This window comes from Schistosoma haematobium, chromosome 1 (genome assembly GCF_000699445.3).
Source record: "Schistosoma haematobium chromosome 1, whole genome shotgun sequence".
Classification (NCBI taxonomy): domain Eukaryota; kingdom Metazoa; phylum Platyhelminthes; class Trematoda; order Strigeidida; family Schistosomatidae; genus Schistosoma; species Schistosoma haematobium.
In genome coordinates, this window is record NC_067196.1 from 51,812,145 (window position 1) to 51,884,233 (window position 72,089).

The following is a 72,089-nucleotide window of genomic DNA, read 5'->3' on the forward strand; positions in this document are numbered from 1 at the left end:
GTAATAATAGTTTCACTGCAAGCATCATAACTATATGGTTTTGTACATTATAGACCGCGTTACTTAGTGTTTGATAAAAAATATTAGGATGGACTGACGTCTATATTTTTGGCATTTTGTTCTACTTATTATCTCAGAGAAACCAAAACGGGAATAAGATATACAAAAAAGATTATTTGAGATCACTTCGTCTTCCACATAAATACCAATATGAATCAGTGAAAATTTTCCTAAATGGCCTATTAAATTGTTATCATCCAATGGATTTATAACATGAATTACACTTGTCTACCCTAATTACAATTAAAACAAGTTCACGCGCAAATAAGATAACTATTAACATCGTACGGTATAACAGTCACTCGACAAACAAATGTCCGAGCGACAATCACCAGAGTGGAACGAAGGTAATTAGAGGTTAGAATTAACGCAAAAAGAATGTAACTAAATTTCATAACTATTTATTGAAACAAACATTTAAAAAAATACTATTTTATGGATAAAATGTCGAATTCTGTTAATTAAAGAACTCCAGTTTATATCTGTACATAATTTAAAAACTAATATTGGCATCTATTCTGTTACAAATGAATGATAAAAATCAAATGTGGAATAATCTTAAAATGAAATCTGTTATCAATATTTACAAGAAAAAGAAACTAAAATCATCATCAATTCTAATCTAAATATGGTCTCCACATTACTGGATGTTTAGTATTTATTGTCTCAGATGCAACTTCAGTAGATGAAGAGATTAATCCTCTCGTACAACTCATAGAATCGTTCATCACTGCATTATCCAATTTAACATGTTGAACATTCGTACTATGTAGATCAACGGATTTATTCATTTCAACTAATCCCGATCGCCTTACAGGCACACTGAAAGCTGACAAATGATCATCACATGACAATGACGAAGGTGATACAGAAGACATATTTCTCATACAACTCATAAATACATTACACGATCTCTGATCTATGTTTGGTAATTTCACAGAACACAAGTCTGTAGACTGAACAGAATCCATACTCATATTTGTCCCACTAATACCAACTACATTTTTTGCATTCGGTGTGAATCCCACTGACTGAATCCCACTACTGAAAAAACCACTATCACAATCACTCAATAATGAATTGTATTTGTCATTATATTGTAACGGTGTCGACTGCCATTGCATCATCAGTCCATTAACTCGTGAATGCAGATTATTCACTGGAGTTGATGTGACAGAAGATGATGAAAATGATGCAGATGTTGATGAAGAGGAGGAGGAGGAGGAATAAGTGACATGGGAGGAGATTGGAGTTGAATTACAGGTATTATTGATAATAACATTGTTAAGATAAGGTGTGCTGCAATGTCCAATCGATGAAGTATTTCTAATTATCAATCTCGGTATTCTGTTCTCCTTATTGTCTTCATCAATTTTCTGGTCGAAATTATCACAAGTTGGCAATCGAGATGAGATTTTTGGTGTACTGAACATTTGGGTGGTAGTAGTAGCAGTAGTAGTAGTAGTAGTAGTAGTAGTAGTAGTAGTAGTAGTAGTAGTAGTAGTAGTAGTCATCGTCGAAGAAGAAATAGTGGTAGTAGAGTGTGAATGTTGTTGACTTTGATGATAGGAACTATGGTGATGTGGATGTCGAGTGAATTTTCTTAGTGAATTGCCTTTCCCATTCACATTCACAATATCTTTTATATCTTCATTCACATTTGATGTGGAATTATTTCTTGATGTAAATAATGACGGTGATGACGATGATGATGTTGTCGTTGTTGAGGTTATTGAGGAAGAGTTTGAGATCTCATTCAAATTGTAACGTAATTTTCTTAGACGTTCTTGGAATTCTATCAATGAAATAAGAAAAATTAACATTAGCATAGTTTACGTTGATTTCAAACAATAAAACACGAAGAGAGAACTACTGAATTATATAACAAAACTGTTTAAACGATAATATAATTGATTTTTATGATAAATCTACATTAAGTAAGTACTATTTTTCCTTCATTCATATTCCAGTTTTCTCAGTTTTACTATGATAAATAATTTATTTTGCACAGATGAAATAAAGAAGTCAGTAAGAACGTTGAACTTCGTACGTACGTACATTAGTTCGAGTTGCCATACCACATTAGCACAGAGATGCAGTTGTCGACTCAAATTCCGTAGTGGTAGAGGTAGTAAGAGTATAATCAGCAATCGGACAGATTAGCGTTTGAAGATGTTATTCAAGGAGTATAATACTGTGAAATAAATTGGAATGAGGAAATAAACAGTCGTACCACTGGACAATACTATTTATTCAAAATATTCTAGGTTATTTACATAGTGGATTCTTTAACATTTATCCAATCAATTGCTCATCATCAATTTCATTTCATTCAGTTGCTGAATGTAACAAATCCAATGAATAAATATCGACAGTACGGGTAGAGTATAATACTTACCAGGTTCATCTTTTGCAATGTTTGTAATTCCTTCAAAGACACTTTGACATAAATTCAAGATATCGGCTTTCTCAACTTTATGATATTTGTTTGGCTGCAAAACAAAATTAAGTAAAATGTAATGATAATCTTATTTGATAATGTTTTCATATTGATCATCTGTAATTTACTTATTTTAAAAATGTCGGTAGAAATGGGAGTGAAGGGCATATATTTGGCCACTATTTAAATCTAGTAAATTGAATGAACTTGAATCTCAGTATTTTTATTGGCAGTAAGATTTATACCAAGTACTAGTCACGTCAAACCTCAATGTGTTATCCACATGTAACCAGTAATCATCAATTTCATAATCAATTCTCCTAGACTGTTGATGATTATTTGTCAAAGTAACATAGTCAATGGTAGATGATACTAAAACTATTCTCATAATAATAAATTCCAATGGTTAATATACAATAATATTGTATTAGGTATTTAGTCTTAGTGTAACGAAGATGGAATTTACCCAATTAACATTGAACAAGTCGAATCGATTGAGTATCTATACCAATTACTTAATTATTAATATTGTTCTACATAATGGTGGGCGTGTTAAAAACTGAATGACAATTTGTAATTAATGAACAGATTAGTCGAAAATAGGTGTTAATTATGTCAGAATGAGGTGGTGTGTTAAAAAATTAATTGATCCATCATTCATGAAATTATATAGAATGAAAATTATTTATCCTAGTTGATATTCTATTCTGAATAAGAAAAGCCTAAATAGCTAAATAGCTGAGACAATTTATATCAATAAATATATTATTTTTATTTATAACAATCAACCCAATGCTCAATTTATTCGAAATTATCAAATCAAACCTTGGTAATGACACCTACAAATTTATATCAATGATCAAATTTGAGTTAAGATACAAATGGATATATAATGTGATCTAAAACTGTGTTCCATATTAAATTAGTAATACACAAATAACAGCGTGAATAAACCTACACAAAGTAATTTCTATAAACTCCAAACCCTAATACTGACAAATAATCCCACTTGAAAATTTCGAAATACAATCCATAACATTATTTGTACAACATCATTTGAGTTAAATCAGTAAGAGTTTATCATTAAGAAACTTACATCAATCCCAATAAGATTCATTGCTAAATTATGCAATGCATTCATTTTATCCGAGATACATGCACGTCGTCTACGTTCCATATTTTGTTTCTTCAACTGAATGCGAAATGAAAAGTATAAACAATTATATATTTTCACTATGATTGATAATTAATTATTCAATAAGTTCACTAGAATTTGTCAACAAAAGCTTCATTTCACTTCATAGGTATTAACGTACTCACATGAAACATGTAACCTATGCTCGTATAGAATACTAACAATCTACCGTGTGGAGAGTAGAAATATTCAGATCAAACACTATTCTATATGATACATTGTATGTTATGCCATAACAGCATTCAGAAAAACACAATCAGGAAACTGATAATTTTCACGAAATAACAACGAAAATCCTTATCTACAAATCATTTCATAACAGTACTACTATCTACTGATCAAAAACATAGTTACATAACTATCAATTCAATTATGAACTTCTGTGTAGCCTCATCGAATCCACTTCCACACACAGTCAAGCAACCACGTGATCTGTTATTACTCCCACCACCTATTTTATAATCACTAAGTTATGGACACATCAAATATATCAAGTCATTTTATAAGACACCAATACACAAAGGTATCATCACAGTGTATTAATTATGACAAACACACTCACCCGACGTGTTTGTTCTCTGATTTCAGGTGGAACATTTGATCGTCTTCCTCTTCGAGAACAGACGGTATTTTCACTGGATGGATAGGTTGAACTAGATCCGTTCAAGTGATTTGGTTGTATATGGTAGGTGCTGTGTATATTGTTAATCGGTGGTACACGTGCATAGTTTCCACAAGATTCAGTAAAGGGTATCATAGTGAATGGTACTTGTGTGGTCATCCGTAATCCTGGAATTTTTATACGTTTTTTATTTTGATTGATTTGCGCGTGTTGATGAATGAGCCAATGAGGTAGTAGCTTGTGTCCGATAAGATATTTTGAATCGTGTGTACATAGGAATGTCCAATGAGAAAATAGTTCGTGCGTAATGATTGTGTCATTTAGTGTTATGATTGGTCAATCGACTTAATGGAGGGATGTAAATCAAAATTAGGCACGTAAAAAATCGGGAATCGAGAAAATGATCTATTAGTGTATACTACTGCATGAGTATTTGTTAATCAGTGAGATTCTAATAGTAAATTTATAATTTACGTGGTACATAACACTAAGATAACACCCGACTTATATTGTATGCAACAGCAACTCTTAAATAATTTTTAGGATTTGTTAATCAGACTGATTTTATAATTTAAAGGTGATTAATTCCATAAAACCCATACAAAAATCATTTATTTATTAGCAAACATTTTCAGAACGTCGTATTAACATGATGTGTCTACTTCAATGGAGATTTAGATGGTGGTTGGAGGTAGTCAACAGGAAACCCTGGACCCGGGTTTCGTGCTACTTGGCACTCGTCAGCAAGGTGTACCTGTAATTCTTGAGGGAACTGGTGCTCCCTGGCGGATCCGATCTCATGTCACCCAGCTTCACAGTCAGAGACGTTACCACTGAGCTATCCGAGCCGTGACTAACCTCCTGTAGGACTGAGATGTAATCACAATTGATTGATCACTGGGTAGTGATCAATGTCATGCTTGTCTAGTCCTTATTGGTGCAGATCGAATGCTATCGATCATGTTGCAATGTGGCCACCAGTCTAGGTGACTCGACACATGATCGATAGCATTAGATTTGCACTAATAAGGACTAGACAAGCATGACATTGATCACTACCCAGTGATCAATCAATTGTGACTTCAATGGAGAATCTATTGGTTTCTGTATTCAGTATATTGCGTTATAATTAATGTTAATTAATGCTGTTTGCTTCAAATTTCAATTACCGGTTAGGCTGTTGAGTCCTACACTTATCTGAATGAAGTACAGAAAATGCTACTTGATAATTATAAAGTTATTGTCAACATTTCTAGAGATATTTAAAATCAGAAGGGTTTTTGTGGATTTTATCCAATGGTGTTAATGTCTAACTCCAACTAATCCTTGAAGTTGAGCAACACATCCATCATTGTCTTCAGTGACTTACTATCTCACAACAGCCCCGGTTGAACTCCACTAGTCACTGCTTCTCATTAGAACTCCAGGAAATACCTCTTGGAGACCGTCACTAGTGAGCGTACGTTGATTAATATCAGAAGGGTTTTTTTGGATATTGTAGTAATTTAATAGTTGAGATCATGATTCAACTGAAGTTAGACCACTATGGATAACCTGGAAACACTGGACGGTCGTTTCGTCCTACCGTGTATTAGTTGAAGTTAGACATTAACACCGTTGGATGCCGGTCGGCTCAGTTGTCTAGTGGTTAAGCGCTCGCGCGTGAGACTGATAGTTCGTGGGTTCGAATCTAACGAGGTTGGGTTGTGGATGCACAGTTCTGAGGAGTCTGACGGTAGTACGAAACGGCCGTCCATTGCTTCCAGGTTTTCTATGATTGTCTAGCTTCAACTGACTCATTATCTTAACTGTTAAATATATTTAAAAATTAAAATAGTTATTCTTTTAGTATTCCATATTCAATTATTAGTTAATATATGAATGATAAACATGGTAAGTAGGGTATTGTATGATTTTCAAGAAGTGGCGAACGGGTTGTTAACGTTAACCTAGTCAATAACCTGTATTCTTAAACATGTCTCTAATTTGAAAAGTTGTACAGATTCAGATATTTTTTCACCTTTTTCCTTTCTTTTTTGTTTTTGTGAAAGAAACCTGTTGAAATACCTCGTGCTGAGAATTCTATATTGTACCAAAATACAATATTGAGTAAAGCCATCAATAATAATGTTAATAGTAATAAAAATAATAATAATCGTGAACTCTTTGAAACTATAACGAATATAAAAATATCCTGTCAGATATTCTACTAGTCTCTCATCAATCCAAAACTTTTGTTCACCATTATTCTCAATAAAAGGATCTCTAATAATCTTTTCTTGTTATGACTGAAAAAAATTCCACTGATTTTGATATTCATTCAAAAATCCATATGAATCATGAATGTTCTTTGATAAACTAAGAAAAAACTAGAAAGAAAAACGATTGTGAAGCACACCTTAAATGTCTCCACATTTAGACAACTTTTAATGAGATTCAGTCACTAGTGAAATATCTACAAATGGATTCAATAATCAAATCTAATATAGGTCAATCTAAATGCTAATGTAAAACGCTTTTTTTTTCTTATTAATATCAGATAACCTGTATATTTTGTGAGGAAATTATTTAAATATCTAATATTATTCTATCTGAAGTTTGATTCTCAGTTTAATCATCATCATTTATAAAGTGTAAAAGAAGAACAACCCGATATGGATATCTATTTGCTAAATATTCATACAAAATTTAATGGTTAGATCGGTTAAAACTGGACAGAGATTAAAATCATTGAATGTTGAGTGTTTGAAATGAATGACATTTGAAAAGTGGTCAGTATTTATTTAACCTGACTTTTTTTGGGAAATCAAAACAAACATAAATTATACAGGTGCAAAAAATATTTTAGACATTCCTATTTTTTTGGTGCTTTTTATAGTCCTTAGAATACATTAATGGTAATGTTACTTACTAACCATGACAGTTATAACTACAAAGAATCAAAGTTGAGACATATAATTTCAGTCATCAGCTTTATTAAAGTAAATGATGTATGGATCTTAAAGATCATCAATATATGAATGATCTACCCATTCATTCATATTGATAAAGATGTGTATTTATATATACGAAAGTTAACACAAATATTGATCATTAAATAATCGGAAAAAAGCATTTCATGTTAAAATAATTGAAATGATAAGTCAGTTATGTAGTCTTAGCTTATACAATGAAAGTAAATATAGTTTGTGTACATTTATAAACATAGGTGTCTACTACTCTATAGATGTATTGGTTTGTTGAATATAATCTTTACAATTAGTATTAACTACAAAAACAAAACAAGTCGATATGTTTACTATCTATGTAAGATGACTTATTATTCAATGCTTCGAATAAGAGAACCTCTTTGTTTTTCTAAGTTAAAAAAGGGTCATAGAAAAAATGTACTGTATTTATTTCATTGTTTTTTTTTTCTCAATCAAGTGTGTCAAAATAGATGACAACTGTACATAGTTAGGATTAATATATCATCATTTAGACATTTGATTGTATTTGTGTAAATACATCAGAATGTCACCTCATTCAACTTTATTATTTTTGTGATTGAGCAACAAGTTGGACTGTGTTTTCTTTAAAGATAAACAACCAATGCAAGATTTATCAACAATAACATCTTCATAACTTTGTGAAAATGATGATTCGTTTAGTTATTCATAGACATTTAGTTCATTTAAAAGAAATAATAACTAAATTATAACATAAGTGAAGATTAGTTCAACCGTAATGAACAAATTGTAATCATAGGTAAATAAGAACTAATCTATTCATATACATAATAAAAATGTTTATTAAGGGTTTCAATCCTAATTGTTCACGTGAAAATCATTGAAACTAAACATTGTACTTAGCCAATTAACAAAATATACATCTGTTTCAATTTAAGTGTATTTTAAGGTGTAACTGAATAGATAACTTATTCTGTTAAGATATATTCTGTTAAATATAACAGGATATAATAAAAAAATCAATGAGATAAATAAAACGGTTTAGGGTTGTAGAGATTGTTGAATTTCATTTGAGACCATGAATTCATCAATGTTAGACCATCATTGAAAGTCTGGGAGCACTGGATAGCCGTTTCATCCTAGCATGAGACTCCTCAGCAGTGTGCATCTACGATCCTGATTGCGGGATCCGAACCCAGCAACACCGATCTCGTGCACGAACGCTTAACCTCTAGATCACTAAGCTGACTGGCATCCAATGATGTTAATTTCTAACTTCAACCAAACCACGAAATTGAACCACCGTCCACCATTGTCTTCAGTGAGTTACTATCTCATAACAGACCCAGTTGAAATCCACTGGTCTAGTCGTAATTGTTAAAAAAACCTTAAGCTTGAATTCACAACAGATTTTTTGATGTATACTTTATGTAACATACATTGACTAGTACGAACACAAGTCAATCGTCTCCTAGTGATTATTATCTTTAACTCGTGAATATTCAAATAAATTAGATTCTAATACACGATCCTTTCATTTAGTGATTAAACTGAAAATTTGTCAACAGAATTCGATCAATACTAAGAACTGGATGAATATTATGATAAATTATTACTTTATCGTAGACTAAATTAAATTGTTGATATATTAAACATGTAGATAACTACCATAGATGATCTGCATCGACTAACTGAGGACAAGCTAACTCTGAAGTCACGCCTCAAGGTTAATGCTCTTTCGTCGTATCCAGATAATATGGCTACCTCGATGACGGTACAATGCAAACGACGTTATTACAGAAATATATTAGTATTAATAGGTACAAGGAAGAGAGTATGACCACTGCTGCATGGGCCACTCCACGATGTGCAATCAACTGATGGGCGATGGTTTTCCTTGCTCTTGATGTGAACAGATGAACTGTTTGACATCCAGTGATCTAACTGCCGGATGATTTGTCTAGGGCTCTGTGATACTTCACTGACCCTACAAACAGTAATGATTTTAGAAACTGCTAGCTTTGTATCATCAAATTTGTTTATGTATGATTTGAAAATTCTGCCACATATTAACAAATTGAATATGAGTACTAGCTAATTACGTTACTATATACTTGAAAAATTGTATAAGATTAAACTTCACTTAACAGGTGAATTTGTGTAGACTGAATTTACTGATGGTTTTCTTGCTTGACTATAATAATCGACATATGGTTAAACAATATAAATCAAAATAAATTGACATGGTAACTAATTTCCTAGACCAAACTACAAGTATTCGGCTAACATTTGTAAATATTAAAATTTTGCGTGACATGAATCGTTGCGCAAATGTCGCATAATGATAATCATGCTTTAGATGAAATTATGGTAACCCTGTATTATGATATCTAGAAAAAATCATAATGTTCCTAATTTCATAATAGTTGTCATGTTAATTTTGGGAAATAAATGAAATTACATAATCACCATCATAAATGAGGGCTTAAAAACGGTAGGGTACAAAAAGATGAAATATTTAGCTAGGTATTCTTTTAAAACTAACTAGCAAGACACGAGCTAGCACGAGTATGAACATAACAACTCAATATTTATTCTGTACTGACATGTTAATTTCAAACTAATCGTAAATGAACTATTTATGTTAACGATGATATGAAAACATGTATTGGAAAAGAAGAGAACATGGAAGAATGATGATGTAATTCATTACTAGTTTGTTAATGTTGTCGACAATCAACAGATTAGAGTATGAATTTCATGAAAAATTATGACATACAAAATATCACCCACTGAGACATAAAACAAAAGAGTGGTTTGATGAAAAGATGTCTATAGGACAACTTATAATCTGAAAAGCTATGAAACACCAAATATCTAGGACTTTTATGCTACTTTATGCTGATTGAATATAATGTGAAAGAGTTCTAAAACCGGGTTCAACTAGCCAATATTATAGTTCCGAAATGCTTATTGCTGTTATATTTTGAAATAATTAAGGTGTGTTTCTCATATAGATTTATACTTATCAGACTATATACTTAGTTTTTACAAATCATACATCTACTGTATTACCACTCCATTTTTATAAAAAGACACCATTAGAAATTGTAAGAAATTTATTAGAAGTAAAATATTCATGTAGTCATTTCTATACTTCCTCGAACGTGGTCCTAGGTGGAAACTTTACAACGGTAACAAAACTAGGATGAATACAGCTGTTCGCATCCATGTAGTTTTGAATAGTTTTCCAGTTGATATCAATCCGTGGCAAAATCCTCAGTGTCAAATGTACTCCACAAAATATGAAATCGCTTTAAACGATACAAAGTTATTGATCTGACGTACTTCAATATCTTGCAATGCGTATGTACGTATAACTATTTATAAAAAGTCATTATCGACGGTAAAGCGAACATTCATCTTTTACGATTAATTTTGTACATCATAAAGCACACAAGGAATAGAGGATCGATAGTGTTATTTTTTCCTTATTTTCCTTATTATTTTTATAATTTTAAATTTATTATCTCGATTATTTTTCATCTTATTTTCTCGTCAATCTATTTTGTGCATAAGATTTCATACAAATCACATAAACCTTATGTATTTTTATTACAAGATAACAATCTTCATGGTATACATATATATATATTGAAATATCTTGCAGAACATGGTCGAAATCCATTACCTGGAAATAAGTGTCTTAATGAAGTAAAAAGGAAGAAATAAGACATTCAATGGATTATTTTCGCCTATAAATATTATGAAAACATTAGTTAACTGAAAAAAATCTAGTGAGACTCAATAGTACATGGTGGAATCACTTCAATTGTTGGGCTTGGTCCTTGTTTTTGTTTTCTTTTTCCTGGTTAAATAAACAAAATATATCAAAAGAAATAATCCTAGACAGCATAGACAAAATTATAAACTGTCTAATAATTGTTTGTTTCAATCTGCCTTTAGGCGATGGAGGAAACTTATTTAAATAATTCTACGGTTATCATTATGGGGTTTTGTGAAGACTGTAAAAGCTTCATAATTTAAATCACAAGCCAACCCTAGCTAGAATATCATTGAAAACTAGGAGCGACTGGACAGCTTTCTAGTCTCAATATGGAGCTAGTTAGCAGTGCACATCTGCGACTCTGCCAATCGGGATTGAGCCTAGAACTTAGGGGGTAAATAATCAAGTGTCTAATCTCTGGTTCATGAGCTCGATTCCTGACGGTGAGGTTGTATTTGACCACCATTGATGAGTTCCGTACTGGGATGAAATCCCCGTCCAATCCTTCTTGATGTTCAATGATAGTCTAGGTAAGATTCATAATTTAACTTATGAAAATATCACTTTCATCAATACAAAAGATTTGTGAATATTTTTCAGTTTGTAAATAGTTTATATCATTGATTTAAGTAGACAACCATAGACATCCAGAAACCACGAGATAATTGTTTTGTTTTATTGCTTAGAAATATAAACTGTTGAATATCAGCTTATTGCGCTGAAAGTAAAAAAAACTTTTATAAATCCTAAAAGTATTTGGTTCATTTTCAGTTGGGATTAGTTGGTGCTGGTTGATGAACAGTCTTACAGTGCTCCAGCTTTTCAGTGGTAATCGAGCTTAGATCAACTAGTGATTTCAACTGTGAAAATATTCCATTCCATTTTATTTCTCAATCATAATGATAAAATTGTGTGATAACATTGTGTAATCCTTTACTACTGAAGATAAAAGAACTTCAGTTAGGAAATTTACTCATATTGTTCGAACTGAAGTCATAAAAATATTTTTTACAAATCGTTATCTGACATCAATTTTTGTAAAGTATATTTAAATGTAGGTCACGTTAGTAGTTATTTTACATTTCTCAAGAAGTGAAGTAACAAAAGTAGATCACTTTTGTTTTCTTATGTTTTAACTGTTGTTATGATATCTATCGACAGAAGGTGATAACTACAAATAATATTGGGAATATGATTAACAAATCAGTATACAATTTAAATGTTATCAAAATAAATTGATTAAATAACAGTGTTAATGACATATGTTCACACATTCCAACAATTAATGAAGTAAACATTATCTTTCGATGTAACGTTTAACATGTACTACTAAACCTAGTACACTTCAAAGGTGTTAGTAAATGTAATGTAACTTAACACAAGTAATAAAATACTTGATAAATCAAGAACTTCACTCACACTGATAATCCTCGTTTCATGTAGGCAAGTATTATTAATGTTCAATAATAATAGTACTATTACTAGTCAATAATAACACTTATAAATTGTCTTTTCGATGTAATGAGATGTTTTAAATGTTTATTGTAGCTTCCGTTGTCTTTTTTTGTTTTAGGCTTGATCTATTTTACTGAATTGTTTTCAAATAGATCTTCGAATTTCAAAATGTATTTTTAGTTCATCCGTAATTGGTATTGTGATATGGTGATCACACATGATTCGATTAGTCTTAGACAAGCCATTTCTTTATTAGTTCAATGTACTGACATTTTCACAGTGAATACTTTTCACTTGCTTTATCTGCCGTGCCTTTATTATTAATGTTATTAGGTATAATCTGACTAATCATCAATACTCCATACTTAAGGTTGCTTCAATACTCATGTAGAACAAGAAGTTAGCTTATAACGTGAAAAACGGAACTTGATAGGATCACTGATCTATTAGACATATAAGTCTTGTTAGAAGATCATTTCTAAATGGTTGAAATGAAGTTGGTTTTTTTTTAAATATTTTATTCTACTGTATATTTTAGGCTTCTTTTAACCAATTTGTTATGTTTTAAACTTATTATTATTATTATTATTATTATTATTATTATTATTATTATTGGAAGCTTTATTCAACATCATATTTTTGGTACAACATAGAATTCTCAGCATAAAGTATTTCAACAAGTTTCCTTTTCTTATACCGTGATCTATTGTGACGATAAATTTTGAATGATGACTGGTTAGATGTTAGGTGTTCGGTAATCCACATTTGATTAATGTTCATTCGTTTCAATGCATATTGCCAGCCACCATGATGTCGCTGATTGTACCTTTTTGTATCACGTATAGCGAAAGGTTGTAAACTTTTCATAAACGCGCCTGAATAAATTGTGCGCACAGTAGACATAATGATGTGCTAAAACAAACAACAAAACAGATAACTTGATGAAATATCTAGATCAGAGGAACAGGTAGCCCAGATATTCTGTTGTGAACTCGTCTACTTAAAATATCGATTATATATCATCCATAAATATTAACGTATATTATTTGCACTAATGGCAATCGATACAGGATTAAGTCTAAATTCAATAATTTCATTATTAGTGTATTGATTTCAAATAATTGTGATGTTTAGCATTAATCTTCTAGATATCAAGAGTATATCCTGCCTATTTGCAATTGATATTATTATTATTATTATTGGTTGTGTAACCCTTTTTATTGAGTTACTAAACTGGTTTAAATAGGTGCTACCTTTTGAAACAGAAAACATAAATATGTGTGATAGTTCCTTTTTGTTGATAGATTGAACAATTTATTATCTATTTATTATTATCTATTATTATTATTTGACAATATTCTCATACGCAGTTTCTCTATAACTTTATTTTTAATAAAGTGGGGACAATTATCCACTTCAGAAAATAGATGAAAAGTTGCATTAGATCATGGATTGATCGAAGTTAGACATTAACACCGCTGGATGCCAGCCGGCTCAATGGTCTAGATGTTAAGTATTCGCGCGCGAGACCGACGGTTCTTGGTTCGAGTCCTGTGTGCAGGATCGTGGATGTGCATTGCTGAGGAGTCCCATACTAGGACGAAGTGCCCGTCCAGTGCTTCCAGGTTTTCAGTGATAGTCTAGCTTAGATCGACTCATGAATTCCACTATTTAAAGTACTATGGTGTATGCTACTTGTGTTGACAGACAGCATTACATCACTTAATTTGTTTAAAATACATGAAACTTTGAATAGATTTCTATATCTTATTTACCAGATTCGTCTAATTTATTTACTAGCTCTAATCACTTATTATATATTTCTAGTGATTATATGCGGGAAATGTTCAAATGTTTTTAAAAGATATTATTCTCGTTGGTAGATGTCACTTTAAATGGTAGAAACAACAAAATTATCATAAATATAATGATCTAAATCGAAAAAATATATATATATATATATATTCCATTTACCTGGTAAATCTACATTGTTGAATATGAAAGACATACATCTAGTACACTATATTGGTCGAATAATCTCAGTTGACTTGTATAACATCAAGTAAAGGTGGTGTCTGGAGTCAGTTGACAGGAAACCCTAGACCAAGGTTTTTGTGCTCGACAATATCATGTACCTATAATCTTGAGGGGATCGAAGCTCCCTGGAGAATCCGTCCTCGTGTCACCCAGCTTCACAATCAGAGACGTTACCACTAAGTTATCCGGGCAGCGACTGTCCTATTGTAGGACTGAGATATGTCTGAGATTGATCACTACCTAGTGAACAATCAATTAAAGATAACACACATTATATACATTGTTTGATTTAAATAGGGAATTTTAAACAGCCTATAAATTATGCATGCACTGTTCAATAATAAAGATATATAGAAATTATAGCTACATCTAAGTGATGATTGTATGGGTTTATGTAATATCTGATTAACTAGATCATTTGTAATTAATATACATTATTGTTCATAGTAAATTTCGTTTCAAAATGAGCGTATTATACTCATATGTTCTGCTCTAACAGTATACAATCATTTCCACAAATCTAATCATAACATTTTACATAATTAACATTTCATTATCAAAGGTTGAAATCATGAGCCAATTGAAGCTAGACCACCATGGAACATCCGCAAGCACTGGACGGCCGTTTCGTCCTATTATGGGACTCCTCAGCAGTGGGCATCCACGACCTCGCCCCCTGCGAGATTCGAACCCAGGGCCTACTGGTTTCGCGCGCAAGCACTTAACCACTAGACCACTGAGCCGACTGGCATTCAACGGTGTCAATGTCTAACTTCAAGTAATCCACGAAATTAAGCGACACATCCACCATTGTCTTCAATGAGTTACTACCTCACAACAGACCCGGTTGAACATCACTGGTCACTACTTCTCACTAGAACTCCAGGATATACACCTTGAAGCCAGTCACTAGTGGGCATATACTGATTAATATCAGATGGGTTTTGTGGATATTATAGTAATTTAAATGGTTAAGATCATGAGTGCACTGCTTAGGAGTCCCACAATAGGACGAAACGGCCGTCCAGTGCTTCCAAGTTTTCCATGGTGGTCTAGCTTCAACTGACTAATGATCTTAACCATTGAAATAACATTTTATTATCAATAAAAAGAGTGAATATCTTTCCACTTGATCATTAGTTTTCGATACATGTTACATAATCATCAAATATCTATAAAGTAATGAATTATATATTGATTTTATGTCAATGAAATTCAAATCAATTATCATCAAAAGATAATGAATATTCCGTGATGGATAAATATTATTTTTATGAAAGAGATATAATGAAAACATTGGTTTGATAGTAGTATTACGCGTTATCAAAAATTAATAGTAAGTAGAGAGAACTAGAAAACATTGGACAATAGTTATATTTTTCTTACTTAGGAAGTATCCACCAAACTGTGTTTAAAATTTCACACATGATAGAACTAAGGATAGTCATATCTTGTGTAAACAAGAGAAACATTTTTTTGGAGACTCAAATGAATACTATCAATTTATGTTATAATCGAATTTTCCTTTAATATTATTAATGATAAATAGCTATTTTATTATTGATTTAATTTATTTCATAAGTTACATCATCTAATCAAGACGATAATAAGTTCATCTCGACTAGTATCTGTGTAGACATGAGTTTTCTGGTTTACGTTTTTTTGGCGAGTTAGTTTTCTACGGGATGGAGTGGCTAACCCCATGCCCAACCCTCCTCTTTTATCCGGGCTTGGGACAGGCAGTAGCCCCCGGAGGGACTCCAGGCGGAGTTTCTGTGTAGACATAGTTATGAATTATTAAAGTGATTTCATAAATAATTTATCGTTTATTTTTGATTTGCTTTTTTTTCTAAATTTTACTATCTGAACTGATTTCACGGAAAAAGTCATTCAACAATTAAACACTTCTATATGTTATGCATTGAATTTTTATACTTACTTACGACCAGCATTCTCCAACCCACTCTGTCCTGGGCATTGAATTTTTCTAATAAAGATTTATCCAAGTTAAATAATCTTAACCACTTAAATAATTGAAAAGACTAGGATTATATTGGATGGAATACTTGAGTTTTGTTGTTTACGATGAATCTTATTACTGTCTAAATCACTTACCAACTTGTAATTGAATATATATATGATAATTCATGCATAAAAGCTTTCAGACAATGATATACTCTATAAGAATAGATACGGCTACTTGAGATAATCTATAATGAATTTATGATTGTTGAAATGATTAATATGATCATGGAATTTTAGGAAAACTCATAAATATCACCTAAATCAAAATGGTATAACGGAGATTAATTGAGTATATCACTGAAATTCCTCCAACCTTACTCTTTCGAATCATTGTTTTTTTTTAAAAAATACATTAACATACAGTGCTTTCATGAATAATAAGAATCGTCATAAATAAAATATTACTGATTTATTCAACCAAGCTATCGATAAAGATCACACCTGAAAGATTTCTACACTAAACTAAAATGTGTAATAAAGTATATGGATGTGTTCATGAATGATTATTTATTGATTGTTATAAGAGAGACTAATTATTTTACAGTGTATGTATGTTTTTTTTAATCGATCACTTTTTATTACAGTACTGGGGTGAATTTTTAATAGCAACTAATTATATCATTGTTGTAGTTGAAATTTCCAAATAGAGATGATGGAAAATATTTATAGATTAAGTTAAAACGTCTTATCCACCTTCAACGTCTTTTCCTAATTTACTCTTCAAACGACAGCTCATTAGTTCTCTCCCACAGTAGGCTGTTGGTATCAGACCAACGGATATTGAATGTCTTGCATAGATAATTGTTTATAAATACCTGTACCTTCTTGATGACGGTTGTGGTAATTCTCTAAATTTCAGATCCACACAGTAGAGCTGTCTTGACGTTCGTATTGAAGATTCCCATTTTGATATAGGTTGACAGTTGTTTAGAGTTGTATATGTACTTCAACTGTAGGAATCCTGTCCTTGCTTTGCCCATCCTTGCATTTACGTCTGCATTCGATCTTCCATGATGCTACCCAGACACGTGTCGCGAATTGGTCTGTACAAAACCGATCCTTACGGAATCAAGCCTGTTGATCTGGAAGTTGAACGTCTGCTGAGTCTTTAATTCGGTTTTCTTGAAGAAGTATAAAAATAGTGAAAATGGAAAGTTGTTTGACACTCCTAATGCTTTGATTATTAGCTTAACCAAAGTTGTTTGATGATACTTTATTCCGAATGATTAAATGACTCAATAATCAGTTGAAAATATTTCTATAAGTGGACAAATGACATAAATATATCTATTTAAATTCATTGGTTGCATCATAACCTAATAAGAAAGTGTAATACAAAGTGGTAATTTAATTCAATTTATTCATTAGAAATTCAAATACCACATGAACTTTCACACAACATCACAGACACATTTATCTTTTCAATCTACATGGAACCGCACATACACATTACAGTTAGTAAACAAATCACTTAAATTTGTTAGAATAAGATCCTAAATCATTTAACAATGGAATTCGTATAATGTTGTAAATACCAAACACCTACTGAAACATTGACAATTACCTACCTGCCATTTAGTGCAATGTACATTAGCATAATCAACTAACCAAACAATTACGTCATTATCAAGTGAGTGATCATTAAAATAAGTGTTCATTAATGTGTTCACATTATTAGAAGCATAATTTATTATTATTATTATTATTATTATTACTGACACGTGAATTTGCCTATCATGAATAATAATTACATACACTTGAAAATGTGTATTGGCTTCTTTTAATGGTGCAATCACTTAACTACATGTATGTTTGTATTAAATGGAAATTTTATTTCACAGTCATCAAAAAAATGCTGAAAATTTAATCAGTTTCATTGTAGTGGGATGAAACAACTGTCCATTATTTCTTGGTTTGCCATGGTGGTGTCAAGCTATGATCAGTTCATAAATTAAACTATGACAGAACATCATTTGTTTAGAATCTGTCAGTTGGTGTGGTTGGTTTATAATAATAATAATAATTATTATTATTATTATTATCATTAGTAGTAGTAGTAGTAGTAGTAGTAGTAGTAGTAGTAGTAGTAGTAGTAGTAGTAGTAGTAGTAGTAGTAGTAGTAGTAGTAGTAGTAGTAGTAGTAGTAGAGAGGAGAGAGAGAGAGAGAGAGAGGGGGGGGAGGGGAGGGGGGAGGGGGGAGGGAGGAGAGAGGGAGCAGGAGCAGCAGCAGAGCAGCAGCAGCAGCAGCAGCAGCAGCAGCAGCAGCAGCAGCAGCAGCAGCAGCAGCAGCAGCAGCAGCAGCAGCAGCAGCAGCAGCAGCAGCAGCAGCAGCAGCAGCAGCAGCAGCAGCAGCAGCAGCAGCAGCAGCAGCAGCAGCAGCAGCAGCAGCAGCAGCAGCAGCAGCAGCAGCAGCAGCAGCAGCAGCAGCAGCAGCAGCAGCAGCAGCAGCAGCAGCAGCAGCAGCAGCAGCAGCAGCAGCAGCAGCAGCAGCAGCAGCAGCAGCAGCAGCAGCAGCAGCAGCAGCAGCAGCAGCAGCAGCAGCAGCAGCAGCAGCAGCAGCAGCAGCAGCAGCAGCAGCAGCAGCAGCAGCAGCAGCAGCAGCAGCAGCAGCAGCAGCAGCAGCAGCAGCAGCAGCAGCAGAGCAGCAGCAGCAGGCAGCAGCAGCAGCAGCAGCAGCAGAGCAGCAGCAGCAGCAGCAGCAGCAGCAGCAGCAGCAGCAGCAGCAGCAGCAGCAGCAGCAGCAGCAGCAGCAGCAGCAGCAGCAGCAGCAGCAGCAGCAGCAGTAGTAGTAGTAGTAGTAGTAGTAGTAGTAGTAGTAGTAGTAGTAGTAGTAGTAGTAGTAGTAGTAGTAGTAGTAGTAGTAGATTTTAAAATACTAGATATTCCCAGCACCAGTTTTGCAATATCGCAACAAATTTTGTGTGCAAAATAATTTCAAATAGTTATTATTTCAAAACATAAATCTAAAATGTTTTCAACAGTTAATAGCTACCACTGAACTCTAATTATGGAAGTGTTCTTGTGTTCTGTCGGTGTAACTAATTTTCATTCATGATATATAAGGTTTACGAATTCTAATTTATTTTGATTGAGATCATGAATCGATCAATGTTAAACAAACATGGAGAACATGGAAGCACTGCACGACTGCTTCGTCCTAGTATGGAACTCCTCAACAGTGCACACCCATGATCTTGCATGCGGGACTCGAATCCAGAACCTTTAACCTCGCGCGCGAACGTTTAACCTATAGACAAGTAAGCCGACATACATGGGTGTTTATGTTTAACTTCAACCAATCCACGATATTGCGCGAGCATCCACCATTATCTTCAGTAAATAACTGCCTCACACCAGACATGGTTGAACTCCTCTGGTTACAGTTTCTCACCAGAACTCCAGGAAATCCATCTTCATGTTAGTCACTAGTGAGTACATTATTATTATCAGTATAAGGTTGTGGAGATTGTTCAGGTTTAAGTGAGATCATGAATAGATCAATGTTAGACCATCACTGTCGTTTTTCAAGGGCAGATAAATAAGAAAATATGTTAACAACTTTATTGTTTTGATTAGAGTTGTTTAGAATTTGGAAATGAGATCATTTGTAAACGTTTTATTTTAGCACGTGAGTACATACAGCTAACAATGATAATTATTCATTTTAAACAAACTGAAAACAAGACGGCTAATCACAACATTTGTATAAGAGGAAAGTATAAAGTCTGAAACTTGAAAATGTCACGCTACATATATATATTTTTCTTTTAAAATACTCTCATGTATTCTATCTTAATAATTATAATTTCCATGACCATGCTAACAACAACTTATTACTAATGTTCCACTATAAATGAAAGGTGAATTGATTTTGCTTTGTGTTTACTTTAAAGATTAGATTTAATAATTCCTAAGACATGGTATCTTTTACAAGTTTCACCTGAACATTACGTATACATAAGTCAATCAATTCATTTTTTTAAATAGATGCTTAAACGGTCTTTTACTCTGGTTTTTTTTCAATGGAAATAATTTCTTTAATTTCGAAATAAAAATGGCAAATTTAGTTTAAAAATTTCCTCAATATCCAAATTTTATTAACAGTTTACTTATATATAACTCTCGTCGGGATTTGTGAATGTCAATCTAAGGGTTAAGAAAGAATAAGTACACAGACATGTTTTAACTTCCTCATTGTGTTTTCTGGGGTGCATATGCTTTTTTTAAATGATTCATGGTTGCTCGATCACGAATATCCTGTGAATAAAGTATTTACAAATGGCTGTCTGCCAAAAATTATTTCAAGGTCACTTCAATATGTCTTCTTTGGCATTTAACACCCACGCAGTAAACGGATAATGAAAATATTCACTTTGATTACCACCGCTAGACTTCTTAAAAGTGCAAATAAGTACATCGGAAAAAATATACTATTCAGTATCCTTTTTTGTACAAACACATTATTCATGAGTCACTTCGTAATATTAATTTCTGAAGACTGTAGAACATTGATAATTACATTACAGTTACACGACTCAAGTGGGATAGATCAATTATGTTGGTTCATTGACGTTGATATGATGACAACAGAAAGTTTTTTTATGTATTAACATGAAGGATACTAGATATTAGTTTAATAACAGGATATATGAGCATCGGAGTTTTGACGAGATGTTATAGGTATCGATGATGTACACCCCTGTTATGGTGTTTCATTCTATCGAATGTCTCATATCACGTTAATTTGTAGGATTCCCGTGACTCGCCCCCAAATGCCCTGGTATGGCCGAGAGCGGTGGGGGTCCGCCCTCCCTCTCGAAATACTCTCACATGGCCACGAGTATACAGCCTCTACCAGGGAAGTCCTAGTCACTGCCTTCTCGTGGTGGGGGTGCTGTTTACAAAAATGAGAGGACAAAAAGCGAATGTCCGGCTCTTTAACCGGATTCCAAACCAATGGTGCACATGGGCTCCAGTATCCTGCAGGAACAAATGGCGTATGAACCAATCGTTGGCCACCGGCTACCATGGGACTGCATCTCCTTACGATGCTCCACTGGCTTGTGGGTTAGACCTTTAGGTCAAAGGCTCGGGGTGTGGCCCCCTAAGAAAACCACCTGCTTCGGTCTGTGCACCCGGGCAGTATCACAGCCCACACGCAAATGATGAACTCTATATCTATGGAAATTACTTTTCTCGCTTCGAATAACAATCAAATAATTCAAATTATTATTATCATTATTTTTATTATTATTGTTATTATTATTGTTCATTACGACATTATTTACCCTCTTTTATTCCTACTCCGTCTATACTTATTTTTTCGACTTATACAGCAGCTCGTCTTTGGTGGAAATTCGACTCTATCTAAACGTTCTCGAGTCACTGTCCGGTTGAAAATTGTATGTTACTACTGAATATGAGTACTGAAGCAGTTTTCCTGAAACTACGTGCACCATTCAAACTGGCTGCCTTCAACGTTCGCACACTTATGCAGGTTGGACAACAGATAGGGCTAGCTATGTCTTTAGAAAGTCTTAATATCGATGTTTGCTGTATATCTGAGACGCGTATTCAAGACTCTGGTGAAGTACTACAAATTCGCTCCCCATCGGTCACTTCGAAAAGCTTGTTTTACGTGCGCTTATCCGGGGACCCTGTGGCATCTTCGTCTGGTCATGCTGGCGTTGGTGTCACACTAAGCACTAGAGCTGAGGCAGCACTAATCGATTGGATTCCCATTAACAGTCGGTTATATGCTGTTAGATTAGAAAGTTCCATCAAAGTGAGAAGAAATCGACGATGTCTTTTCGTCATCTCCGCCCATGCCCCGACAGATTGCAGCCCGGATGCAATCAAGGATGAATCCTACCACCAGTTATCTGTTCTTCTCCAGAATGTGCGTCCGACAGATATTGTAGCACTAGCCGGAGACTTGAATGCTCAGGTCATGCGTCTAGGCACAGAAGAGAGTCGTCTAGGTGGCCGATGGGGACTCGTTGGTCGCAGGACAGATAACGGGGACCGTCTACTGCAACTGTGCACAGACTACAACCGGTTTCTGGCTAGCACGAACTTTCGGCACAGCCATCGCCGATGTGCCACCTGGCGTCCTCCGTCTGCATCCCAAGCCTGGACTCAGATTGATCACATCGCGATCAGCTACCACTGGCGTGGTTGTGTACAAGACTGCCGCTCCTTTTGGAGTACCTATTTGGACTCTGACCATGCTTTGGTCAGCGTCAATCTTACCTTACTTTTCAGTGGCCAACGAAGTGACCGCCACCAACGGATTGATATTAGCAAGCTGGTTGCAACTTCTGTTGCAAGTAAGTATCGAACCGAGCTAGCTTCTAATTGCACGACGCCATGAAAATGGCGGGTACGGTCAGTTGTGGGTTCGCGAAACGTCCCGCTTATAAGCACTGGGTTCCTTTAGGTTCCTTACAACTCATTGAAGCCCGTCGGTCTACTCCGGGTGACCGTGAGTTTGACCACAAACGAAGGATGTTACATAAGGAAATTGGGCAAAGATTGCGTAAGGACCGAGAAGCCTGGTGGTTGGAACGTGCTAATGAGTTGGAAGCAGCAGCTGCATCTGGTAATTACCGGAATCTCTTCCAACTCATCTGAGCCACTGGCAGCAAGAAGTCTGGTGTGAGCGAAACAATCTACGAGGATGACGGGATGCCAATCACTAACATCCATCGACGTCTTGGAAGATGGGCAGAATTTTTCGAAGGGCAGTTCATTTGGCCTGCTGCTCCGGCAACATCGGTCAGACTGTCCTGCCCTCCATGGCCGGTGACGACTGATCCACCAAACGAGGAGGAAGTCCGCAAGGAACTCCAACTCTTGAAGCGTTACAAATCACCTGGCCCAGATGACTTATCTCCGGCTCTTTTTAAAGATGGTGGTGACTTTCTGACTAAGGAACTGACGACGTTGTTTACAAATGCTTGGGAGCTAGAGAGTGTGCCAACGTCATGGAATGAGTCGATAGTTGTCCGTATCTTTAAAAAGGGTTCACGTCGTTCCTGTAACAACTATCGGGGGATAAGTCTACTTCCGATTGCGTCCAAGCTATTGGCTTCCATCATACTTCGTAGGTTGTTCAAAACCCGAGAAAGATTAACTCGCGAGGAGCAGGCTGGGTTTCGTTCTGGTCGAGGATGTATTGATCATATCTTCACCCTCCGCCAAATGTTAGAACATCGCCATACTTATCAAAGGCCAACAATCGTAGTGTTTCTTGACATCAGGGCTGCCTTCGATTCGTTGGACAGGACTGTTCTCTGGGATTGTCTATTGAAGAAGGGTGTGCCTGAGAAGTTTATTAACATCCTAAAAGCCCTATATAAAAACACCTCAGGCAGAGTGGATGGGTGTAAGTAATGGTGGTGTGGATCTGTTGCCCGGAGAAAGACTTCTCGACCTTGAGTATGCGGACGATATTGTCTTACTGTGCGATAATGCCCAAGGCATGTAATCCGCACTTAATCAGTTGGCAATCAGTGTCCGTAGGTATAGTATGTGCTTTGCACCTTTGAAGTGCAAAGTACTCCTACAAGACTGGCAGGATTCCAATCCTGTACTCACCCTGGATGGTGAGCAGATAGACGTAGTCGAGAAGTTCGTGTATCTGGGTAGCTGCATAAGTGCTGGTGGGGGTGTGAGTGATGAGATCAATGCACGTATAGTGAAAGCCAGAGCAGCTTATGCCAATCTGGGCCATCTTTGGCGCCTTCGTGATGTTAGTCTGGCTGTAAAAGGTCGGATCTACAACGCGTCGGTGAGAGCAGTTTTGCTCTATGCTTGTGAAACCTGGTCTCTCCGAGTTGAGGATGTTAGACGACTATCTGTGTTCGATCATCGTTGTCTCCGAAGGATTGCTGACATCCAGTGGCAACACCATGTTAGTAATGCAGAGGTTCGGCATCGTGTGTTCGGGCACAGAGATGATAATTCAATTGGTGTCACCATCTTGAAACACCGACTTCGGTGGCTTGGACATGTTCTACAAATGTCGTCCCAGAGAATTTCACGTCGTGCATTATTTGCCGACTCTGGGACTGGTTGGAGAAAGCGGAGAGGTGATCAGTGCATGACATGGTGTCGTGGCATGAAAGAAAGCTGCAAAGGACTGGCTTGTGTTGGTCCTTCACGAATCCCTGGCTGGGGTTCGAGAGATGGTACTACACAGTGGCATAGACGTTATCAGATATGGCTCAGAATAGAAGCCAGTGGCGATCCTGCTGTAACCTTCTTTTACTTTTTTCATGAAAAGTGGTTGTGTCTCCCTTAACTGAAAGATTTCTTCTGATTGTACCTTTCCGTTCCCCCATTTTTACCATTATTATTATTACACCACCTTACGTCAATCTCGTTATTATTCTTTTTTTTCTTTTCTTTCTCTTTAAATTCTCATTGTTTTGTGTGTCGCATACATATTTGGCGCATTCTTGTATCAATATTTATGTGTTCAAATAAATAAATAAATAATAATTTTGTCTGCAAACGTTAACTATAGTAATCGTTGAAGGGTTTGTATTACTTATATTCGATTCCATCATAATTCACGCTTATCATAAAAATGTACTTAAAATGTAACTTTGACACTAAAGTGTATTAGCTGATTTTTACATGATGTATCAAAAAAGACACACTCATAGTGGTTCTAATATCAAATGTTGAAACTAAACATCTTATTGTCCCGGTGACATTTATGGTTAAAGACAAGACAATATAGGGGGGCCACTCCCACAATTTACATTAAAAATGAATTATATTGGAAATTTTCATCCTTGTTTATTAATATGCATCATAACTTATAGGAGCTAGTATTGTGATTTGAGTTCTCAGCAAGAATTTCTTCTATCTCACTTTGCTGGAAGTATTTTAGACGAAGTGCTGCGGACTCAATATCATTGGTTTGGAGGAATATCTATGCGACATAGAATACTTTTTTTAAGCACAACAGGGTTGTTTTTATCTCAAATTACGTAATATATTAGTTCGCATCTAGCCTGAAGATATGTTTGTAACGGAAGTACACTTATAACAAAGTATGTGAAGATATCGCGAAAAGAGAAAAACAAAAGAGAACGTAGGCTGACGACGCAGTAGGAACATAAGGTGTACTTACATTTAATAATGAGAGAAACCGATAAGAATTACCAATTACATAAACGTATAAAATTAAGTCTATCCTACAATTCAAATTAGAAGTGCTAGGGTGAAATTTCAGATACTGTTTCCGAAACGCTTGTATGAAAACAATTTATATTAAACAATGAAACCATAGTTATCCACATGGATAAAAGCAGTCATACAGGAATCAGTTTCTTCTATATATTCATTATAAGTCAAATGTACTACTGTACATAGGATTGTTCAGATTTTTGCATATTTCTTCCACGTTCACAGTATAGGATCCTTAGTTGATTTACACGTTAACATTTATCAATTTGATCGACGAATTCACTAAATGTTTAATGTAAAATCACTATTTATTTCAATAACGTATTGAAGGTGTAAACATGTGTCTTATATCATTATTTTTCTCTGACATTGAAGTTGGATACCGATCTGTTTATCATTTTCTTATTCGGCACGTACTATCGATAGAAGTCATAATAACAACAGAAACATAGGAAATCAAATTAGTTTTTATTTGTTAATTCATATAGTGTTCACATTAATTATTGTACAGAAATGTGTGACAATATCACACCTTATATTTAATTCCTTTCTTTTCAGAGAACACGTTTTATCAGATTTTGGAGTCGATTATACATTATTCTAGCGATTAGTGTTTTTGAACGAATAAAAAAAACCTACATACATACAACAAAGGACTACCTTAGGTTGAAGTTACAATGGAGTAATAATTATCAGTGTAGGAGATTTCTAAATTAAATACGACTATAAATCTGTGGAAGTTCCATGTGATATTTGACCTATAATTCTTGATATGATATACTTCCATTGTCGAACAGAAGAGATATCATGATAAAAATTTTATGGTTTTGATTGAAAGACGAAATGCGTGAAATACTTTGTGTATCATAAATAGTGAATAATAATCTAGATGCAGAAAGAATTGAACAAAAGAAGTCATAAGGTTGATAGTCCAACAATTTACTGACTTGGTTGTTAGGCCAAACTGTTAATTATATTTGAGTTCTACTTAATTAAATTTATATCAAGTTTTGTTGTATAATGTCTGGCAACAAAATTTGATGCTGAATACTTACTTCCTCAGAGTAATATTTGATTTTTATCACTGATCATGTTATATTTTCATTTTACCGAAATCGAACTCGCATATTTACTTAAAACTCATTTACTATCTACCTGATCGTCTGACAGTCCGTATTCACATATATCAAGACAAAATGTTGTGGCTTTTTTTGTTTGAAAAGTTTAGCCATATTACTTTAAGTGTAGGTTCTCAGTTTCCAGTGGAAATAAACACTTAGCTCTTAAATGTTGTGATTCTTCTATTTTGTTAAGATTTCTCTTTACTTAAGAGACATAAATCTCACAATAATAACTCCGTAAGTATAACTACCAAGGTTTAACTTGATACTTCACAAATAAATTGATTATTAGATAAAATGTCAATTACAAAATAATGATATCCTAGTAGGTAGGATATCAAATTTCTAACGTTTTATGATTTTGTGTATGATGTACATTATAATGAATATGACGTATTTTTTCAGTACTGATTTGCAAATATTACATAACTAAACTAACTAAATTTCTATGTAAACTTGGAATTAAATTTTCTGCAAAACTTTATTATGATTAATATTCCGACGATTAAAAGTACAATCTCCACAACCATATACTGATAAATATCATGTGGTCACTAAACAATAGTCTCAAAAGGAAACCTTTGGATTCCTAGTAGGAAATTATAATCAATGGAATTAAAGTGTCAGATATAAGGTAGTTACCCACCGTCGACAGTTGAAGATGGTTGTGTAGTATCGTTGATTGATTCAAGTTAGACTTAAATATCAGTGGTTTAGGGATTAAGCTTTCACATATCAGACCGAAGCTAGTATTTTCAATTCCCACTACTGAGTAGTGCGCATACTGGAACGAAGCGGCAATTTAATTTTGCCAGATTTTCAATAGTTGTTTAACTTTGATCGGTTTATGATTTCAGTGAAACTCAACAATCTCCACAACCACATACTCGGTATTAACAATATATCAGCCGTATGCTCCACAATAAAAAAGATAGTGAAAAATTTAGTTATAAACTAACAAATAATCTATTAGTTTCCATCTTTCACTAATTAATGTTTGAGTATTAGTGAAGAGATCTATATATTCATAAACTGAATACTTAGATAATTGTATTGTAACGTTTTACATTGAAACTTTTCATCACCTACTTTACACTTGACATGAAAGTGTTGTACAGTTTAGTCAGTGGCTGTCTGAAAATGCGAAGTTATAAGCGAACAATTATTCCCGAGAAATTATACCCAAGTAACAACATAGTATATAACATAAATTATCCAAATGTTTAAAGTAATTTCATTTGTAAAGTGAATTACATATTCAATTAAACACGTCTTTAAATAGTACAAATTCATTAAGATTATGATATAATCAACTTGTATTTCATTTATGCGTAGTTACCAATATAATATGAAGTTGTAAACGGTATAAATTAATTTTACCAAGTGTTAACACCTAATTAAATGTACAGTATCTATTCAGCAACCACAGTGAATTGTTACAATATTTGTTCACACCTATTTTAATTGTTATAAGCATGATACTAACAGTAGAAACCAATGTGAATTTAATTAGATTGACGAAGTAGAGTATAAAATAATTTTCGCCTTTCAGTTTGTTGAGTTGATTAATTTTCAGTGAGAATAATTGTCATGATAACGTTTTGAAAATCAATTCATGTGTGTTTATAGTGATTTACCTTAACGTCATCATTAACTCTCCACATGTTAAATAAATTTGTATTATTCTACTTGTTAAAAATGTACGAGTGATAATGATACTGTTAGACTGTCATTGACTATCAATAGGATGTCTTGGACTAGAGTTTTGGGTTAGTTAGAACTGGTCACCAAGACATATCCTGTAGTGTCGGTTACTATGTCAAGCCTACATAGCTCATTCTAGATTCCGGACAGACCAATTTATTTATTCTCCTTGAGTCACAATTTGATCGTGTTAGTTATTCGCTTGTCAACTTGACTGTTTTTTATCTAAGTGTATGTGTGTGTATTCCTTATCCTATTCAACACATGTCTGTAGCTTATTTTTGTTCTAACTCTAAATATTGATTATTTATTATTATTCACAAAATCATCTTAACATTTGTAAGCAAAGATGGATGGTGGCTAGCAGTTGAATCCAGTGCGCGTGTTTTGCCCTATTTGGGACTCGTCAGCTTGATGTGCCTGCAATACAAATGAAACACATTCTCAAATAGCCATTACAAAAAACTATCGGTTTCATTTCTATTGGTCTGGTGTTCATTTTTAAGTCCTAATGTCACATGTTCTTGAGTGTCTTCAAAACCATATCGGACCAAGTTGGGATTTTGTTATTTATATATAGCTTATGGAACGTAATGTCTTTCAATCTAAAATGACAATTAAAATTAAGTTGACATGTGCATACTTTGCTAGTTCGTGTCATACTGATCAGTGTTTACAAAATGGTTAGCCAACAGTTTCATCTTCATTTACTTCACCATAGTTACACCCTACTCCATTATGATGATTATGTAATTTAATTCATTTCCCATAATTAACAATAACAATTGTTATGAAATTAGGAACATTATGATTTGCAGTGAACATCATAAAAACTTACCAGCATACTCTAAAATTAATCTTATGTAACATTTGCGCAACTATTCATGTCACGCATGTTCTTGATAGTTACAGATGATTGTCAGGATGCATTATTACCTGGTTACTTATAGTCTGGCTGATAATATTAGTTGCCTAGTGAATTAGTTTGTTCATATTGTTTGGCCATATGTCATTTACCTCAACTAAATGATTAAAACATCAACTTCTAAATTAGACATTATAATCATGGAAACAAAAGAACAAAAATTTGTTTCTTGTTTCCCGCAATTTAAATAAACACAGAACCTGTTTATTCTGAATTAGACCAAATTTACACACTAATATACTTAGTAATTAAACATTTCATATTCAATAATTGTAGAAATTTTCATTTCGACATTTTTATCTAATCACGTGTAGATTTGGGATTTGGTCATGAATAAAATGTAATCAATGTGAAATGGATGTATGTTAACAATTCACTTAATTACACTTGATATTCTGCAATTACATAGAACCTAATCACATAAATTTGTTTGTATATAGCACTATTCTAATAAAAGCATACCCTTTAAATTTCAATCTACTCAATTTATTTTAGTGTGGATGAACCGTAGCTAGTAGTGAAATCCAGGAAGTACATTTCTTCCTATTTGGGACTTATGAGTTGGATGTCCTTGCTTTCTAATGTTAAGATACATTACACACTTATCTATTGAGTCTATATAACTTCTAACTTGTTTAAGTAGTATGATATTCCTTTGGGTTATTTGAAAATTTACTGCAATGTTTTAATCATTATAACCTTGTTATTTCCTTTTATTAAATAACTAGCAAGTAGATTCACCTAAAAACTAAATTTGTAAATCTTAATTTAAGAAAAAAACGTATTCGATAACCTAAGTGACCTACGTACACATCATGTATTTCAGCCGTTTATCAATAAACCATTTTTTTAAGACGTAACTTTATGAAAATGTAGATTGTAGAGTAATATTTTAAAATTTTTGTAAATAAAAATAGTGAAGTTAGTCATTTTCTATCTCGTAACTTGAGGTTATTTATCAAGTTTTGATATCATGGTTATATTGTTGACTTTTGTGAAAGCTATAGGAAAACAGTCAACCAAATCAATTTGGTTTTATTACCAGATACTTATGTTTCAGTCAATCTTTTCTTCATGAAAAAAACATTTAATTCTATAAATAATGGAAATATTGATATTTTCAATAATTTGTAATTGAAAATTTCCACTTAGATCGATATTACTATATTCTCAAAGAAATCACAGACATGAACATCTTTTTTTACCGATCTGCCGTAAAAATCGATGAATTCGGTGCTCATCTTATTGTGCTAATGAGGTGTGGCAACTTGGACCGATGCATATATGTGCCTGGTTCTACGCTGTAGCTAACTGACTGACTGAACAATTTATTCCAATAATCCAATTTCGAATTGTGAATAGTCTAGAAATTAACGATAGTGTCTAAGTTGTGTTGACATGTTTGGTGAATGACATGATAAAGCCTGTCGAACAATATTGTTAAGTTTAAGAATCGTCAGCTCTAAATGTACATTTAACCCGACCTATATTGATTATACTTTGGATATATAACCATAAACCATTGACCAGTTAGTAAATGAGCAAATATTTATTAGAATAGACTATTGTTACTACTATCTATGTTATCATCAGAAATGACAAAATTATAGAAACTATTGTGAGTAACCAAGAATTCTTTCATTTTCAGAACAACTATTTATCCGGTTAGTATATGATGCTCTGCAAACACGTACTGTGTAATTAATGCCACCTAGTTGGCAATGCTAACATCGTATAATATTTTCAAAATTTTTTAGAAAAATAATAATTCGGCAAATAAAAGAAATCCGTTTTAATTGAATTATCATTCAAACCTGACATCATACGGAGAATTATTGAACAGAGAAAGCCCTATTCAACTGTTTTATGGTTTCATACTTGTAGATCACAAATCCTACAGTAAACACGGCATTGTTAAGCTAATGAGATGAATTCAAATGATTTACACTTCATTATTAGCGGATAATTGTCTTAGCTTATTTGACCCCAAAATACTACAGCTTACAGTTTATAATGTTGGTATGTCCGCTTTGAAAATAGTTTCTAGGGTATGTACGATTAACAATTATTCGCGTAGTTTTTCGTTATTGTTGCTGATATTTTCAGTATATTGTTTATTTACTTTAAAATCAGTCTATTTATTTATTCGTCTCTACTGTAACAGACAAAACATGATAATAATTATGATTATTGCCTTGTTACAAATAAGGAAGAATGGGAACGAAAGAGAATAAGATTATTGCCATAGTTATTTGTACTCATTTATTTATTTGTTTATTTATAGTAACCACTTGTTATTTTATTATTATAGTCGATTTAGTTCGTTTATTGAAAGAAACAAATTGAAAATATCTGACAGGTGTTCTTTAAAATGTGGACAGCGTAAAATACTAATGATCTTTCATCATTATTGTAATTGTTTTTTTGGTATAAGTTGTGCTATTTAATCATTTCAAAAAAACAAAACATCATAGTAACGAAATTTCCCACAAGAAGAATTGTCATCAGAAAAAAAAGCCCATTTGATTGTAATATATGGTTGCTGAATCAATGTTTAGGAACATGAACAGATTTAAGTGAAATAACATTAATGACTACAAAAACACTGAATAGTTGTTTTATTCTAATATATAACACCACAGTAGTGCGAAACTGTGAACTCATTCGGGATTAAACCCACGACTTGTAGATCTTGTTATGAAAGCTTACATATTAGGATATTGAACCGTTATTTTATAATTAATATATCTAACACAACCCTTTTTTTGTAAACAACCATTATTATGTAAATGATTGAAAACTCTATACATAATTATTCCCTTTAATTAAAAAGATTTGATATTTCCTTGACAAAATAGCTATGGTTATTTCACGTCCAACCATAATCAGTAAATTGGCCAATCATAACACTAAATAACACAATCATTACGCACGAACTATTTTCTCATTGGACATTCCTATGTACACACGATTCAAAATATCTTATCGGACACAAGCTACTACCTCATTGGCTCATTCATCAACACGCGCAAATCAATCAAAATAAAAAACGTATAAAAATTCCAGGATTACGGATGACCACACAAGTACCATTCACTATGATACCCTTTACTGAATCTTGTGGAAACTATGCACGTGTACCACTGATTAACAATATACACAGCACCTACCATATACAACCAAATCACTTGAACGGATCTAGTTCAACCTATCCATCCAGTGAAAATACCGTCTGTTCTCGAAGAGGAAGACGATCAAATGTTCCACCTGAAATCAGAGAACAAACACGTCGGGTGAGTGTGTTTGTCATAATTAATACACTGTGATGATACCTTTGTGTATTGGTGTCTTATAAAATGACTTGATATATTTGATGTGTCCATAACTTAGTGATTATAAAATAGGTGGTGGGAGTAATAACAGATCACGTGGTTGCTTGACTGTGTGTGGAAGTGGATTCGATGAGGCTACACAGAAGTTCATAATTGAATTGATAGTTATGTAACTATGTTTTTGATCAGTAGATAGTAGTACTGTTATGAAATGATTTGTAGATAAGGATTTTCGTTGTTATTTCGTGAAAATTATCAGTTTCCTGATTGTGTTTTTCTGAATGCTGTTATGGCATAACATACAATGTATCATATAGAATAGTGTTTGATCTGAATATTTCTACTCTCCACACGGTAGATTGTTAGTATTCTATACGAGCATAGGTTACATGTTTCATGTGAGTACGTTAATACCTATGAAGTGAAATGAAGCTTTTGTTGACAAATTCTAGTGAACTTATTGAATAATTAATTATCAATCATAGTGAAAATATATAATTGTTTATACTTTTCATTTCGCATTCAGTTGAAGAAACAAAATATGGAACGTAGACGACGTGCATGTATCTCGGATAAAATGAATGCATTGCATAATTTAGCAATGAATCTTATTGGGATTGATGTAAGTTTCTTAATGATAAACTCTTACTGATTTAACTCAAATGATGTTGTACAAATAATGTTATGGATTGTATTTCGAAATTTTCAAGTGGGATTATTTGTCAGTATTAGGGTTTGGAGTTTATAGAAATTACTTTGTGTAGGTTTATTCACGCTGTTATTTGTGTATTACTAATTTAATATGGAACACAGTTTTAGATCACATTATATATCCATTTGTATCTTAACTCAAATTTGATCATTGATATAAATTTGTAGGTGTCATTACCAAGGTTTGATTTGATAATTTCGAATAAATTGAGCATTGGGTTGATTGTTATAAATAAAAATAATATATTTATTGATATAAATTGTCTCAGCTATTTAGCTATTTAGGCTTTTCTTATTCAGAATAGAATATCAACTAGGATAAATAATTTTCATTCTATATAATTTCATGAATGATGGATCAATTAATTTTTAACACACCACCTCATTCTGACATAATTAACACCTATTTTCGACTAATCTGTTCATTAATTACAAATTGTCATTCAGTTTTTAACACGCCCACCATTATGTAGAACAATATTAATAATTAAGTAATTGGTATAGATACTCAATCGATTCGACTTGTTCAATGTTAATTGGGTAAATTCCATCTTCGTTACACTAAGACTAAATACCTAATACAATATTATTGTATATTAACCATTGGAATTTATTATTATGAGAATAGTTTTAGTATCATCTACCATTGACTATGTTACTTTGACAAATAATCATCAACAGTCTAGGAGAATTGATTATGAAATTGATGATTACTGGTTACATGTGGATAACACATTGAGGTTTGACGTGACTAGTACTTGGTATAAATCTTACTGCCAATAAAAATACTGAGATTCAAGTTCATTCAATTTACTAGATTTAAATAGTGGCCAAATATATGCCCTTCACTCCCATTTCTACCGACATTTTTAAAATAAGTAAATTACAGATGATCAATATGAAAACATTATCAAATAAGATTATCATTACATTTTACTTAATTTTGTTTTGCAGCCAAACAAATATCATAAAGTTGAGAAAGCCGATATCTTGAATTTATGTCAAAGTGTCTTTGAAGGAATTACAAACATTGCAAAAGATGAACCTGGTAAGTATTATACTCTACCCGTACTGTCGATATTTATTCATTGGATTTGTTACATTCAGCAACTGAATGAAATGAAATTGATGATGAGCAATTGATTGGATAAATGTTAAAGAATCCACTATGTAAATAACCTAGAATATTTTGAATAAATAGTATTGTCCAGTGGTACGACTGTTTATTTCCTCATTCCAATTTATTTCACAGTATTATACTCCTTGAATAACATCTTCAAACGCTAATCTGTCCGATTGCTGATTATACTCTTACTACCTCTACCACTACGGAATTTGAGTCGACAACTGCATCTCTGTGCTAATGTGGTATGGCAACTCGAACTAATGTACGTACGTACGAAGTTCAACGTTCTTACTGACTTCTTTATTTCATCTGTGCAAAATAAATTATTTATCATAGTAAAACTGAGAAAACTGGAATATGAATGAAGGAAAAATAGTACTTACTTAATGTAGATTTATCATAAAAATCAATTATATTATCGTTTAAACAGTTTTGTTATATAATTCAGTAGTTCTCTCTTCGTGTTTTATTGTTTGAAATCAACGTAAACTATGCTAATGTTAATTTTTCTTATTTCATTGATAGAATTCCAAGAACGTCTAAGAAAATTACGTTACAATTTGAATGAGATCTCAAACTCTTCCTCAATAACCTCAACAACGACAACATCATCATCGTCATCACCGTCATTATTTACATCAAGAAATAATTCCACATCAAATGTGAATGAAGATATAAAAGATATTGTGAATGTGAATGGGAAAGGCAATTCACTAAGAAAATTCACTCGACATCCACATCACCATAGTTCCTATCATCAAAGTCAACAACATTCACACTCTACTACCACTATTTCTTCTTCGACGATGACTACTACTACTACTACTACTACTACTACTACTACTGCTACTACTACCACCCAAATGTTCAGTACACCAAAAATCTCATCTCGATTGCCAACTTGTGATAATTTCGACCAGAAAATTGATGAAGACAATAAGGAGAACAGAATACCGAGATTGATAATTAGAAATACTTCATCGATTGGACATTGCAGCACACCTTATCTTAACAATGTTATTATCAATAATACCTGTAATTCAACTCCAATCTCCTCCCATGTCACTTATTCCTCCTCCTCCTCCTCCTCTTCATCAACATCTGCATCATTTTCATCATCTTCTGTCACATCAACTCCAGTGAATAATCTGCATTCACGAGTTAATGGACTGATGATGCAATGGCAGTCGACACCGTTACAATATAATGACAAATACAATTCATTATTGAGTGATTGTGATAGTGGTTTTTTCAGTAGTGGGATTCAGTCAGTGGGATTCACACCGAATGCAAAAAATGTAGTTGGTATTAGTGGGACAAATATGAGTATGGATTCTGTTCAGTCTACAGACTTGTGTTCTGTGAAATTACCAAACATAGATCAGAGATCGTGTAATGTATTTATGAGTTGTATGAGAAATATGTCTTCTGTATCACCTTCGTCATTGTCATGTGATGATCATTTGTCAGCTTTCAGTGTGCCTGTAAGGCGATCGGGATTAGTTGAAATGAATAAATCCGTTGATCTACATAGTACGAATGTTCAACATGTTAAATTGGATAATGCGGTGATGAACGATTCTATGAGTTGTACGAGAGGATTAATCTCTTCATCTACTGAAGTTGCATCTGAGACAATAAATACTAAACATCCAGTAATGTGGAGACCATATTTAGACTAAATTAAAATACCCTTATTTTTTTACTAACTTGAACACTTGTAAATATCGATTATCTAACCAATATTCTTGATTATAAACATTCATGAAAATACCACTATATAATAATGATGTGAATATAGCAGATTTTTCAGCATACTATTTTATATGCTTTTACAGATTATGTAAAAAATAATTTTAACATAAATTTGTACATTTATTTTTAAATATACATTCCTCCGCATAGTGACTACGCTTACATATCGACTTTTTTAGTACAGATGGTTTGTGACTAACACTGCGATTTAAAACAGTCATGCAGTTGTGAATCATTAACGGGTTATATTTTTCATGACAATACTGATACATACAGCGAGTCATAGTCACCATATTTGATTGTTAAAATACACATAATTATAAGTTCATTTTTAGTCTGGACTTAGATTCACTAGTTCACATCCATATAGTAATAATTCTTTAAATTTCATTGTCATTTTATCCTATTGAAGAATCTTGAAAATTAGAGTAAAATAAACATGTTTTAGTTATATAAGGACAATCTTCTGTTTGATTTAAACTAGTATGAATGACTGTTAAGACATTAGTTCTTTGTGAATAATAAATTTTTAAGTTATATTATTATAGCCCACGTTCAGCGTAACTTACTGGTTTAGTCGAAGTGATCCGTGTTTCGCTGAATGAAACATCATTAATATTGTGTATTGTTTCTCCACCAGATACAACAGTAGACAATGTGAGTCATAAATAATATTAATCACGAACTAACTATACTTAATTTTCCGTTTAATAAACAGTTCCAAGTCAATATGCTTAGTACATACATACTTGGTGAATAATGTGGTGTTTGAAGCAAGTTTTTTTATTCGAATCTTTTTTGACGACGAGTCTTATACAGAAATATCTGTATATTCTAAATTTCATTCCTTGTTACAATTGTAAATTCTAGAGTGTTAGTTCGAGATATGTGGAATTTTCTCATATATTAAATATACATTTTTGGAATTATCTGTATGGGGTAGTGGAGACTATCAAGTTTTTCTGATTGAGACTATAAATTGATCTATATTAGACCACCATTGAAAATCTAAAAGTACTAGACGACCGTTTCGTCAGATCACCGGACTCCTGAGCAGTGTGCATACACGATCCCGCACACGAACAATTAACATCTAGACCACTAAACCGACTGTTATCCAACGGTGTTAATATCTAACCTCGACTAATCCATTATATTGAATGATCATCTTTCGTTGTGCTGAGGTAGATATCTGTCTCTACCTGACAAGGATTAGCTCCACTGGTGACGACTTCTCACCAGAACTCCGAGAATTTCCTCACGAATCTATTCACTAGTGAGCACTTTTTGAAATCGCCCGATTGTTGCAATATCGTTGTGACGAAAAAATCATGAGAAAATGTTCATGAACAGTCACATTACTATTATTATTTAGAAAATAACTGTTAATATTTTGGTTTTACAGTGAATACACATACTACATAATTAATGTTCAATATAAAACTCAATTAAAAACTTTCATCATTATATAGTACAAATAACTTAGTATATCGTAGTGTAATCTCTATTCACCGTGTTGTTACACTATCTTTTCCCATTGAAAAATATCCATCTTATCACTAAATAAAACTAGTCATCGTTCCTAAGTGTTCTTCACTATACTCATTTAATAGTTAAATATGTAAAAAAACATACTGTATAGGATAGGGGAATCAACTGTGAACTAATATAAAATTCAGTGATTACAATTCATATTGGTTCATATAATATAATTGAGTAGAGTAAACAAATGAGTTATGCTCAAGAATTGAAAAGTTCAACAATGTACATATTTTCTTTACAATGAAATATAAGTAAACTGTTTAAATATCAAATCATAGTTACTATTTTATTCATGAATGATGATATCTTTTTTTCTCTCATTTATTTAAAATTAGATATTGTAGAAAACATTTCGAAATATTCATTTGATTGTGACCTAGTTCAGAATGTGTAATATATAAATGACATTGAAGTCATAATGAATGTGTGAACTCAATGAATCATCTGTCAGTAACAACGGAATATTTTAAATATCTTTAGTAAACTAGACTATATCACAAACTGAAAAGAAAGCATAAAAGTGACATTAAATTTCCCAACTGTAGTATAGTTTATAACTTTCATCGGACTGGAGTATTTCAAGTATATATATAGGCTAGTTGTGTGAAAATCATCAGGAAGTTAATATAAGTATTCTAAGAGTGCGTGAGAAATGAAATAAAGTTTCACTTATCCCATATGAAATCTTAATTCCTAAAATGTAGTGTTGATCAGTATCTAGATGAGGTTAGAATATAGATATCTGGGCGTCAAGTTAGTAAACCACTTCTCACAAAGCCACGTACGATTTTTTTTGTTTTTTGTTTTGACATTTGGCTAAATATATTTACATTATAATCACGTTCTCTGGAATTACTTTTATCTCTTCAGTTGGGTATTAATGAAGTTAGTCTTGAAGCGCTATAATAGAAACTTTTCATTTTTGTTACAGTTGATATGATAGATTATTGTGTATGACAGATGTGTATTGACCATTTCTAAAGTAAACTTATGGAGAATTATTGAGTGAAAAAGTACTTACTGTGTTTCAACTAACTGATCAATCATTTTATATATTTTTTCAGTAAAATAGTTCTCTGAAGCTTAATCCATAGTGTACTTGACATTCAGTCCCAAAGTTTCAAGTTCGAACTGAACTTCATCCGAATGATAACGTGTATTGTCTTATTTAATAGTTGAGATCATGAGTTAGATCAACATGGAAAACCTGGAATCACTGGACGGCAGTTTCATCCTATTGTGGGACTCCCCAACAGTGCGTACCCGCAATCCCGCATCGCGAGATTCGAACCCAGAACCTATCGGTCTCGTGCGCAATCGCTTGACCTCTAGACCACTGAGCCGACTGGCATCCAACGGTGTTAATGTCTAAGTTTAATCAATTTGATAGTGTCAGCATGAAATGTAAATATCAAAATCTTGCATAAAATGTGAATATTTCCTCAATAACTTGTTATGATAGGGATATATTATATTAGACTTAGTTTCAATACAATTTAACCAAACACTCAGTGATAATCATACAATTGCTAGGTAATTCTGATCGCTGTTTCTTCGACATTATGATGAGCTCATTTACTTCTAACAATTTTGAGAAAATAGGTTGTATTTATAATTTTACTGGAAAACAATGGTCTTTCATTATTGATATGCTGTTAATGGTAGGAATTTATTAGTAATCTTGAAAAATATTTCGGTTTAAAAGGTCTAACAGATGAGTTTTGTACATTTGTTACACTTAATCTGGCATCTTGCAGTAAATAGGTATGTTTGTAATTTTAAAACTTAAGGAGTATATATATGTCGAAATGTACAGAAATAATGGCGCATAATAAGAACTGTTAAGTGACATCGAATTGTTGGCGTTACAACATAAGAGAATAACGTATTCAATCGCTATAGTATTAAGATTAGTTAGTAACTCTTTTCATCGATTAACTGTTAACTTTTTAGCTCCATCTTCTTTTCTATCTTTAATATCACAACTTCAAAATACTCATACATACAAATCCACTACTAAATAAAATGAAACTCACAATTAAGTTAATCATTCTCTCGCATTACAAAAGGTATTCTGTGGCCATAGTATTTCTATTAATATAAAAATGGAGAAAAAAACCTTACTCACTTTTTCTTTCCTCTTATCATGCTCACTCTTCAATTTTCTTTGTCTAACTAACTAGCTCCCATCAGAATAATAATTGTAATAATGGATTGCTTGTCAGTAAGATTAAAATAATCGTACTGATCATCATCCCTTAACATTTTCTTCTCAGTTACTCTCTCTCTCCCCTTTTTCTTTATGTGATCATTCTCATGTCATGGTCAATACCTATGACTTTATTGTAAATACTATGGCTACCAATATGATTGAATGAATCGACGTTAAATGAGGAATCATAATATTTTGTTCCCTTGGTTGCTTCTATCAAGGACATATATTCATTAGAATTTATTTCACTAATGTTTATATCAAAAACTGTCTTCTAAGTGAGATAGTTATCATGAAACACTCATTAAACAATGACTATTTGGTGATCAGTGACTTGCTGTTAAAAAGATTCTTGAATTTCACTTAGACATGATGTGTAACTTTCTAACAAGAAAGAGGTGAAATAAATATCGGTTAGTAAATTGAGTAGTGGTCGTAAAACATCGTAAATTGACTGAAATTGAAAATATGGTTTATTCGATTTCAGCTGAATAATCTAACGGTACCGCGACTTTTGAACATCTTTGGCATTAATTTCTATGAGATTACAATTTAATATAAAACATGGTTTCAGTACTTCATGATTTTTATTGATAATTTTATGTTATTGCATAACAAAGAAACGACTCAAATGAGCTGACCATACTAAACTGATAAGTTCGCTAACTGAAAACTCGAATCGATTTCCAACGCTTTTCCGATAAACCCAGGCTAAATCTTCGCGGCAACTTGAACACAAGAAAAAAGGCAAGAATTTTGGAAAAGTGATTTGCTCCAAGGTTTCTTTTTGTACAGAAAATCAAAGGTATTTTTAGTATTTTAGATGGCCTTGGGCTTTTGGATGGTTCTGGAACCATACTAAGCATAATAGCAGAATAAACAACCATCCAATCAGAAATGGTACACATGACTCTTCACTTTTTAGATGTTTCCGAGAAACGTACATTCAGCAATAATTAGATAAGAAGTTTCCGAAAGTTATCATCCCCCTCTGGAATTTTTTGACGAATACTTTAGATCTCACTGAGATAAACAATATCGATGAATTAAGTATAAGAGATCTAATGTAATGCACTCAAAAGATTTACGAATTTAGTTGAACTCCTACCTGAAGTCTGTGCTGATGGTGTCATTCAGAAGAACGATGAAAACTTCACGACCAAACCATCCAGCTCAGAGAACAAAATTCCACCTAGATAGTTACTTTCCAAAGGCTAAAAAAATATAAATACTTTTTTCCAATAGAAGTCTATCATTTATGAGTGTTTTTTTAACAGTTTACCTCTGTTGTATTTTGGAACAGTGATACCAGTTAAATGACCTATGAACAAAGTATATATAACGAATGTTTGATAGAAACATTAAAAACATTGAATAAATACTAGTAGTTGATGATTATTATAGATAAAAATCTACACAACTTTATACTGGTAATTACCATGTGCTCACTAGTGAATAGATTCGTGAGGAAATTCTCGGAGTTCTGGTGAGAAGTCGTCACCAGTGGAGTTAATCCTTGTCAGGTAGAGACAGATATCTACCTCAGCACAACGAAAGATGACCATTCAATATAATGGATTAGTCGAGGTTAGATATTAACACCGTTGGATAACAGTCGGTTTAGTGGTCTAGATGTTAATTGTTCGTGTGCGGGATCGTGTATGCACACTGCTCAGGAGTCCGGTGATCTGACGAAACGGTCGTCTAGTACTTTTAGATTTTCAATGGTGGTCTGACATCAATCGACTCACGATCTCAATCATAAATATCTGTTAAGTACTAAAATATTATTTCAGCCTGTGTACAGGACAATTCATTATTACGATTTTGCATACACAAGAAGTGAACTACACATATTTTGTTTGGCAAATTTATTACAGTAGAATTTATAATATTCAGTAAAGCAAATAATAATGAGGTACAAACTACAAATCTTTAGTAAACAATATATGTCCTAATTCATACACCTCAACAATGGAATTATATCTAACAACACGTAACGAAACGTACTATTTACACAGTAGTAAATGTGCTAGTTATATATCTGTTATTTATTCTTAAAACCTGTCATATGCGTTACTACAGACTAATAGTTAAAATTCAGATTATTTACAGTTTTATATTTTCTGAACTGATTCTTATCACAATTTTGTATGATGTAACCAGCGGACAGATGTTTAAATTACTCATCTTATATGTAAATCTGTAAGTTAACGCGAAAATCTACTGTTCTCTCTCTCTATCTCTCGTGGAAGATAAAAATTACATATCAGAATGTATAGAGTAGTGAGATTCTTTATAATATTTATTCATAATTAATGAAATCACTGTTGTCGTCTTGTAATGAAATCTGTGTTTGCATTCAATAAACGGTTAAACGGAAATACAAATATAATGAATCGATTACGTCACTGTCAGGAGATGACAGAAATTGAGAAGTGGCATTATTATTATTACTATAATAATTATTATTATTTATATTGGGCGAATTCACGTGTCACTAATTTTTACATATTTAATAAGAAGAATGCTGTGAATATTAACACAATCATTGATGATGTAATTGTTTAGTTAGTTGATTATGCTAATGTACATTGCACTAAATGGCAGGTAGGTAATTGTCAATGTTACAGTAGGTGTTTGGTATTTACAACAATATACGAATTCCATTGTTAAATGATTTAGGATCTTATTCTAACAAATTTAAGTGATTTGTTTACTAACTGTAATGTGTATGTGCGGTTCCATGTAGATTGAAAAGATAAATGTGTCTGTGATGTTGTGTGAAAGTTCATGTGGTATTTGAATTTTTAATGAATAAATTGAATTAAATTACCATCTTGTATTACACTTTCTTATTAGGTTATGATGTAACTAGTGAATTTAAATAAATGTAATTATGTTATGCACCTATTGAGCGAATGACCGCATCGTCTGATCACTAGAAAAACGATTGTTCGCAGATTTTCCATACGAATAAATGACTGTATTAACATTGTACATTGAGTTATTGATTAATTATCATATCATACTAGGAACTAATCTTGGTTTGATACTGGTTCGGTACTGGTTACTGCATCAATACTAAACAAACTGTAATGAAAATTTCCAACAATATTAAGCAGTTTCATATTAGAATGAAGATACTGTCTACTACTCTCTAGTCTTCAATTATAAACCAACTGATATCAATCTGTGATAAACAATCTACATTTTGTTCATTTACTATGAAATCAGGAGTCGCGATTACTGTAGACTGCCTATTTTCTCATGGATTGTAGTCTAGATTCAGCCAATGATTCAACGAATGATTGGTCAAAAACGGACAAAACTAATTATTTATGTAGTTCATAGGGAAATTGAGTTAGATCAAATGTATTGTATACAAAAATTACTTCACAATCTTTTAAAAGAACTTAAATGCCTTAAATATTGTGATACAACCAGTCTAAGCTGCCTATTATGCGACAATTTTCGAATTCTTTTTCAAATGCAATGTATTCCTAATGATGACCGGTAATCAATTTACAAGATTTTCGAAATATCATCAAAAAAAATAATACGAATGTTATCAACACTGATGACTATTCTAATGATAATATTGCTGAACCTCTTGTGTTGACATTTTGTAATCTGAAGTATTGAATGAAACATATATTAATCTATTTTTAGCAAAAAACGTCACTGGTCTACTTTCAAAGCTGAATAAGTAGATAAAGTTTTACACAATGTCCATGACGAATAAAATACCTAGATAAATTTGGCAATGCAGATTATCAAATTACAACATAGTGATATTAAATTTCGTAGCTTAACTCGTAAACATAACTCACTAAAACCACTAATGAAAACCTGAAAGCAATGAACAGCCGTCTCGTCCTAGTGTAGATTTCCTTATTAGCGCGCATCCACAACACTAAATCCAGGAATTGAACCCATGACTTTAGGTCACTCGTACAAACGCTCAATCTCTAGACCACTGAGTTATGACTAATATGTATAGTGAATCATGTAGGAAATAAAAATTCTAAGTAGAATAATGAATTTGAACTCCAATTGGTTACAAACAGAAAGAAGTTATGGCTATAAACTATTTTTCAGTTTTGAATGGCTATCCAGCTGATGTCAATGTGTGATGTATAATTGTTTTATACAATTTTTCTAGCGAAGCATTCTATGTGCTACATTTCCCAGTTATTTACTTAAAATTAATTGCGTTTAAATAAAATTAAATAGAATCAGAGTGAAAAGTTGTCAATTTTACTATCTGTTTGTTTTATCCTGCTGTCATTATGTTATTTCAATAACCATTTCATTTGGTAACCTTGGCAATTTCACATTAAACTTGAAGAGGCAAATTTCTAATTCCCACCTGTTACAATTGAGTTGAATGTGTTTGTTTTGTTATTGTGATTGAGGAATGAAAAAGAAGCAGATGACGTAATCGTATATATAGTCATGATGATTGTTGGTGTTAATGGGACGGAGATGGCAAATGATTGTTGTTTGTGTGTGTGTTTAGACATGTGGACAGAAGAAGTGACATTGGAATGCTGGCAAATGAGGAGAGTCACATATGTTATTGTTGTGTGTGTGACTCTGTTTATACATGTGGCTAATCACTAGAGTGCATCAGATTAAAATAACCGAATTTCTAAATGAGCGTAAAAATATTATTGACTTGAATTTTAGTGGTATTGTTCCTGAGGTTTTAATTTCACCCATTACGAAACAACTTAGTGTCATATTATGCATTAATAACATAGTTCCCATATTATTATCACATGCTTCATTTAGGATCAGTACCAGAATAGGAACCGAAGGACATATAAGCAAACTAAATAACTTAATTATCGTCTTTAGTAAGGATCAGTAATTTGTCGTCACTAATGTCTAGAGGTTAAGTGACCCGCACGAGGCCGAAGGTTCTAGGTTCGAGTCCCACATACGGGATCGTAGATCAGCGCTGTTGAGGAGTTCCATACTAGGACGAAACGGTCGACTAGTGCTTCCAGGTTTTCAATAGTGGTCTAGCTTACATTGACTCACGAATTCGACTATTAAAATTACATAAATTTATAGCGAAGAAATGGTCTAAGGAAGCACTTGTAACAACTCATAACAAGTTAATGGTTACCTAAACTCTGTAGTTTGACGAGTGATGAATTGGATGTTTAAAGATAAGGATATTGAATTCACGTTTTAATGTGAACGACAGTACTACTATAAAGGTATATCCAGTCGACAGATCCTGATTAGAAAGAAAGGCGTGTCCTGGATTGCACTACTAGTCATGTACTAGATATACTATACTCTTTGTGTCTGAAAGCAATGAGATTTTGATAAAATAATCGGCCTTTGAGTTGCTGATTCCATCTTACCATCTCTGAGTTTAAAGACTTTATTTTGTTCCGTTCATTTTAGATGGAGACAAGAATACATAACAAGATATATTATAAACATATCTCATTTACATAATAGTATGGTTCAATAATTTATGATTTTCGCTTATTAACTCTTCATTGATGTTTTATTAAAATTAAACTGTACTACTTATTTATAATTCATATCAATAAATTATTATGAATCGTTCGACTAATTCTAACCCTCCTAATCTACTTGTGCACCTTTATTTTACCGTGTTGCATATTTTACATTCATTCCTCACAAGTTTTTAAATCATATTGTATTCTTACATGATGCGTAACATTTAGAATAATCAGAGATTGTCTTCAGCTCTTGATACATATTTGTATCAAAGTTTCGAAGATATTGTTGAAGTTTTTCACTTTACTTCTAAATGCACTAATCACACAGAAATATTTCGCTGATAATTTCATCTTAAAAACAGATTATTAGCACATACTAGTGAACTTTTAGTCTTGGAATCATGTTTACTTCCGTAACTAAGTTATTGGATTATTGGAAATAACTGATAAGAAGCCTTAAACCTAGGCTTCATGCTGGTTGGGATTGATTTGCCAGTTCTAGATTTGATACTGATATTCTTACAGAAATTTAAACCCAGATCACCCAGTCTCATAGTTCGACGTGATGCTTTACTGTCCAATTCACAACTGAACCTTTTATTTAAGGATTCTTATCGGTTGAATTCAACTCTATACAATAAAGGAAATTATGATCTTGACCGATTGAATTTAGTCAATTCTTCGAAGTAGGCGACCCGGCATTTTTTTTCCCTTTTAGAATGATCAGTTAGTGTATATTCGTCATTAAATATTTTAGGACAATTAGATGAAAGTTAAATTTAAGATACATCTTTTTGTTGTTAGATTCTGTGAAGCGTAGAAATTCATGTTTTGGTATTTGGGGAACTCTTGAATTTCGCATTCATAAATATTGAGAGAAGTCAAATACTTGATGAATGTGTAGGGTAAACTCAATTGAAAAGCAACTGGTCTTAATTTATAAACATAACTAAAATATTGGTTGCTTTGGCTACAATGTGAAATTATATCAGTCTTTCATTTAAGAGTCACCAGTATTACTCGATCTATCTTTTATTCTAATATATATAATCGACTCTTTAGATTCATTCAAAAAAAGTTTTACAAATCAAGTATTTATCTCAAAATTTGTCAGTTCAGAGAAGTGAAATATACATGAAAAAAATATCCATATTGAGAAAATAACATATTAACTAGGTTTCTGGCCCATCTAAACGATTTCTTGTATAAGATCACCACTAACTAGGACCATATTTAGTTTACGTTGACAATGAATGTTTTTATCATGTTTAAACTGAATCAAAAGTGATGAACTCCGATTCCTAGTACTTTTTGGAACTATAGAACTTTCAAGAATTTCTTTGGCGCCCATAAATTTTATTTTTTAGATCAGAAAATTCTGATTCAAAATTAAAACACTTAATGTTATTTTAAGGGGTCTGGTATTCGATAGTTGACTTAAGTATTCATGAATTATAGATGAGGTGATTCCATTGTTTTCCAATCTTTTGAAAAATCCACCTTAGGTCAATAAATAAGAGACAGAAATTTTCCGTTACAGGTTAGAAAGTTCTCTTGTAATGCTCTATTTGACTGACATCGGGAATACTAACAGTGGTGAATTTGGGATACTATTGTCTGGTGAGGTTTATATTACTTTTATGGAAGTGGTATTGCATGAAAAGCAATTCTACCTTAAAAACCAACAGTTACTTTTATTATTAGAATGCCAAATCGTGAACATAACATTTCTCACAAAGTTTGTTTCACATTCTATCAATCTAATTCTATCTTTAATAATGACGTAATCAAAAGTTAGATTATGTAGTGTATAAGTCCTATTTCTGAATATGAAATCCTAAAATTTCAAGATTTACTGCACTTAACCACCAATGAAATTATCTAGATCTGGATTTTTCTCATAACGATAACCTCTTTTAATAAAAAATTTGCTAAAGAACCCTGAGAAAAATGGGATAGCAAACTTTAATGTATTTAAAACACTATTCTATCAAATTCTAGTTTAGAATATCGAATTGTCTTAATCTCACGCTTGTGTTATTTCTGATTGCTGTAGGTTACTTTTATTACTAAGTGTAAGTATATTCTGTGTGCTTATTGAGTCGTCGGTTCATTTCTCTTGTTCTTTCCTCTTCCAGTTTCTCTCATATACTGCTTTTCACATTACCTCAAAACATAAGGTATCTTTAGGCTAAACACAAATCTACCAAAGGCTTAACGTTACAAATCAATAGTAAATATGATTGCTAAGAAAATGAAAAACATTTGGTGGATTAGAAAATATATTTTATTTTTTATTTCTCTAATATATCCTATCCTTTAAATTCCTAAAATAACAATCATAGGTAAAAAAAAAACAGACTTTTATATATATTCCTAAGGAGATGAATCGAAGGAAATTCCATATATGCATTCGCTAAAAAACAGCTAGTGGGAACAACGGATAATCAATAGGATCTACATTTTATTTTAATTTTGAGATATTTTATATGAATAACCATTTAGGTTCTTATCTGACTCTCAAAATATGTAGAGTCTTCGGTAAATAGCTTCTCGATATATATGTTCTAGTAAGAGGTAATAACTTTTAGAGTTAACTGTGTAGTGAGTGAATCAATTACATTGAATCGACTGAAGTCTAAAAATATGGAACACTAGGCAACGACCTAGTGGCCCGACAATGTTACATGCATGACAATTCATAGTAGAGCATTAGATTATGTATGGAATTTTGAGTTTACGTTATTGACGACTCCAAAAACTAGCTGGAAACAGCCTACCAGTATTGTTATTTTTAGTGTCTATCCAGTTGATATCAAATTGTAACCAGTACCGAAATTCTTATTGCGTAATATATACGATTTTCAGTTGTTTACTTAATCTCAAATATTAAAATGTTTGCCTAACAGTTGTTACAGAAAAAAGGAATGTGTTCGTTTAACTTTTATTTATTTAATCCTGATGTCATTATGTTATTTCAATAACCATTTCATTTGGTAACCTTGGCAATTTCACATTAAACTTGAAGAGGCAAATTTCTAATTCCCACCTGTTACAATTGAGTTGAATGTGTGTGTTTTGTTATTGTGATTGAGGAATGAAAAAGAAGCAGATGACGTAATCGTATATATAGTCATGATGATTGTTGGTGTTAATGGGACGGAGATGGCAAATGATTGTTGTTTGTGTGTGTGTTTAGACATGTGGACACTGTGACTAATGATAAATTGCGAGGATCAGATGTGTTGTTTGTGTTTATACATGTGGCTAATCATTATAATGAATCATAGTAAAATAAACAAACTTTGAAATGAGCATAGAAGTGTTGCCAAATTAAATATTTATTTTATTGTTACTTAGGATTAATTTCATTTAGTTTCATTTCAACAGTTTGACTTACATCTGTTTAATAATTATACATATTTGATGAGAATAAATAAAACAGCATAAAACAGAATATCAGTTGCTGCATTTAAATAAGCTTAAGTGGTAAAATTGATTGCTTATCATCGATTGTGAAAGCACAATGCATAAAAGTATTCACTAATTAATCTTGTTTCCTCATTCTTTTAGTTACTGACGTAATATATAACAGCAAATTCACGATCTTTACCATACATAAAACATAATGGCTCATGATATTGTGAATCGTACTATTGAATTTAAATTTACATCCATTTCAGACACGTTCTTAAGAACTCTTAAAGTGTATTTATCCCAGGAGTTATCACAAGGAATGAAAGAAATTGTTTACCAATTTATTTCTCAGTACTTTCTACGTTTCTGATATGGAGGTTAGTGACTTAATTGATTCTAGGGAGATTGACTGATGAGATTGATCGTCTGTGGCAAGTAATCACATTTTGAAGAGTAATTATATGACTTAATCAACTGATTATATATGTTGGTTATAGATGCCTAATTATAAGTTATTAAATAAATAATGTTAGTTACTACTTTGTTTAATTTAGACAAATCTGACTGATCTAAATATAAATAAATCACATAAAAAGTGAAGTATTCATACATTAATTTGATTTACTTCTGGAGACAAATAAATTCACATCAGCAGTCTTTGTGTTCTCACTATGCGTCGTCGAACTCACGGTTTCTGTAGCAAGTCCAAGTCAGCCAAACATCCTCAAATTTTATAGTGATAGATAGAACGATTTCATATAATAATTAAGTAGAATTTTGATGATAATTTTCGTTACGATATGACATCAACTGTAGAGTTGCTTTAAAGTGGATAATACTGGATTCTACATAAGATTGAAATTAAGATCTTTAAGTCTTTATTGTAAGCACTGCACTTTTAAATTACTGAGTATGTATCCAGTGGTTTAGGTTTCAGAATTCAATCAAATTATAAAGTAATGCAATGCTAGAATCATACAGTATTGTCGGTTAGTAATTGTTTCATATTCTAATAAATTGACACATGAGATTTCTCTTAACCACTAAAACTTGAGGCAAATCATCTTTATACTTAGCTCCATAATGTACACAATTAATACTAAGTTAGATGATGTTGTGATAATATTTGTATATATTCAGGGGATTTTCAACAAGAACTGAAGTTAATATAATAACCAATGAAAACTAAAAAGGAAACTCACAACTGTTTATTCAGATATATTCACAAACTCAGTTAAGTAAATTTAACAAAGTCCTGGAACTTTTCCGCAACCAAACTACCATATATATATTAAACATTAGATTTAATTCATTCAAACTGTAAAATATAAACCAGGATCATTTGTATTGAAATCGAAATGTGTATATAAAGTTCAAAAATTTAATTACCATGTCAAAATATGATTTTAATAAAATCACTTAAATTTTTCGACCAATCTTTTTATGGTTGAATTCATGAGTCAATTTAAGCTAAATCACTATGGAAAACGTAGAAGCACTGGACGGCTGTTTGATCATAGTATGGAACTCCTGAGCAGTGCTCATCCACGATCGCGCACGCGGGATTCGAGCCCAGGATCTTCGATCTAGCGTGCGAACGCTTAACCTACAGACCATTAAGCCAGCTGGCGTCCAACGATGTTTACGACTAACTTCAACCAATCCACGATATTGCGCCACCGTTAACCATTGTCTTCAGTGAGTAACTGCCTCACAACAGACACTATTTGACTCCACTGCTCACGTCTACTCCTGGAAACACATCTTGAAGCCAGTGACCAATGAGCATATGATAATTATTGTCAAAATCAGGGTTTGTGGAAATTGTGATAATTTAATGGTTGATTTCATTAATCGATTTAAACTAGACGACCATTGAAAACCTAGAAGTACTGGACGGTCGTTTCACAACTTAAGACGAAACAACCATCTAATGCTTCTTGGTTTTCAATATTAGTCTAGTTAAGATAAATTCGTCATTTAAACTATGAATATAATCCCATTTATTTTTCACCGTTTGGTGATCGTTTATTTTCGGATGTAAACAATTATTTAGGATATAAATGTTTATTTGATATGATATGGTGTCTAAGAATAATTATTGTCTTATTTAATATGACAATTCGAAAGTGAGAAATAATTTTTTCCTTGTCATTAATTTGTGTACGCATATTTGCCAAACGAAGGCGTGAATTATATGTGAGAAAGTTGATCAACGTAGGAGAAATTATTTTATTCCTTTCATTAAATATCAAAAGCTTTAATAACTATTTCTATTTTAGAAACAAGGTGATATATATGTATTTAAAAATATATATATTAGGTATCAATACCTGTCATTATGTTTACACTATATGGCAAATTAAGGATATACTAATGTGAAATGGGATAATACCATTCACAGACTAATGAACCAAAAGAGACGAGGGAATGACTACCATTTTCGTATACATATACACACCATGAGAGAGAGAAGGAGATGGATATGATTAACGAGTATACATAAAACGTGTTCTACCTCATATGACGTGATGATACGAAATGAACTAGTTCTGATTTTTACGAATGAACTTGAATAATTATATTAATAATTTAATTTGCACAAAATTGTTAACACAGCTTGTCTAAAATAAAATGGAGTATAACAGTTACTATCATCAGTCCCGATAATCTCAACTTGTATTATGATAAAACTTTTACCATACTAGTGTTACCATACTGTTATCATGGCGGTCTAGCTTCAATTGACTCATGATTTCAATCAGTGAAAATTTAACATTAATCAAGTATATAAAAACTGTACAAATATTGTGTTTATTAATGACGGAAGTATACTATAATTTAAATATAATGTTTATAAAATAGAAATTAAGATATTTTAACTTCCGATTAAAATAAAATGTTCTCATGTTTCAATTTAAGTTCATACACTTGCTATCAAAAAAGAACAAACTTTCATGGGTAATATCCCTATTCATTAAAAATAACAGTTTATAGGATTTAGAAATCAATATATTTCCTTGAAATTTTTAGTCTTTTCAACAATCACTTTGTAACTATGTCAAATGATCAGACAAAAGATAATTAACTTCTGCCAGTTTAAGTAGTTTTATCTTATCAATTTATTACATATGATAAAACAAGTGATAACTTTTTTATTAATCGGCTTAAACATTTATGTTACTGGGGAGTTTATTTGGTTATTAGATTTTATCCCAGTACAAGAGAATTTATGTTTTATTCTTAAATGAATTGAGAAACATATTATTATTATTTTTGATTATAAAGATGACCATATAAGGCCGTTGTTAATTTAACAGTAATTTTTTCCAGATGTACTTAGGCGATTTCAGGCAATCATTAAATTAGTAATTTTACATAAAATAATTATGACAAGAGTTGCCTTCCCGCATTATCCAGTCAACTGTTTTTATTCAATTCAACATACCATATATCAGGTAATAAAAATTTCTCAATTCTCATATGTTTGTCATATATGCCAAGAGATAGTTGATTTCACTTGCAAATTGAATAGACAACACATGAATAATTTCTCCAATTTTAATGTTAACTAAACATCTTGTCTGCGTTCAAAAATTAGATTACGTTTGTAGTTATTGGTTCAGTGAGTGGAATTTCCATAGATATTTTACTCAGTGATATGTTCCGTCCGTCTCGTCCTGGCATGGGACTTCTCAGCAGTGTTCATCCTCGATCCTGCACGTGCGACTCGGGCTCAGGACCTTCAGCATCGCACGCGAACGATTAACCTCTAAACCACTGAGCTAGCTGGCTGGCATTCAACGGTGCTAATGTTAAACTTCAGTCGATCCATGATCTCGCACAACCCATCCATCTATAAAGGTCATCGTCATTTAAAAAGTTACTTCATGTAATTGAACATCAAAATTTGTAGCATAGATCTACAGCAAAAGTGATATTATAATATTCTAGAATTTATCTGTTAAACATTTAAGCTCTTCCACCTATTGATTTAATTACAAATTGGATTTCTTGTTTAGTTCAAGGATATATTTGTATTGAATAAAATTAAATTTGGTTTTCATTTACGGATTGATATCAGTTAGGAAAACAAATTAATAAATCCAACGATTCAAGACATGGCTTGATATTGAATACTCTTGGTGTCTATATGTCTTACTTTCTTTACGACTTCTCATGGTACTGAATAAAGTTGAAAGTGTGAATCAGTAGATTCTAATTTATTTATTTATTTACGGTTAACTCATACAGTACATGTACCTGTTTCAATCTGTGACGAGTTGCTAGTACACAATTCTGAGATGTCCGTTATTAGGACAACTCAGTTCTCAAGTTAAAAAATTTAATCATTTAGTAAAACTCAAAACTACTTTTAACTAATCATAAATAATAGTCAGTTGACTTGTAAACAAACCATCCTTTAAATGACAACGAAGTTTAATCTGATTATCTCAGTGAACTAAAAATTTTCTACTTGGAATTTGTCAACATCTCTTTAAAATGTAATATTTCTGAGATAGAATGGATTATTTACCCTTAAATTAGATACATTTTATTTATTTCATCATTAAGACAATAGATCTTTAAGGAAACCATAACATAATATACTTTCATATATCTAACAATGAAGTACCGATATAAATCTTACATTATGTACAGTTCATCATTTGCATTGTGTTATGACCAGATTTCATAACAAGTAACAACTATTTTGGTTATTTGTTTATCTTATAGTTTGGATTTTTTTACTGTTATCGACCTAATGATGCTACTGATATAATACTGACATCATAATCAATGTGTAAAATAAGAGAACTAAATGAAACTGTCCACAAAACAAACAAGACAATTGGTTATATAAAAAAATAATTTCCTCATGTACAGATGAAGTAACTTATTATTTGTTTTTTTCTTTCACTTCACATTGATGATGTGACAATGTCAAGTGGATGACATTAAATTTAGGTCAATGTTAAATTCTATCTGTAAGGAGAAGTTATTTTAAACTTTTTACGAACTAATACATACAATATTCAACCATATTTATATTAGTAGTTATAAGTTGAAGTTTACAAATTTAAAGACCTTTGATAAATAGATTTTGACAGGTTTGAAAATTCATATTATTTATACATTGTAATGGAAAATTACTATATTTTCAGCTATACTTAATAAGTGGATAAACATTGTCAAATATTATCTTGATTGATAATATCTTGTAAAGTGAATAGTAATGAATCTCATTATAAACTGTTCTTTTGATTTGGCAATTCATTGGCTAGATATATTTACATCCGTATTCATATTGTGGTCGAGATTGAAATCCGGTACTCGTCAGTACAAATTTTAAGGCTAATGAGCCATAATAGCCATACAATTTATTCTAAGTGCATTATGTTATTGGGGAGTTAATTTTATTCATTTTTGTGAGTATATAGACTTCTTTCTTTCTGAATCCCATAGAATTATAAATAATAATTTGTGGTTTTTGAGTATTAACAGATTATGTTATAGTTAGGGAAAAAATCTTATTCAGAAATCCAATTTTTTTACTGAGTGGAAGTTATCACTTCACTATGATTTTTCCCCCCATTATCAGGAATAAACATGGTCGCATCAAAAATAGTCAACAATGGTTACTTTCTGATTAGTTTAAAATGATCAAAATCAGCAGTAGTGGAAAACTTTGGGAACTAGTAATAAGTACGTATCATCAACTTCATTATTTCTTTCTTTTCAATAAACATAACTCAATGGATTCTCTAGGAAATATAAAGTTATCTATCATATATTTTTTGGTAATAACTGTCAAAACGGTATTTTATTTTTTGAAGCATCAATAAGTTGATCATCTTTAGTGTTATTCTGAAATATTTACCTTCAACTTCAATTCATATTTGTGATTTATTAGTCGTGTGAATGTAAAAAAAGACTTAAGTATTTTCCGATAGATTCACAGTTTTTAAAACTTTACTAGTCTACCTTTGTCAACTTAACATAGACTATGTCACTTGAAAGTTAAACACAACACCTCTTATAGATGTGTTAATTATACCCTATTCAATTTTCTAATGTATAAAGTATCTTTAAAAAGAACTATCTTTTCACTAGTTTTTTTTCTTTATTCACACCCTTCACAATAATTATGGTTGTTTGATTTTTATTATCATTTCCTACAGTGTGTCAATCAACGTTGCTTTTTTGTTTGTTGGGGAAAATAAATTGTTTACTAAGACTTCACTCACAAGTTGATATATATATATATTGGTTACCACCTATTTTGGAAAGGTTATCAGCTATGTCATCAATAGTTAAAATAATCAAAATGACATTGTGGAAAATTCACACCTTTATTCAATAATTCAAATTGTTTGATTACTTGAAATTCATTTGAGTTATTTTATCACGTGTTATAATAGATGGTGTGTAAACATAGAAGAAGAACTCATAACATTTTATGAGTTTGTTTATCTTTTTCTTCTGTTCAACAACAATTGATTACTCTGACTGTATAACTTTATTTTGTTAAATTAACATATAAATCATAATGACCAATCTTTAGATCTACATTAATCATAAAACATTATTTACAAAGTATCTAGTCTTATTGTGGTGTGTACTACTTATATGGACATAGTCAGGAATAGAATGTCTGGCAGTAGAGGGTCAAAGAGACTGAGTATAAAAGAATAGGAATAGAAAGCAATTAGTATGGAAATGCAGGAATAATGAAGTTTGAGAGAATTAATGAAGTATTTACTGTATGGTTCTTAGATTTTATTAAGGTGTTCTGTAATTTTGCGCTCAACTATATTCGATTGTTCTCACTTGTTCTCTCGTTCACCTTAAGTTAAACAAAGAATTGTTAATAAGAAGAAACAATTGAAGAGTGTCCAATATTCACTTTACGCTATTTTTTAAAATTATCCCACAGTATCAAATGACATACTACGAAATTTGGAAGAATTATCACTACATGGATATAAAATTTCAATGAATGAAGTAACGGATACAAAAAAATTCATTAAAACGTGTATTGTAGCAACTAAAAATGGTGACTATGACTCAATGTGAATATCAACAACGAAATAATGGTACATACGGCTAATAAGTTATCAATATGATGAAATACGTGGTGTGCATCTCACTTCTAGACACAATCTTAAGATATAGTAAAATTTGTAACTAAATGCGATATCGAGACTTTCCTTTTAGAATGCAATAATCTCAGTGGACACTGAATATCAAAAACATTCAAAAAACACTTACAAATAGCAGATGTTATATCCTTTCAATAAATTAATTGCTATTCGGATTCAATAATACAGCAGATAAAGAGTTGATGTTTGGATAGATGTTCCTTAGTTCTAATCTCAATATGAATACCATAAAATTCGATCGACCATCAGGTAAGGTTCTTTTTTATAGGATTTCGTTGCTAACCCTATGACCAACTATCCTCCCTTTACTCTGGGTTTTAACCAGCAATAAAACTAAATGGACTCCAAGTGGAGTTAATCGATTACCATGATTTGAAATATGGAAAGTAGTTTTTTTTTTACCACAGAATGATATGAGCTAGAGAAACCATTTAAAATAAAGAAACAGTGAAAAGCTATTTTGTCCAATTTGAGTACATTGAAGAAATGCATATCCAGAGCATCAGATGAGCTTGGACTAAAAACATTTAAATTTTGTGGTAATTATTATCCCTTAAGTACACTCAGCCCAAATACAATTAACTATGTTCTCAATTTTAGTCACCTTGAACCTATTTGTTACCATAATATTAACAGTAAATTTTAATTCATTTTGTATTGGTACTCATCATCCATCTCTGCTTATAATAAATCTTCATGATCCTGTTGAAAATGTCATAGACTTTATCAGAATAAGACAAACTCAAATGAATTCTTCTAACTATGTTCAATGTTTACATAAGAGGAAAGACCAAGAATTCAATTTTTTGCTTAGGATTTAATAAGGTGCCTCACATATAATGGTTTATCAAAGTATTAATTGATAATTTCTTTATCTTTATTCATTAAAATCTCCCTTCAATCCTATTCACATAATCAATCCTAAAATACAATATTATTAAAATATATAAGTACTAAACTGAATCTCTTTATAGTTAATAATTATTCCTAACTGTTGGAGACGTTAGATTCCCAAAACTCATAGTTTGCCATTTTATTTTTGTGGAGCTTGTATGTAAATGTATGTTTGGGCATTTCTTACTACCCACGCACATAGTCGATTGACGAACTTATCGACTAAATGTTTAAATATTTCAATGGCGGTCGGTTGACGAACTTATCGATTAAATGTTTAAATATTTCAATGGCGGTCGGTTGACGAACTTATCGATTAAATGTTTGAAAACTTCCATGACAATATCGATCATATATATTTTGTATAAATACGCTTGTTTTGTGTGCTTGAGGGTCCTGGTATCTCCGGTTGTCTGTAGAATACACTTTTTACATCTTACCAAGACTTCTGGATCGAGTTAGCTGAGTCGGGGACAACGGACCAGTATAGCCTATCAAGTCTCTGAATCCATGGTTCTTCGTTTCGTTCCGAGTAAGACCAATCAGTAATAGTATTCAAGTTAACGAACATAACACTAACATAGATTAATACAACAAAATTTATGTTGTGACTACAATAAAATGTCAAAGTATCAATTCAATATAAAACTGTTAAACTTTCTTCGTATAAAATGAACTATGTAATTAGAAGTAACAATTAGTTCTACTGTAATTATTGTCATTAAAGTTATTTAATATTTTTTTGGTTGAGATCATGAGTCAATTGATGTTAGACCACCGTTGGAAACCTGGAAGCACTGGACGGCCGTCCAGTGCTTCCAGGTTTCCAACGGTGGTCTAACATCAATTGACTCATGATCTCAACCAAAAACTTAACAATCTCCACAACCCCCATACTGATAGTTATTTAATAGTTGAATTCATCAGTCAATTAAAACTAGACTACCATGGGAAACCTGGAAGCACTGGATGACCATTTCGTTATAGTACGGGACTACTGAACATTGCGTATCCACTTTTTTTTTTAAATAAAAAAAAATCGATAAATGAAATTTTTTGTCAATATTTACAATCAATTATGATTGAAATCAATATCATTAAAATTGTCTTAATAAAAATTAATCGTTCATAACAAATTTCAGCCAAATTATTATAAATAATATAATAGATTGAACAATTAAATAATAATCCCACCCACATGCCTAGTTAATAATTTCTCCTTGAAAATAAAAAAATCAAACGAAAATAAACAAATTGGAATCAAATTAAATAACAATTAAAAAAGTAACCAGCATATAAATGAATTCAATATTTTGATAAATTTATTTATGTTGATTAATAAATAAAGAAAAAAGTTAAACTTATCGATCATGTATACTTCAATGACATCGTAACTAAAGTTGTTTTTTTTTTTTATTGATATTTATTTATTAGGTATTGATAAAAATGAACTTTTGATTTTCAGTTTTTTTTACGATTATGATACCCGTATTAGGAAAGGATCATTATCATGAAATGATAATGAATAATGATTGAATTTATGAGTCAATTTAAACTAGATGATCATTGAAAATGTGGAAATACTGGATGACTGTTTCATTCTAGTAGTGGGCATCCACGATTCCACACACCGACCAGTGCTTTCAGGTTTTCAGTGGTGGTCTAGTTTGGATGAATTCATGAATTCAACTATTAAAGTTAACTATAAATTAAAAATATACACATAATTATGTGTTAATTTAGTAATGCACCATATATTTTTATAGATGATTAGGTGAGTGATAAAAATTGCAACACATTGTACTAATAAAGTGAGTAAATAAATTAATGTGAAATGTGGGTATATGATGCAATGTGTCAGTATGGTTATAAACCAATTTACATAATTAATCACTTTAACTAACGTGTATAGACGTTTGGGAAAATTCATTGATTTTAAGTAGACATAGATGGTGGTCTGAAGTGGAATCCAGGATGCGTGTATCTGAATCCTAGGCAAACTGCATAGGATGCACATATACCAAAAAAAACATCTGATGAATCACGGTCCTAAAGATCAATGGAAAGATTCAAATAGCCAATACAAATTAAGAGATATTGCTGAAAACAATATTCATCATGAGATCATGTGGCCTACTATCTATTAGCTTAAGTCAACTCTTGAAATAGCGGTGTTATTCTAGTTGAAAATAAATTGAGTTATAAAAGCGAATTATTTGGTGATGGCCAAATAACTGAATGGCACCATGTTCATTGAGACATCTGAATGTATTGGATTAGATCACTCATGCAACGATTAATGTGCACTATTGTGGATTCTCAAACTTGAACGAAACAGTTGTCTCCTTTTTCGAAATTTTAATAATTTAATTGTAGTCTATTTCGCGATGAAATTACCCTCGAATGGTATAAAATGAACATGCAATAACCCTAACAAGTAAATAGTAATCTGATAAAAACTAAACAACACAGTCGAATATAACCAAGTCATACCTAATAAATTGTTATCAAATGTTCGGATTTCTAACTACCAACGCATTTCAACAAAAAACTTCATTAAAATGACAGTTTGATGCACGGTACCGATTTGTTACTTAAAAAGAAATTTTGAAAAGGCAGAAAATTCAGAAGAATAAAGTCAGGTGTGAGGTTGAAAAATACAAATCCTTAAATTTTGGTCTTTATATTAAATAATTATAGATACACTAAGAAATATTATAATAATTTTCGTAACTGCGGTAGATGTAAACAAATAATTTAGTTATTATATTCTAATTTCCACGGGTTTCTTGAAAACTATACTTATCCTAAATAAAACTTTTCAGTTAATGGTTGGTTACCAACTAAATCAATATCAAAAGAATAAACAGCACTTCAGAACAACCTGATAGGAGAGCTCAAGACAAAGTAGGTTGGAGATTCCAGGCCCGGAGGCTTATGTTTCACAAGGAGTAATAGGAGTAAATAAAAGTAAAAAGTATCTAGAATGTGACATTTGTTTAGAAAGTAAAAATCAAATTAGTTGTATTATAATACATCGGAGTTGTGATATTATATCAGTATTTGTCATCCAGTGTTGTTATTTGATATTCTGATCAAGTAATAAACAGACCTACAGAAATGATGTGCATACTGATAGAGTCTAGAATTAATGTAGAATTAGCACTTATTACTAAGACGCTTAAAAATGATAATTCTTAGTGTTTAATAATGTAATCATAATTAAAGTATTCAGCTGGAAAAACAGTTGAAATTTAAAAGAACTTATTAAGATGATTTTGTGAAGGATTTCAAATGATAATCGACATCAATTGAACGATTATTCAAACCAAGAAAGCGTTGTACAGTCAAAATCTGAATTATATGAAATATTTAGAGAATTGAATTCTGGTTCAGTGGTTAAAATTTATTATACTCATTGTAAGATCAGAATGTTCTGAGTTACAACAAATGTGGGTTATTGGTTTCACTTTTTTTCAGTCAGTCAGTCATCAACCTATAGCCTAGTACAAATGTGTGTTGGCTCAAGTTGCCATACCACATTAACACGACGAGATGAAATTAGAAAAACAGATCAAAAGAACGTAGTAGGAATAATAATGAAAATAACTGAGCGTTGGGAGTGTGATTTAAAAATATTGGGTGGAAAATATGCGTGAAGGAATACTGCAATTCAAAATGTAGAGCAAGATACAGAATAAATGCATCTGAGCTACTGTGACCGATTTTGAGCCATATCACCCAACCTTAACTATTTATTTCAGTTGCCTCACAGGCTCATACCAGGTATTCCGCATCTATCAACACAGCTCAGATCGGAAATCATTAACTTAATGGACTGATCTATTGTCTTGGTTTGAACACCATTAACTTTCTCATAACCTACTTCTATACTGATAAACATGGCCTGTCGAGACAGATGGTGATCAGACATACGAAACACATGTCTTAATCATTTAAGCTGATAAAGATTCATAATATCCCTAACTAATTTGCCACTTTTGCGTGGTACCCTATGCCTAACCTTAACATTCTTTGCTTGATCGTTCTACGAAACTCATACAAGTTTCGAAGACACATATGATTATAAACTCTTGTGGATGCCTCCTTGTTTCATAGACCATGTTTCACAGCCACAAAGTGAAACAGAGCGAACTTTTATACAGTATTCACATCCACTGGTTTGGAGGAGAACATTTCGCCTATACCACAAGTGTAGCTAGTTAGTATAAGTCAACCGAACTTTCTGAATTCGTACGGAGACTTCGTTAGACAGGAATCCATCAGGGCTAACGAAACTTCCAAGATAAGTGAAGTGATCAACATACTTAAGTACTTCACTCCCTATCATCAGTTTAGGCATTGAGGCAAAGTGACTCTAATTCAACATTTAGCATGCCTACTAAAAGCCTAAAAGACTCTGCATTTTGTCGGCATCTTCACCAAATATGGCTAAGTTATTTGAGTGTTCTAAGTCGATAGGAGAACCTCCTGGTCGGTGATCAACTTAATTAAAACGAAACAGCTATTCAATACACCTTATTTTCTTTAGTTTTCCAGAAGATATAATTCTCTTCATTACTGCATATAACAATAAGAATTCAACCAAGTTAGTTTTTATAAAAACAACCCTTGTTGACTTTGTAAATCGATTTGCTAACTGAGTTATTTATCTAACATTATTTAAAAATACAATCTAACTTAATGTCTGGTTGAATGGATAAATATGACTATTTTTTAATGTTTGTAGATCTCAATTCATTGTTTCTTAAGATTCTAAATGACCTAATGACTTCTCAATTATAAGTTCAGTCTACTCATTGAATAGATTTGAATAAACAAATTGTCTATGTATTATTCATTCATTATGAAAACCCGCATTTGACATGTTTTTTTAGTGAAATAGTTCAGATTTTGTCTAAATATCATTAGGTAATCCAGTCTACTACAGAGAAATGAAATCAACAATAACAACAGAAGCTATTATTTAACATCATATTTTAGTTTTCATTACAATTGTAGATATAATGAATAGATTAATAAATGTAGCGATATCGAGTGATTATTTTATTCACTTAGTCTGTTCACATTGTTGATTTTTCAGTATCAGGAAGGGTTTTGTGGATATTATAGTAATTTTAATAGTTGAATTCATGAATCGGTTCAAGCTAGACAACCATGGAAAACCCGCAAGCACTGGACGGCTCCTCAGCAGTGCGCACCCACGATCCCGCCTCGTGAGATTCGAACCCAGGACCTATAGATATCGCGCGCGAACGCTTAACCTCTAGACCACTGAGTCGACTAGCATCCGACGGGATTAATGTCTAACTTCAACTGGTCCACGAAATTGAGTCACACATCCAACATTTTCACCAGTGAGTTACTATCTCACGACTGACCCGGTTGAACTCCGCTGGTCACTGCTTCTTACTAGAACTTCAGGAAATGCCCCGTGGAGACCGTCACTTGTGAGCACATGTTGATCAATATCAGAAGGCGTTTGGTGGATATTATAATAATTTTAACAGTTGAGATCATGAGTCAACTAAAGCTAGACCAGTATGCAGTACTCATCAAATAACTCGCCAATTTTAACTTTAAAATATAAAACTACTAGTGTTTTTTTTTATTTAAAAAACATGGTTTTTTGATTATTCAGAGATGATATAAAGGTGTTCACACTGAGTAGTAAATAATGTTATGTTTCATAAGCAATGATGGATAGTGGCTAGCACTGGAATCTAGGACGCTAGCCACTATCCATCATTGCTTATAAAGCTTGTAACCTAAGACAATATCGAGTCAGTCCGCACAGGATGCACTTATGCCAATAAGAGACTGATCAATTACAATCCTAAACAATAATAGGAAGATACATGCAAACAATACCAAGTGAATGTTATATTTTGTTTAGATCTGGTAGAACTCTACCGATTACATTAGGTTCGAACCTTGAATATTGCAGATAGCCTCTGATGACAAGTATCAATTAGCACAAAAACTTATATCCAACTATCTAACATCTGGATCCTTTAAAGTATTCTAAACAAGATAATAATGTAACACTTATAGATTTGTGCTACAGAGTACTATCTATAAGATTGCTCTATTACGATTGCAAACTACAACACTATGATGAGAATTAGTTAGTTAATTTTTTACCAGAAAATATGCTGCTTGCTCTGATACTGTAGTTAGTTATCATTTGAAAACGCTTAACATCGACTGATGGTGAAATCTAAGTGATTCAATCTTTGTTATTTTAGACGTTCATGGTTAATTCACCTAATTATTGTCCTTGACTAAATGACTGTTTCATAAAGGCGTTAGAAAAAAGCACTCAGTATTAAATAAAATGATATTTTTTGTGAAATAATATTACAATTTTTATGTTACTTTTTAAATACCCCAAATATTTTATTGACACAGTAGGTTAATGTAACTGGGATGTACAAGTTCTTAAACCCGTCACTTTTAATTGTGAAATTGTTAGTTAAGTGTAGAATAAATCACCATTTCGCCCCCAAATGCCCTAGTAATGCCGAGGGTGGGAAGAGTTAGCTCTCCTTCTCGAAATGCTGTCATGTGACCATGCGTATAAAACCACTGTCAGGGAAGTCCAACTCTGTGCCTTCTCGAGGTGGTGGTGTTGTTCAAGAAATTTAGAGGACCAGAAGCGAGTGTTCGATGCATTAACCGGGTTGGTGGACACGGAAGATCTACTTAAGTGAGCTGGAAAACCCTGGTTTTAAACCAATGGTTCACATGGGCTCCAGGATCCCGAAGTAAAAATGGCATATAAACCTATTGTTGGTCATCGGCTACCGGGTGATTACATCTCCTGACGTTGCTCCACTGTCCTGTGGATCAGACCTTTAGGTCAAAGGCTTTGGGTGTAGCCTGCCAAGGAAGCCACTTGCTTCGGTCTGGGCACCCGAGCAATATCACATCCCACACACAAATCGAGTGACTTGTATGGTGTATATGTATTCGGTACCTCTTTGTACCAGTCTTTATGTGTTAAAATAAATAAATAAATGCAAATAAATCACCATTTTAGAATAGCAATTCACTATCACGTTATGTTCGCAATTCCAGTTCATTTTTATCCATTAGGAATTGAAATAATTTAGATTTACATTCCTTCCTTTCTTCGGTTTGTGCTTTTTTTTTTATAAAAAAACAAACAAACAAGTTTTGAACATCGAAAAAGGATTCTACTGTAAACATTTTTTTCTTGACAATTTTTTTAGTTGTTAATTGAGAAATTTTATTGATGTGATATTCAAAAAGAAGGAAGAAAGTTGTTTAACACAAAGAACATTCTAATATAAAATATGTTTTTCTATTTTGTGTAAAAAGAAAATCAGTGACAGTCACGGTTATTGGGAAAATTTCATTACATTTTGTCATGTTGTTTAGATTTGACTTGAAGATGAACGCTTATTAATCGTTTGTGTTATGGTCAGCCATTACTTAGAGCTAATTAGCCTAAATACTTATTTCTCCATCATTTAATTATAAGTTCAAGTCCTAATGCATGAAGATTCCGTTTCAGTAGTTGATCTCACTTCACTTATACACACACTTCTGTAGTATTTATATAGTACAGTAGCATATATAATACTTAAGATGCGTACAGTCTTCAACGGTTAACTGAAGATTGTTTTTGTTCGAATGCTTACTTCAACTTATAAGATAAATTTTTAAGTTAACATAAAATAAATATCAGTATAGGAGGTTTGTAGAGATTGTGGAATTATAAAGTTTATATCACTGACTAATGTTGGACAAGCACAAAAAAAAACTCGGAATAAATGATAAGGTGTTTCTGCCTAGTACGGGATTTCTAAGGAGTGGGTTTCGACGATGCTATCGTGGATCATACCTTGGACCTTTGGGTTTCACAGTAGATGTTTAATTTCAGACTACTAAACAGACATTCAATAGTTTACATGTTTAACATAAAATGTGAAAACCCTTAAAATTAAATACTTCATTTACAAATCTTCTATCATTTGTCCTTTATATTCTTCATGATTCTTCTAATTCTTAATTCTTTTATGTTTCCCTTTCAGCTTTTACGATTTGATCTTCTTAGCCTTCTGGTACCAGGTATTTCACTTCTGATTAGTGTTACATACTACTTATGTTAGCATACATAAGTAGCATACACCACAATATCGATGAATTGCATTGATTCCAGAAAAATTACCTCTCATGGTTAATTGTAATATACATAGGTCAATTCCTAATTAATTTCTATACTTACAAAACAATAATAAAAATAAACAAAACAAGACCAAAACATACTACGGAAGGGGCCTAATTTTTATACATTAAAACTATAATCACAAATAAATTTTATTAATCTAGACATATTTGTTAGTGCATTTACTTGTAAGTGTGCATGTTGTTTGTATTGTTAGTATTCTAAAGCTTAATTCCTTTCATTATTTATATTAATGTATTACTGAAAAATGAATTATTCTACAAAAGAAACGATTAATATGGTTCTCATTATAATAACTAATAATTAATACTTTGACAGTAGAGCAAATCTCTAAAAAGGGAAGATTACATTATGTTGTGACAAATATATATATATCAATTAGGAAATTAAGTGTTAGAGAAAGCTTTCAGTTTGTCATTGCTTATAATATGTATATTGTTTTTATATCTCCTTATAAACTTGTATAAAATGTCATATATTTATTAATTAGGACATTTTGTATACATTTATCCCTTTAAAAATGAATGACTTCAATATATATATAGTTGTAAAGACACATTAACGATCCCAAAACACCTTTTTTCCAAGCCTATTTATCAACTTTAAGTGAATTCAAAATTGGTTTTATTTAATTATAACTTAATCATTATATTACTGAATAGAGTTCTTTAAACAATTGTGGATTAAATTAACTGATATTAGTCATAATCGGTTAGTTGTAATCTATTTCACTAGGTGGTTTGAATTTAGCGAAAATGGATCATTTTGTTTAAATGAATGAGTTAATATTACTGAGGAATCTGAATGAACATGAAACCTAGATACTCGGTAATATCTTAGCTACTTACTACCATTCAATATTAAATGCGACTCTCTGTAATAGTAGATTATTTAGCCTAATGCATTATGTGGCAAATGATTACTATTGAGAATTTCGAGATTGGTGAGTGAACTGGTTAACTGAGTAGTTTTTTAGTATAATGAATAATACCATATATAGGATCCTAAAAGTGATTTTATTAGTTCGAAAAGCTGAAAAATAATTTCATTCATGGGAGTGCAACCGAAGAGGTATCATGATAAAAAGAAAATAATTGGTTATAATTTAAAAAGAACTGCTCACAGTAAAGAGCATCATTGCACTTGTAAGTATAAACGCTCATCTCATACAGAGTTTCTTTTTTTAAATCAGTAGTTTCGGTTAAATGATACGATATATTGACCCAAATATCTGTATATGTTAACTTGTTAAAACAATAGTCTGAATAAAAGAAATAGAAAACTGGAAACCGAAGGACCTAGTGAACTTTAAGGAATCTTAAAGGACTTTTCAATTAGATGAATAATGATTTTTAGAATGTATTAGTAAAGGGTTGGTTTAATATCCAGTTTAGGAAGTAATTTCTTAACAATTGGGTTGGAAAAAGATCCATCATAATTTTTCAAACACTAGTTACAAATTCTCTCAAAGCAATTCGTTACGTGTTTTAAGCAAATTGCATTAAATATTTCTGTAGAATTTCGATAAGTCATATGTTATTCAAATTTGTTAAACTCAAGTCTCTCCATTTTGAATAAATCTATAGATGAGGTAATATACTAGACGAATTCAAATATGGAAACTTCAGATTAATAGTATAAAAGAAATTTTAAGAAGTTAAATTCATTAGAATCCAATTAATCTGACTTTCTCATCAGTCGTATGAAGATGCCACAATTAACAACTTCTATAATCAAAACGTGCCCACCCAGTGAAATCAGAAGTCAGAAGCGAAGGGGTTTGAAGATATGGTTGATAGGTTACCAATATATCGAGAAGTAACTGATCTAAACTGGCTAGCGGTTGTAGGAGACGTCGAGCACAGCGTTCCCACTCGTGATCTAGTGTGGATGCGTGACCAATCACATTCAGATAGGCAAGTCCAGTAAAAGTGATGCGGTCAGTATCAAATGTTGAAGACTCATACAAATAGTGATTTTGGGGATTTATTTATCGCTACAGATATTATGAATAATTTTTTAAGGAGTATAATTTAGCTTTCTAACAGTAATGTAAAATAGAGTTTGCGAGACAATAATAACTAATTCTAACTAGTTCGATTTCAGATGAATGTCTGTAATCCACTAGAATTGAAGAATTTGCAGTTATGCCCATGTCTTTATTTCATATTTATACATAATCATATAACATGTCTTTGAAGGTTGATTAATAACGACACACGTGAAGATTCAAATGTTTCTCACTATTCCTCGAAGTATGAATGTATTACAAACCAACCTTCTAATACAAAGCATTCTAAATTCTCTTCATATACTATAAAATGAAACATAAATAACGAACAAAATAAATATTTTATTCTGTTATTTAAGATGAACATAAACATTTTGTAATATAACTTTAGCTACTTATAAGTAGTAGTGAGTTATAGGTCACTACTGTATTACGAGAGATAATATCTTTAGAATTCTAAATTATTTTATTCGTAGTCTTTTTCCAATGGAGAAACACCGTATCTACTTATAATATATAGAATGGGTTAAGTTCAGTGTCAGGGAAACGTAATGCTCCGACGTCTCATTTAGATGCAATGATTTCAAGTAATATACTCTATTAGTTTTTTTGAAAGCGTTCTACAACATTGATAGAATTTTAGTGTATTTAATTTTTAGTGAAGCATAATCTGAACTTATTTTTTTTATACCAAGTCCTAATTGCTTTAGAAAAATATCTTATTTGTTTCCATGGATCGATTTAAACGAAATATTGTTGAAATAAAACTGTTATCAGTTTAAATTCATTTCGTGTTGTTTGTTTGAATCTTCTCATTGATGTTTAGAACTGCAATTGATCAGTCTCTTATTGGCATATGTGTGTCCCGTGCGGATTACGTTGATATTGTCTCAAGTCACAAGCATTATAAGTAAAGATGGATGGTGGCTAGCAGTGGAATCCAGGATTCATGTTTCGTCCTGGAGTGAGCATCAACTCTGGGATTCAGGTATATTCAACTGACGAGTCACAAATAGTGCGAAACGCGAATCCTGGATTCTACTGCTATCCACCTTTCATCTTTGCTTATGATGTTATCAGTTTAGTCTGAAAGTAGCTAGTTTTTTTATCATTTTACTTTATTACAGAGCACCAATGATAGTTAGTGTAATTCATTTTGAATAATTCCACAATGAATCAGTTACATCTTGTCAAATGCATAATGTCGGGATATCTGAATTGATGATTACCGTTAAATTATCCCTTATTGGTATAAATCTCAATAGATTGAAAAGTCAACTATAATTAAGACCAAATAATCGGAATGTAATAACTTTCCACTGTTCAATGTAGGCTATTGATCACTCCAGTTTATAAGTTCTATTGATTAGGTTAAGTTAGTAGGCTAAACATTTTTTTTCTAAATCTTCTTTTTATTCAGCCTTCTTATGGGGAACACATTGTACAACAGAGGAGTAAATTGATGGATTAGGATTAGGCAATGGTGGCTTAAACAATTTTCATGGACTAGGAAATCATATTAAATTTAGTACGCACCGATATACAGTGGTCTTGATCTATTTTAGGATCTAATTTATTCACGGATGAGAAGTTTCATGCTACAACATAATAGTCATAAAATACCCCTGATTTGTATTAACTATCAAGTCACTTTATCTTATTTATTAGTAATATGACTTGTTGATCAATCTATGAATCCTAAAGGACTATAAACTGCATGTTGTAATATTCCGTTTACTAGTGCTCATTTCGAAGCAAATGAAATCGTACAAACTATGTTTATTTGATGCCTACATTCTAATTGTATAAATTCTGGTCAAAAAATTACACTGACATTTTTCACAAAGCATTTGTAGACTAATGAATCCTTCAAGATAAATAAGGAGTTATTTTGTGTAAGGCAAAAGAAAAGAGAAACGAACATGACGAATGAATTACCATTAAACAGTCAATAATAGGATAACAGAAAACGGTAATAACTAATTTGGGGGGTTTTCTTGTTGTTTTGTTTTGAATATCAGTCGAAAAGATGTTGATTGGAGTTTTCCGAAAAAAGTGAATAAAGTTTTTAGAAGAACACTAATGGATAACTCGTTTACCGATTAATAGACAAACATGATAATATTCAGAATAGTTTTTGTCATAGCTGGTAAATCGTTAAAAACAAGGGTATAATGCATTATGACCTATTACCCTGTCAAATATCAAGTGACAAAAATCGTCAATTAGAATATACATTTCTATGACTTTGTACCTGAGCTAACCAATGACACGCCAAGCAGCACTAACAGTTTTGAGTTAACTCTGAATCTTTATTAGCCCTCTACATAGTAGCTTCTCGCCTTAGATTCCCCGATGAACCTAAAATACGAAATCCGCCTTCACTGTATGAATAATTTAATTCAGACATACATAGTTTATATATACTTGACCGAGTAGAGAATCGAACTCAGTAACTTAAAGTCTCATAAAGAGTACGTTACTCTTAAAACACTAAGTTGGAATCTAATGGTTTGTATTTCATAGTACAACGATCGTCCAATGTCGTTAAAATCAATATTCATAATCAACTAAATGGTATTTAAAATTGTTTTCAAATACTGATGTCCTCGTGGTTTATGAAGTAATCATTACACAAATAAATAGACTAGAGAATAAATGTAAGGTAGGTTCAAGGCCGTAATTTGGGATTCAAAATTTTCCCCTAGAAATTGTTTAATGGTCAAAATAACACACTTCTGAACAATCTAACCACTTACTGCTACAGCAAGTTAAGTAGAACATTTCGTTTGAATTAATCCTCATTCAAGAAGATATACTTTTTATTGTTACTGTCCCATCATTGTTTATCATTAACTTTCTTGAACAAGGACATGAAAAACTCCATAAATTATTTAAGAAATCAGTAGTTTTGTAGTTATTAAACTACAAAATCTCCATGAATTTGAAGTTCCTTTACTATAAATCATCTGGATATAAACAATGAAATTTAAAAGCTTTTATTTAAAACAGATGAGTTCGGTCAGTAGATATTCTCATCACGTTTCGAATTTCATAATTGTTTACATTTCTAATTCATAATATCGAACACCCCTTCATGTTTACTATTCAATAGATCATTTTTTTAAGGATATATTTGGATAGATTGTCAAATGTTCAATAAAGGTTTATATCAGTCAGCAACAGTTAAAATTATTTATTCATTGTAATTGATTAATGGACAGTTGAATATTTGAGAAGAGAAAACACGTGCTTAGACCTACCAACCCCACCAAACACTCATTACCTATTTTACAAATTCATTTTAGCAAACAAATGATCATTGCTAGAATAAAAAAAACCTATCTTAAAATATTAATTACTTTTTCGAACGAGGACATTAGTTATTTTGTCGTGTGTTGATATTTGTGTAAAGATGGGAGTTACCAAGACGGTTAGTTTCATGTAGACGATATTTGTTAAGTAAACAAAATGGAACTAAATTTGTGATACTCATACCCTGAGGTTAAACACGAAGCATCTTTTTCAGGTATTATGAAGTAATCAAATTGCGCAAATGTTAACGCATAAGAACATTGAACTTTGATCATTGTTTCTATTTAATATTGCTAGCTGAGCTTTAACGAACAGAATTTTAAAATACTTTATGTCAATGACTAACCTCAGGTGGAAAATAATTGAAAGACGAAGAATTTTCAGCAACTGTTTCATCCTAGTTCGTGACTAATTATCTGCTCAGAGCTACGACCTCTCTGAGGTATCTGGATGTCCTAAATCCAAACCTGGTGAAATCTTAAGTACTGAAAACAAGACTAAAGAAACTGTTCAGTACACCTTGATCTTCAATAATTATCTAGCCCATATTAGTTCGTGGAGGGAGCTATCTCAAAACTGAACTATTCTCTACAATTAAAAATAAACGTATTAATTTCGATATAAAAATTATTAAGTTACTTAATAATCTTACAACATAAGTCAACAAGAAATTAGAATATTTTACATTTTGCTTTACTCTGTTCCATAACTGATACTTATGAATCAAATGGAAAAATGTATCAATCATTCTGATTCTGTGAATAAAATTTGTCTACCATTTTAAATATTTAGAAACTGCTAATACTTTATAATCAGATTATATTAATGAATAAGTCGATAAGTTAGTATTCCCATTGGTCACGGCTTCTCACTAGATCTCCGAGACTTACCTTTCGAAGCCGGTCACTAATCACCACATGATAATTATCGGTTTAGGGTTGTGGAGATTGTTGAGTTTATATTGATTTAAAATAATATCATGTGTTCACTAGTGACTAGTTTCGAGAGGTAATTCTCTGAGTACCAGTGAAAAGCCGTGACTGGTGCAGTTCAACCGTGTCGGGTGTGAAGCGGTTACTCATAAAAGTTGATATTTTAGTAAAACTATGTGGTGAACAACTCCATCTGTAGCTCTTCTAGAGTTACTGCCGGTCCCAAGCTCAGGTAAAGGAGGAGGGTTGGGTATGGGTATCTCGTACGAAACTAACCCACTAAAAAACACTAATCAGAAAAAATAATTCAAGCCATTTTAACTCTGCCCTGGAAGTTGGAAGATCCTCATTTAGAAGGATTATGACGCCTCATGATGAAAGCCGAGTTCCTTCGGAAGTCATGAGGCCGATGCCCATTCTAACAAACAGAGCAA

At 32.1% G+C, this 72,089-nt stretch overlaps 2 protein-coding genes across 2 annotated transcripts; one reads left to right on the top strand and one right to left on the bottom strand.

Annotated features, from left to right (window-relative positions):
- Window positions 1-445: 445 nt before the first annotated feature.
- MS3_00010161 (uncharacterized protein) lies at window positions 446-4,466 on the bottom strand. Its single transcript, XM_012940411.3, has 4 exons — window positions 4,258-4,466; window positions 3,597-3,692; window positions 2,459-2,552; window positions 446-1,855 (listed from the first exon to the last, which is right to left on the bottom strand). The coding sequence occupies exons 1-4, from the start codon at window positions 4,450-4,452 to the stop codon at window positions 678-680; spliced, it is 1,563 nt and encodes a 520-aa protein (XP_012795865.3). The 5' UTR covers window positions 4,453-4,466; the 3' UTR covers window positions 446-677.
- Window positions 4,467-32,708: 28,242 nt separating this feature from the next.
- On the top strand, window positions 32,709-38,380 carry MS3_00010162 (uncharacterized protein; the record flags this gene model as incomplete). Its single annotated transcript, XM_051218520.1, has 5 exons — window positions 32,709-32,813; window positions 33,379-33,474; window positions 34,518-34,611; window positions 35,215-35,724; window positions 38,322-38,380. Coding segments are annotated over 5 exons (864 nt in total), but the record flags the coding sequence as incomplete, so codon positions are not given.
- Window positions 38,381-72,089: the final 33,709 nt, after the last annotated feature.

What these genes read in the sequence shown, in the direction of transcription:
- MS3_00010161 (XM_012940411.3), bottom strand. Translation starts at nt 4,452, where the DNA reads ATGATACCCTTTACTGAATCTTGTGGAAACTATGCACGTGTACCACCG. An exon ending in TCAGAGAACAAACACGTCGG is followed by an intron (nt 3,693 to 4,257) that starts GTGAGTGTGTTT and finishes TTTCGCATTCAG; the next exon opens with TTGAAGAAACAAAATATGGA. An exon ending in TGAATCTTATTGGGATTGAT is followed by an intron (nt 2,553 to 3,596) that starts GTAAGTTTCTTA and finishes TTTGTTTTGCAG; the next exon opens with CCAAACAAATATCATAAAGT.